Consider the following 71,938-nt stretch of genomic DNA (forward strand, 5'->3'; position numbering starts at 1 on the left):
TTAATGATTAAAAGTCTCATAGAATATTGTATAATGCATGAGCACATTAATATAAAACGTTTGTACACAAAGTTCCGAGGCTTTGTTAAAATTGTTAACACTAGATAACTCTAAGAACTGCCATTAGAGGAGATGTGTGTTGGAGAGAAAGGAAGTTGAAGGTGAAAGGGAATTCGCCTACCAGATTTTGTTTATTGTTTGTATTGGAAGAAAAAATTATAAAATAGTTTTATAATAAAAACAAGACATATTTCAATTCTAAAAACTATCTTCCTAGCAATATGAAATTTCTGGTATAATATCATCTCTTATTGTTATGTTGAAACTACTACATGAAGGAGCAGGAATAATACTAGAATTTATTGTCATAGCCAAGAACTTGTCAGGGACTCAGCAAATTGTAGAGAAAGTCAATAAATGGGAATACATCAACTAAGTAGTTTCTGCACAGTTACAAAAATAATTGCTAAGCTATTTATTTTTAAAAAGGAAAGAAAAGTCAGCCTACAGAATGAGAGAACTTCACCAGCTATATATCAGACAAGGGTCTAATATCCATAATATGCAAGGAGTTCAGCCTACTAACCCTCCCATCTGTATCTCAATTAATAAATGAGCAAAGGAGCTAAATAAAGACTTCTTAGAAGAAGCAAAACTGGCCAATAAACACAGCAATAAAGTTAATGTCATTCAAAACAACAGAGATTTTTTTCAATTGTGAAAATATTGTACAGAGGGGTTACAATTACATGGGCAAGATAATGAGTACATTTATTATCAAGCATGGTGGCATCCTCCTTTGTTTCCCCTTCCTATACCTTCCCATCCTCCCACCCCCCCCCCGCCCTCCCTCCACCGAATCCTCCTCCCCTCGACATAACGAATTGTACATCTCATTGTTGCAATGGGTCCACCTGTATCCCTGTTTTATCAATTTGTTTTTTCCCTTAGCCTCCACAAATTATACCAACATCATATACAGTGAAAGCAGGGGTTATACCATGGGGGAGGGACATACAAAGCAACAAAGAAATTTTATCTCACAGTAAGATTAACCATTATCAATAATACAAACAACAAATGATGGTGGGGATTTGGAGGTGGGGAGAAGTAACCCTACTGAACTGTTGGTGGGAATGTAAATTAGTGCAACCACCCTGAATGGTGGTTTGAAGATTTCTCAAAAGCAAGCAAACAACAACTAAACCAACTAATCATAAAACTACTATATGAACTATATGACTCAGCAATATCACTCCTGGGCATCTACCCAGAGCAACACGAGTGAGGATATGGTAAATACATCGCACATCTATGTTTATTGCTGCAACATTCATGGTAGCCAGGTTATGGAAATAATCCAGGTGCCCTACAACAAATGAGTGGATCAAGAAAATGTGGTGCATACATTCAGTGGAATTTTAATCATCTATTAGAAAGAATAATATCATGTCATTTTCAGGGAAATGGATGAACTTAGAAAAAATTATATTAATGGAAGTAAGTCAGACAGAAAAATGGCTCACATCTTCTCTAATATATAGAAATTAGATCTAAAATATAAACCTACATGATAACATATACAGTGCTATATACATATGCATACAAAAATTGGCTAAAGAATGGCATTCTTAGGGGAGGAAAATAACTCTTTTGAACAACTAACAAACTTTAATAAATGAATACTAGGAAGCTGAAACATTACTGGTGGTGAGAGGGCAATGGAAGGGGGGTGTATGTGAATGGAGGAAGGAAGATAAGAAAATATATTCATAATGTAAAAATAAACTCCATAACTTCAGTTTAGGGATGGGATGGTGAAAGATGAAGGAGAAAGTTGGAGGGTTGACACTGACCAAGATACATTGTACTCATAACCTGACTTCTGGAATTATAACCCCTCTGTACAACTACTTAATAAAGTCAATAAATATACAAAAAGCATATATGAAGATCAAATTATATAAAATGTACACCAGAACCTTATGGCCTGCTAAATATGATATAGATGTAAGTCTGTTATGAGTATGCTTTGTACCCATCATGCAAAACACTGTGATGTAACTTAAACTCTGTGAACATTACTTTTCTTGGTTATGCCTAACGATGAAAACACTGAGTTCTCTTCTGAATCGAAATACTATGCTAGCAACAGAAGTTCAATACTATTTTAACAAATATTTTTCTATAATTTCCTTAACTCAGGAATGGGATTAATGACTCAGAAGAACTATTTTAGGGCAGAATAGCAATGGGAAAAGCTTTTGGTTCTTCTGACATTTTTTTTGTTATTTCCAAATCTTGGATGGAGTTCAATATTCTGAGTGAAATATAGAAAGAAGTCAGTCCTTGGTAATATTCCTGAGGCCAGGTCAATATCTCATTATGTGAAGATGTAAAAGAGGTTTTCTTTTATTTGTTGTCAAACTGTTATATTTTTGTTAAGAAAATGGTTTGTTTGGACAGGGAATGTAGCTCAGTGGTATATAACTTGTCTAGCATTCACTGGGTCCTGGGTTAATTGTCATCAAAAACAGAGGAGAATAGATACTTTGTTCAACTTGTTACCCCCTCCTTCATTTTTCTCCCACTTTCTCTCCCCGAGTCCCCCTCCAAGTGGTACTCACTACCACACGCATCACCTTGACAAATTAAATTAATAACACAGATGCCCCTCAGTAGATGAATGGCTCAAGAAATGTGGTATATATACACAAAAACTAACAACAGAGTAAATATCCTATAGTACTAAAAGAAAAAAGTATGTCTTTTGTTTTAAGAAGTCGATTATTTTCCCTCAACTATAGTTTTTTGTCTTTCATAAAACATTAAGAGTTGTTGAAGCATTTGAGTTCTCAAGAAACATTCTTGATCACTTGTTTCATTTACTGAGAAAAATCAAGGTGGCTGTTCTGGTCTGATGGTCTAATGCACAGGTCAGTACTTTGGAAACCATTGCACTCAAAATGTACCTTTCAGTCACTCTTGACATTGAAGGTTCATGCAGACTTTCTTCCATGGAATATCTGTGAAGGGTATTAATTATCTAATTTATGTGGAAGGGTTAATCCTTTTCATTGGTTTAAGTGTTTACTTCAGCAGGGGTTAGTTGGAGGACATGGGGAAATTTATCCAGGTCTAGTGGCACCCTAGATTCTAATCCAATAGACCAACTACTTTATCCATGTTTTCATGTACATCATCTTATCCCATCTTCCTGAGAATCTGGTGAATAGTCCTGATGGTAGACTGAAAATGATGTGTTAGTTTTTTTGGACTGCTATAACAAAATGCCATATATTAGGTGTTGTATAAACAACAGAAATTTATTTCCCACAGTTTAGGAGACTGGGAAGTTCAAGAGCCAAGATACTGACAAATTTGGGATCTTATAATCCCAAATTCAAATACAGCGCCTTCTCACTAAGCCCTTACACTGTGAAGAAGAGAAATTAGTCTTTTTTAAAATTAGTACTGGGGCTTGAACTCAGGCCCTGGGCACTGTCCCTGAGATTTTTTTTCTCAAAACTAGCATTCTACCACAAGAGCCATGGTAGTATTTTTGGATTTTGGATTTTTCTGAGTAGTTTATTAGAGATAAGAGCATTATTAGAGATAAGAGTCATATGGATTTTGCTGCTCCAGCTGGTTTCAAACTGCTCCCGAATAGCTAGTATTACAGGCATGAGACAGCAGTGCCTAGTCTCAAATAAGTCTTTGTAAGGCCACTAATCCCTCTGGCAGAAAACTCATGACCTAATCTTTTCTTCCAGGTCCAATGTCTTAATACTATCACATTGGGAATTAAGATTTCAACATATAAGTTTGGGTGTGGCACAAACATTCAGACCATAGGAGATTTCCATATAATTTTATTGTCTTTCTATTGAGAGTTATGTTTAACTTGTGGGGATAGATGGGGTTAGGAGAGAGGGTGAGGATGATGAAAGGGGTGCATTGTAGTCATAAATTAACATGTTTAACTGAAACCTCTCTGTACAAATATTTTTTATTGTGAGAATACCATACAGAGGAATTACACTTACATGGGCAAGAATACGAGTACATTTCTTATCAAGCATTGTTGCCTCCTCTTTGTTTCCCCTTCCCATCCCTTCCCATGCTCTTCCCCTCCCCCCATCCGATCCTCCCCCCACCTCCCACCAAAGTTGTTAAGTTCGTTTTTCGACATAACAACTTGTCCATCTCATTGTTGCAATGGGTCTGTATCCCTAGTTAAACGATTTGTTTTTTTCCTTCCCCCCCACAAATTATACCAACATCAAAAACAGTAAAAGCACGGGTTATACTGTGGGGGCGGGACATACAAAATGACATAGAAATCATCTTATAAATATGATAGAAACAATTGCATGAAAGGAAAAAAAACAAAAAAAATTTGAATACTTACCTTGGGGTTCATTCCCCTAAAATCAACTTATCTGACCTTTTCTGCTTGACTCAAACATACACTAGTTATTGTAAATAAGGGAAACCATGGGACCTATGTTTCTTTGGGCCTGGCTTACTTCACTTAATATAATTTTTTCCGTCTTTCCATTTCCTAACAAATGGGGCAATGTCATTCTTTCTGATGGAGACATAGAATTCCATTGTGTATATATATCACATATATACCTGGAACTCAAAAAATTAAATCCCCCAACAACAAATCCTCAAAGAAACAACTGCCCAGTAAATAAGTGGGGTAAAGACTTAAAGAGAAACTTCTCTGAAGAGGAAAGAAGGATGGCCAATAGATACATGAAGAAATGCTCAACCTCTCTAGCCATAAAAGAAATTCAAATCAAAACAACATTGAGATACCACCTCACCCCAGTTAGAATGGCTATAATCAAGAACTCTAATAACAACAGATGCTGGAGAGAATGTAGACAAAAGGGAACCTTACTGCAATGTTGGTGGGAATGTAAACTTGTTCAACCTCTTTGGAAAGCAGTATGGAGGTTCCTCAAAAGTCTGCACATAGAGCTCCCCTATGACCCGGCAATCTCCCTTTTGGGCATTTACCCAAATGATCACAAACAAGACCACACTAAAGCTACCAACACTACTGGTAGTTTATTGGAGATGAGTCTCATGGATTTTCCTGCCCAGGCTGACTGAACCACAATCCTCAAATCTCAGCCTCGTGAGTAGCTAGGATTTTAGGCATGAGCCACCTGCACGTGGTTTATTGAGTTTATTTTATGTTGAGCTCATGAATGACTAAGATAGTAAAATATGGAGATAGCTCTGTATCTTTCATAACTACCTCTTCAAAGAGTCTATGTTGCCATGTCCAAAGTCTACCCACTCCCTACTGCCATGCTGAAAAGGCCACACACTGTTACTTTGGGCCACAATCCCTGTTGAAGCAGCCTTTTAATAAAACATTACCAAGCATCCAACTCTGTCAAGGCACATTCCAGGTGAAATGAAGTAGCAAGGGAAAGGCATGTCACTCTGAAGGAAAAGCAACCATTTGAATCTTGGAGTTAAAATCTTGACATCTTATATTCATATGTTGAACATCACTGTGTTCCAGACAATCAGTTGTTTGGAGAAGACCTACCTAATTTCATGATCCATGTGATTATGGTTTTGCATCATTAATTTATATGGTAATTTCATTCACAATTGGTAAATAACTAGAACAGTCATTGCTTACATTTTATTGTCAAACTCTGAAATGAGATTTAAAGAGCAATTGTTACTTGATTAAGGATTTACATCCAAATGTACTTATTATATAAACTGTCTATTATGTCACATTTCTTCTTTATCTTAATATTGTTTTCTGTCAAAGGATTTTTTTATTTTGATTTTGAGACCTATGCAATTTTTAATGACTATTCGGACTATTTCAGAAAGTTTAAGACAAATTTAGAGTTCAATGATTGTAATAATATATTTTGCTTGCTCCTGGTTTTCAATTTCTAATTTTCTAACCTATTTTATATTTATCACTTGAAGCTGACCTAAATATTTTTTAGGAAAAAGGAACATTAATAAACTTAAGACTCAACATTTTGCTTTCAATTGATAACTCTATATTGTTGTCCATTTTTTTCATTGTTACCACCTCCTTTATTTTCCACATACCATCACTTCCCTCTGATCTCCCTAACTGGTCCTCTCCCCCTACCCCTATATTGTCAAGATCATTTTCAATATAATGTCCTATATATCTCATTGTCACAGTGGTTCAGTCTGCATACTCATTTAAGCATGTTGCATTATCCCTTCCCGTCCCCAAACTACAGAAATAAATATAAAAGGTGCAGAGCAGAAGCATCAAATCTGTTGAAAACAGCAGTTACCATGGGAGACGAAGATACAATAGAAACAAAAGAATTACATAGGGTATTCTAAGTACAGTAAAAACACTAGTAAGAAAGAAAAAAATGAAAACAATCTCTTGTTTTCCTGTCTTGGGAAATATGTTGCTTAACATTATATCCTATGGTCCTATGTACATAGCCTTTGACATACTCTGCTTTTCCTAAAAATGTACTAGTAACTGCAAACAAAGGAAATCATGGGACCCATTTCTTTGGTCCCGGCTTAATCCACATAATATGGTTTTTTCCATGTCTTTCCTTTCCAAAAAAAAAAAGGCAGTCTCATTTTTTCTGATGGAGGCATAGAATATATCCATTTATCTACTGAGTGGCATTTGGGTTGGTGCCCTATCTCAGCTATCTTAAATAATGCTGCAGTAAACATGGTTGTACAGGTGGAATTCATATGACTTTTTTGTGAACCTTTGGGTAAATTCCCAAAAGTAGGATTGCTGTGTCACTAGGGAGCTCTATGTGGAGTCATTTAGGGAAATCCATACTTCTTTCTACAGTGATTGAACACGTTTATACTCCCACCAACAAAATGCAGTAGGGTAAAGTTTGGCTACACCCTCTCCAGCATCTGTTGTTTTAGAATTCTTGATTATAACCATTCTAGCAGAGGTGATGTGGAATCTTAGTATTATCTTGATTTTCATTTCTTTTATTGCTAGTGAGGTTGAACATTTCTTCGTGTGTCATTTGCCCATTCTTATTTCCTCTTCAGAGAAGTTTCTCTTTCAGTCATTAGCACATTTGTTAATTGGGCAGTTGTTTCTTTGATGATTTATTTTTGAGGGATTTATATTTTTGAGTTTTAAGTATATTTTAGATATTAGACCTTTGTCCGTTGTATGGCTAGTGAAGATCTCCGAGTCTGTGTGCTTTCTTTTGATCTTCCTAGCTTTGTCCTTTGTCTTGCAGAAGCTTTACAGTTTCATGCAACCCATTTGTCCAACATTTTCTCGATTTGTTGTTCTTCTGGTTCTCTATTGAGAAAATTTTGGCCTAAGCAAGGAGGCCTAAAATTTCCTCTATTCAGTCCTGTAATGTTTTCATCGAGTCTGCTTTTATTTCGAGGTCTTTGACCCATTTGGAATTGATTCTGTTGTAAAAGATATATACGGATTTAGTTTTAGTTTTGTTCTTTTTTTTTTTATTGTGAAAATATTGTATAGAGGGGTTACAATTACACAGGCAAGATAATGAGTACATTTCTTATCAAGCATTGTAGCCTCCTCCTTTGTTTCCCCTTCCCATCCCTTCCCAGCCTCCCCCAGTCCCCCCACCTAATCCCCCCCCAAACTTGTAAAGTTCATTTTCGTGTTGTCAGTTTTTTTAAGAAAAAAAGAAAAAAAAAGAATTTGAATCAGAAAAAAAGTATTAGAATTGGAAAAAAGAATAAGTTTGGTAACTTTATTCTATGTTAACTTCAAAAAATGGTTTCCTGTGTAGTACTCATCTAGTTCATGTCATGGCAGCAGACATTGGAACTCCAACCCAAAAGTAAACAGATACCCAGAGTTTAAGATTTCTTTGAAATCTGAGGGATCCTTCACCAAACATCAGCCCTGAGCAGAACATTAACAAAACCAAAGTTGATTTCTTTACTGTGTCCTCTCTATAGCATCCCTCCCATGCCCCTTTTCTAACCCTAAGATACATTCCTACAAGCCCTTTTATGAAGTTGCTCTTATCTATTCACTGATGCATTAAATATATATTGTATGTTTATTTTGTGTGAGACACAGTTATTAATAGCTACAAGATTGGGATCAGTTGGTAAAATGCTTCAGAGAAGAGAGGGGATAAACAAATATACACAAGAAGTGATATGATGCAATTTACATTCTACCATATGGCAGAGGACAAATATTGCAGAGGGATCAGCAGTGAAATCTCCTGCCATATTTAACATGGCTGTAAATACAAAGTTAGAGAGAGCTAGGCTGTGGGGTCAGCCAAGGTAAAATAGGATTATTTTTTAAAGCAGATACTTTAAGCTACAAAAAGTTTTAGAACAAGGAATGGCTGGATATAATTATTAGAATATTTCTAGGAAAAGTATAGAAGAGTGACCAGACTAGAAAGACAAAATGGGAGATAGGGTACTGGTTCTGTAGAGTGACTATGAGCTACTTAACTGGAGAGAGCAATGATAGGACCCCCTCCTTTCATAACCCAACTTGATAAAAATGCTTTTACAGATGGGCTTTGATTTACAACTTCAACAGAGATAAATGTATCTTAACAGAAAGTCTAAGACTCTATGACAATAGTTACACTGCTTGAAACTCTTTAATACAAACTGAGATTATTCCTCACTCTACTTAATTTTGTGAAATTAGCTATTTTTCTGAAAATAAATTTTAAACAAACTTGTTTTATTTGTTTAAAATTAGATTGAGACAGTCAAAACAAAATGGAATTTGGAACAAGTGAGAAAACTGATATGTATTAAAGAAAAATGAGCAGAAAAGCATATTCAACCATCATAAAGACAGAATACCTAGGTCCATACTCTGATTACACAAGGATGACCAGTGCTTTTTACATGCCTCGTTTTATGTTTAAAATGAGGAATACAGATTGAACTGGCCAGCTTGAGACTTATGTAGATCAGTTGCTATAATTTGACATATAATCACTACTAAAATCTGACATAATGTTCATAATATTGGTGAACATTTGTTGAAAGATTATGTGCCAAACTGTACTAAGAGATTCGCATGTATTCTTTTATTCAGTTGTTGCAATTGCCTTGTAAACAACTAATGTAACGATTTCCATTATACAGGTGAGAGAACTGTGGTTGAGGGTGATAAGGGAATTTGCCCCAAACCTATGGATACCATGTAAAGAAGCTAGGTGCTACAAAAGATTTGCCAGGAGCCCATGTTCTTTTTTTTGTCAGTCGTGTGGCTTGAACTCTGGGCATGAGTCTGTCCTCAGCTCTTCAGTTCAAGGCAAGCACTCTACCACTTGAGCCACAGCACCACTTCCAGTTTTATGGTGGTTTCTTGAAGATTAGAGTCTTACTGACCTACCTGCCCGGGCTAGCTTTGAATCCTGATCTTCAGATCTCAGCCTCCTAAGTAGCTAGGATTAGAGGTGTGAGCAACTGGCACCGGGCCCCATGTTCTTTTTGACATATGCAAGATGTATACTTCCATGTCACACTTTATAATGTAAGGACTGGTTAAATAAAATTTGGTAAGTTTTTATTATATTTCAAGAAATATGTTTGCAGCTATTCCTCAGATCTGTGAAATAATTTAAGAATCTCTGGTGAAAGGCTATCTACAAATTCAATGTGATACCTATCAAAATTCCAACCTCATTCTTCAAGGAAATAGAAGAGGCAATCCAAAAATTCATATGGAACAATAAAAGACCCTGAATAGCAAAAACGATCCTCAATGGAAAGAACACTGCTGGAGGAATATCAATACCAAATTTCAAACTCTACTATAAAGCCATAATAATCAAAACAGCTTGGTACTGGCAAAAGAACAGACCTCAGGACTAATGGAATAGAATTGAAAACCCAGAAATGAACCTACAGACTTATAGCCATCTAATCTTCGATAAGGGAGCTAAAACAATAGAATGGAAGAAAGACAGCCTCTTCAGTAAATGGTGCTGGCAAAATTGGTTAACTACGTGTAGAAAACTAAAGCTAGATCCTTATATATCACCCTGCACCAGAATCAACTCCAAATGGATCAAAGACCTCGGAGTCAAAGCAGACACTCTGAAAACATTACAGGATGGAATAGGAGAAACCCTAGGTCTCATTGACGCAGGCCAAAATTTTCTGAATAGAGACCCGGAAACACAACAAATCAAAGAAAGGTTGGACAAATGGGATTGCATGAAGTTGCAGAGCTCCTGCATGGCAAAGGACATAGTTAGCAAGATCAATAGAAAGCCCACGGATTGGGAGAAGATCTTCACTAACCATACAACGTACAAGGGTCTCTTTTCTAAAATATACTTGGAACTCAAAAAATTAAATCCCCCAACAACAAATCCTCAAAGAAACAATTGCCCAATAAATAAGTGGGTTAAAGACTTAAAGAGAAACTTCTCTGAAGAAGAAAGAAGGATGTCCAATAGATACATGAAGAAATGCTCAACTTCCCTAGCGGTAAAAGAAATGAAAATCAAAACAACATTAAGATACCACCTCACCCCAGTTAGAATGGCAAAAATCAAGAACTCTAATAACAACAGATGCTGGAGGGGATGTGGACAGAAGAGAACCTTACTGCATTGTTGGTGGAAGGTGGGGGAAGGAGAAGGATTGGGATGGGGGGAGGGGGGAGGCTGGGAAGGGATGTGAAGGGTAAACAAAGGAGGAGGCTGCAATGCTTGGTAAGAAATGTACTCATTATCCTGCCCATGTAATTGTAACTCCTCTGTACAGTATGTTCACAAATAAAATTAAATTAAATTTAAAAAAAAGAAAAGAATCCAAGGCTTGAAGGAAACTCTGTCCCTGCCTTTTTCCAAGTGGGTTCTTTACTCATATAAAACTTTTCTCTAAACTTCTAGTTGAGAGTATTACAAAAGGAAACAATATGCCATTTGAAGGCCAGCATAGGAAAAAAGGAAATAACTTTGTTTTAAAAGTGTTCTACTGCAAAGAAACAAAGACATGGAGGTTTTAAAGTGTCATATGCATGGATATTTCACTCCTGAGATGATTCTCTTGTTGCAGGACTCAGTTATCAATTCCTTTAGTCTGGTCCTGAGTTCTCCATAGCAATAAGGATTCCGAAAAGCAGGATCCAGTGAGTATGATCAGCAAAAGCAGCCTCTTTTCAAACCAGTGCTTTGAGGATAGCCCAAAGAAATTTGTGAGGTGTTTTTGTTTACTTGTTTGTTCGTTTAGTTTGTGCTGGTTCTGGGGCTTGAACTCAGAGGCTGGACCCTATCCCAGAACAGTTGTCTTTCCTGCCCACCTACCCCCAAAGCTCATTCTCTACTGCTGGAGCAAAACTCCACCTCTGGCATTTTGGTGTTTAATTACAGATAAGTGTTTGACAGACTCTCCTGGCTGGGTTGGCTTTGAACTGACATAGCTACAAAGCCAAGCACCATCAACTGTACGGACTTCTCTTTTCAACCAATAAATATTAGATGAAGTTTATTATGAAGCTAATATTTGATAATTTTAAAAGAAGAGAATATGTCCAGTAAAGAAGCCATAGCTTAAATAACTCAGCAAGAGTAGTTGCACTGAATCATTTTGGAATTTTATTTCTGCTTGGGAAGATTATTATTGACTCATCGTTCCTTTTGAGGAAATTTAAAGTCATATTTGCACTTTTTTGTTGGTCTTGGGTTTGAACTCTGATCCCACCGCTCTTCAGCTCAAGTTGAGTGCTCTACCACTTTTGCTACAGAACCACTTCTGGGTTTCTGGTGATTAATTGAAGATAAGAGTCTCATGAACTTTCCTGACCAGGCCAGCTTTGAACCACAATCCTCTGGTCTCAATCTCAGAGTAGCTAGGCTTAGAGGTGTGAGCCACCAGCACCCAGCTCATATTTGCATTTATGTACACTTAATGATACTATGTAAACAAAGAATGGAAATTTGAATCAAATGATGACATTGCAGCTTTTCAGGAAAATTGAGGTAACAATAATTATGTCGTCCTTTTCCATGTTGTTACATTAATGACTCATGAGCTATGGGACTCATACATTAGTATCCTCTGCTTTCTGCATATGTAGACTTAGTATCATGTAGCGACCGTCTACTCGACCAGCGAGGAAAAACGACAACCACACCAGGAGTCTTCTCAGATCATGCTTTATTGGAGAGCCTTTTAGTTGTAGGAGAGCTTGGGCGCGAGAGAGCGTGCACCCGAAACACAGCCGCTTATATAGGAGAATCGGAACGCGGGTCTTTCTATTGTTGGTCGCCTGCCTTTCACCGTCACCAGGTGTCATGGGATTGGCTGGGGACTCTACCTGGCTCGCGCACGCGCACAGCCCAGGCGTCCCGCCAAGCACCGTCTGGGGTGGTTACCTCAAAGCTGCAAGGGAGTGGGCGGAGTCTCGCCTCGGCTCCCTACAGTTCCCCCTTCTTTGTTTTATGGCAACAGGTAAGAGTAGAGGTTGGGCCTCTGTCTAAAACATTAGGACCTTGCACTGGCCTTCGCCTGAGGGGCGCGCCTTCCCCAGTGATGACCAGGCCCGTCTGATGCCTTTTTTGCAGAGGTGGGATCTTGGGCATCAACCCACTTGCAACCCAGCATGCTCTTCTTGAGGAGGTGAGAACCATCTCCTCAAGTGCAGTGCACTTGCCTTGCACCCTGTCCCAAATTGCAAATTGCATACATGTCCCGGTGCAATGGGATCCCCTGATCCCTCGGGGTGCTAAGGCTATGCAGAATGGTAAGGCTTAACTGCCTCTTAGGGCCGACAGCCAAATCTGGGGTGAGGATCCACTCTCCAAAGCGGCTAATGCTTGCGAGATAACAACCTTGTCCCTTCTGGTTTGGGCTCGAAGGCGACAGACCAACCATAGGCAGACCACGCATCCTCCCAAGCAGCAGGCTAAAAACATTCCGACTCCCACCCGCTCTTTGGAAAAGGACACCGCAGAGGCAATCCAGTCAGTAAATTGTAACAGCCCACAGCATCATTGGTTTAGCTATCACAGGGATTGCTATTAGCACTGTTGCTAACAGCAGGAAGATCAGCTGCATCTTCAAGAGGGGGTTTTTCTGCAGTCTCCACCGGCCTGGTCAGTCTCGTTGGCACCCAGTGAGGTACTTCTTGACTCTGTGGAAAAACACAAACAGCTCCCCTGGATCTCGTTATTACCGGATCCGGTCCATACCATTTATTATTAATAACATCCTTCCACATAACCATGTCTTTAGTATCCATGGAGTCTCTTGTCATATGCCGATCTGCGGCAGACTGATCGTTGTCATTTAGAATTAAAAAATTAAGGGTAAAGAGCGCAAGAGAAAGTCTTTCCCTGGGGGATGCGGACTCAGCAATTCCCCCTTTTTGTTTTTGAAGCATTTCTTTTATGCTTCGATTAGCTCTTTCCACTATACCTTGTCCTTGAGGATTGTAGGGCAATCTGGTGGTGTGGGCCACCTGCATTTGTGCGCAAAAGGCGCGAAAACCATGGGAAGTATAAGCAGGGCCATTATCCATCTTAAGTCTAAGGGGCTTTCCCCAAGCTGCCCAAGCTTCTAAGCAGTGTATTCTGACGTGAGACACCTTTTCTCCTGCCAAAGGTGTGGCATGAATGACACCAGAAAAGGTGTCCACAGACACATGTAAATATTTCAACTGACCAAATTCCGTCAGATGAGTAACATCCATTTGCCATAGGGCGTTTGGTCTCAACCCCCTGGGGTTTACCCCCACATGGGGAGGATGAAGAAAGGTAACACAAGATTTACAGGCTTTAACAATATCTCTTGCCACATGCCTGGACAAATTATATCTTTTCCTAAGGGTATTAGCAGGTACATGATACAATCTATGAAAGTCTTTTGCCAATTCTACAGGATCAGCAGCGACCAGAGCCACAGCCTGAGTTGCCTGGTCCACCAAATCATTACACTTTGCCATCGGGCCCGGCAACATAGAGTGGGCACGAATATGTCCAATATAAAAAGGATGTTTTCTGTTTAAGATAAGGGATTGAATCTGTAACAAAACATTAGAAATTGTACTGGCCTGCTTAACTGAAGCAGCAACTTCAAGAGAAGCAACGGCATTTACAACATATAATGAATCAGAAAATAAGTTAAAAGGTTGATCAAATCTTTTAAAAACTTCAAGCACAATTAAACATTCAACAGCCTGTGGGGCATTCGGCCGAAAATTAAAGACTACCGGCTGTTTGTGTCCTTGAACAAAAAAGGCACCTTGTCCAGATTTTGATCCATCCGTAAAGATGGTTAGAGCATCAGCCAAGGGCTCCTTTGAAGTGACAACAGGAAAATACACTAAATTTTTGTTAACTATGGCAAGCAGAGGATGCTTAGGATAATGATTATCAATTACATTTGGAAATGAGCAAACAAGAATTGCCCACATATCCATTGTGACTGCTAAAATTTCAACTTGTTCACGGGTGTATGGAATAATTAATTTATCTGGAATTTTTGCAAAGTGCATCAAACAATACTTTATACCCAAAATTGCCTCTTTTTTTTATTTTTTTTAATTTTTATTTTTTTAATTTTATTTTTTTTCTCAGATCAAAATTGCCTGTTTAGCCACTAATTCAGGAAAATATTGAACAGTTTTTGCTCCCACAGAATCATAGCATTAATAGTTAGCCTTTGAAGCAAGGCAGTGGTATAATTGGCCGTCACCCCATAAGTCCTGACTGCCTCAACTAAATCTTTTAACTGGGAGTAGAAAACCGGCTCAAGAATTCTCTCATTAGTAATTGGATTTTCAAAGACTGGAAAAGCGGCCGCTAATGGCGACCAGGTGCTGCCTTTTATAAAGTGACTCTTCCCTGCCGGCGGGCACGGCAGGGGGGCCGACGGGTGAGGGGCAGCTCCGTTTCCTCTTCCTGGCTGCTGCGGTACTCCCACCCCTAGGGGGCGCCACCCCCCATATCTGTCTGCCTCGTGCTCCGCCGCAGCCTCTTCTAACTCTTCACTATCAGCTGGATCGAGCTGCTCTCCCTCCTCCTCTAACATTTCTTCCTCTGAGTCACTCACAAGATTACTATATTCTTGGTCCCGCCCTTCCACATGTAGGACTGAGAACCGGTTTGCTTTTAAAGAAGGGCACGGGGGTCTCCTTGAGACCCCCTCCTCTCTGAAACCCTTCTCCTTTTGTGAGGGCTGCAGCCCCTCTTGCTTTAATTCTTTAGGATCCTTTTGTCTTTTTTCCCTTTTTCTTTTAGGCCTATTTTCCTCCCCCTTACTGTATGCTGACTCTGATAGACTATCCTGATGCCGAGTTAGTACTTTGCATCCTTCCTGGATTAAATCAAACCCTCCCTCCTCGAGGCAAGTGCGCACCATCAAAAAGACAAGCCACAAAGGAAGAAGCAATGCAAGCAACCAATAAATATCTAAATCTACAGTGAACAGCATACCGGGGGATATTTACCGACGTCCCCTCTCCGCGTGTTGAGTTCTGGCTCCGGTTCGGCCTCTCGCGCGGGTCCCGTCCCTGGTTCGTTCCCGGGTTTCAGCACCACTTGTAGCGACCGTCTACTCGACCAGCGAGGAAAAACGACCACCACACCAGGAGTCGTCTCAGATCACGCTTTATTGGAGAGCCTTTTAGTTGTAGGAGAGCTTGGGCGCGAGAGAGCGTGCACCCGAAACACAGCCGCTTATATAGGAGAATCGGAACGCGGGTCTTTCTATTGTTGGTCGCCTGCCTTTCACCGTCACCAGGTGTCATGGGATTGGCTGGGGACTCTACCTGGCTTGCGCACGCGCACAGCCCAGGCGTCCCGCCAAGCACCGTCTGGGGTGGTTACCTCAAAGCTGCAAGGGAGTGGGCGGAGTCTCGCCTCGGCTCCCTACAGTATCAGAAATTGTTCATAGAGAAAGACTGAGACTTTTATACAGCAAAGGAGATCAAGTATGAAAGAACAGCATAAAAGGAGATACAATTTACCACACAGAGATTAAGTACTAGCCTAAGTGATTTAGAATGCTAAAGGCAGTGAGGAATAAGCCTAGTTGATAACTAGTTCTTCAATAACCAAAAATGGTTCCCTAGAACAATTTCTGGTATAACTTAGTTATTATTATCATTTATTCCTTCCATGTGGAGTTATTCTTTCTTCTCTGTCAAAACTATTAATTAGCCTCTGCCTCTTTGGTGCCATGACCAAATCTCACTTAGACTACCCTTCTCATTGTGATTAGCAGTGCCCAGTCAAAAGCCTGGAATCTTTGAATTTCTAGGATTAATCTTCATCTGATATCTAAGCACATTCCTGGCATTAATTGCTGTGACCTATTAACAACACATTTTGTTTAACACAAGATTCTAATGTAGGAAAAGTACATGAATTAAGGACTATTGTTAGGTATCAGTTGGAAGGAGGAATTATATATTCCAAGTATGGGTCCTTTATTTTGCATTTACTAGCTAAATGAATTATTTTGCCAGTCCTGGGGCTTGAACTCAGGGTCAGGGAACTGTTCTTGAGCTTTTTTTTTTTTTTTATCAAGGCTATCATTCTATCACTTGAGCCACATCACCACTTCCAGTGTTTCTTTTTCTGTTTATGTGGTACTGAGGAATTGAACCCAGGATTTCATGCATGCTAGGCAATCAATGTACTATGAAGCCATATTCCCAGAGCCCTAAATGACTTTCTTAAGCTGGCATTACTTTTTCATTCCTTTACTATATATTATAATTTAGGCCAGGTGGTAGAAAAGAAGTGGAAAACAATATTAATTCCAGTAAGGCTGACATTCCTATCACAGCACTAAGGAAGTGTAGGGTGTTAAGATCTCCAGGATTCTTAGGGCTGTTGCATGTGATATTAACAATCATTTCGACATCCATAACATTCTGCTTCCACTTTCAAGGTCAAGAGCCAAATATCTAAACCTTTTTTTAATTGGGTGTGTTTCCTAGGAAGGAAGAAGGACGATAGAGAAGGTGATGGAGGAAAACTTTTGTCTATTGGCTCATTGTCCACATTTTTTTTTGCTGTTTTATAAAGTGCTACTGATGAACTCCCACTTACATCTAATTGACTATGCTGTCTGCACAAGATGCAGATAAATGAAGACATTTATTCTGATGGATAGTCACATATATTAACAAAATCTAACTCTGGAAAAAAAGATACTAGGTATGAAAGTATAAAATATTGTCTATAAAATGGTTTCTTTTCCTAGCAGAACAAAATGTAGATTTGAAATGATTACTCCAACTTTCTCTGAGATTTTATGCTGTCTCAGTATCAAAATATTTGCTAAATCCTGTAACATCCAAGCATAAAAGACATGATTTGAAGATCTCAGTAGTTTAGAAACAAAGGTACATAATAGCTTTCTTCCTGTAGACATATGAGGCAAATATTCCCTTTTTTTCCTCTTATCTTAAGTGTTGCATAGGTTGGCATATTATTCTATGACCTGCATCAGCTCCCTGTAGGTGAGATTTACCTGTACTCTGCAATGTCAAGATGGGTCATGTGACTTACTTAAGCTTACAAAAATGAAGCAAAAGAGGTGGAAGGCTATTTCTGGTGGAAGATTTCTATCTAATTGTCTGTGTTTAAGAGCTGACTTGTTTTCCTTTAGCTATAAAAATAGCATTTTTCCAGAGGGAGTCTTCTTTCAACTTAAACTGGAAGAATATAGCATGTGAAATTGAGACAAAACTCAAATACAGCCACATACGTATAACACAGGCAGAACTAAGCTAATATTAGAACATGATAATAAGATGTTAGTTTCTTACCATTCTTGTATACCTTTATGATAGTTGACTATAGCACACCAGAATTTAATAAATACTAAACAAGAACTAAACAAGTAGATAACATTTCCTATTTGATGTTATTATAATTTTTTATAAATAAGCATTCTCCATGTGGTCACTTGTGGGGATATCTTTTTCTATAAATGTGTTGAATCACTCTAGAGCAGTGTATCTAATATCCACAACCATTATCCAGACCTTGTGATCAAGATGAAGAAGAACAAAATATCTAGATTTCTCCTTCTCTTTCCCTCTTCTCCTTTTTCATGCTTTCTCCAAATTCTCCTGTTAATAAAGGAAGAATGACACATTGTGGATATCAAGCAAAAAGCTTCAAATCAAGAATTTCATTCTTTCAGAAATAGATGAAGTAAATCAGAGTGGCTCAAGGAAGAATAAACACATGATTTTTTTCCCTTTCTGGTTTCAACCATAGAGTCTGAACATGACTCTAAATATCTAATAAGCAATTTCTTTGGCTAATTTTTTACAAATATACTTTTTAAAGTAAATAATAATTTTAACTTTTTTAAAAATAATTTTTAAATAGTAATTTGTTGTTTGCTTTTGGGAAGCATGAAATAAGACTGCATTAAAATTGTGTTGAGTTGAGAGGCTAAATTTTATCAGAATCTACACATAATGAAAAATAGATGATTTTAAGATAAATAGCTTGTAGGTATATTTTTAATGTGATATACCCACAGAGACATCTTTTTCCTTCTTTTCCTTTCCACACTGATTCAACTTCAAGAAGCAGTTCACGTAATTCAAATATCTGTGTTTTTTTTTCAGAAATCGATTAGACACAAAAAAGTTAGAAAAAGAGAACCAGTATTGGGTGATGCATTCTTTAAAAATAGCAGTCAAATAAATGTTAACCATAATTCCAAAATAAGAACAAATGCTCTTGAAAAGAGAAGATATTAAGCAGAATATATAAAAAGTGATAATGCGAGAACTGCTTCAGGAGCTGCTCTATGGCATTTAGGATTTCTAGTACATGACAATGTTTTAATCAGGATTAATTGTTTTCATTGACTATATTTTTTCTAGTTATATTTCATTAAAAATATGTTGTTCAAAATTAAAGGATAGCAGGTTATAGTAGAAAAATGCTACACACTCATTGTGGTTGGCAGTAAAATACCTTCCCAAAATATCTGTCATCCCCAAATATCTAATCCTTCAAATGTAGATTGCATTATATATATATATATATATATATATATATATATATATATATGTAAAATAATCACCTTTTATTACCCAAGGAACACAAATTTGAATAATTATCAGATGGGGTAACTATACTCAAATGGGTATTAATAGTCCAAGCTGTAGTTCAAAAGGGACATGATTAGGTAAGAACCATCAGAAAGATTTAAAGATGCTACGGACCCATTGCAACAATGAGATGTAGAAGTCATTATGTTGAAAACGAACTTTACAACTTTAGAGCGGGGAGGGGGGAGGATTGGAGAGGGCGGGTGGAATATGGGAATGGATGGGAAGAGGAAATAAAGGAGGAGGCTACAATGCTTGATAAGAAATGTACTCATTATCTTGCCCATGTAATTGTAACCCCTCTGTACAGTATTTTCACAATAAAAACAAAAACAAAAACAAAAAAAGAAAATGGAAACAAAAAGAAGATAAAGGAAAAGACAAGAAACCAGATTCTGAATTTCTGGAAAGCAGAGCAGGAAGTAAATACCTTTTCCACTAGAATCATCTGGAAAGTATTACAGCTTTGTTGGTGGCTCGATTTTAATCTAGTGAGACCTCTTTTAGATTTCTGTTTTTAGAACTGTAAAATGATAAATACGTATTGTGCAAGCCACTTAACTTTGTAGAAATTTGTTACAGCAGATTGGTCTAGTAAAGTAAGCCAACTACAGCCTTTTCCTGATGAAACTACAGGGACACTGCATCTCCTAGTTTCTGAGAATAAGAATAAGTTGCCACCAGCTTTGTACTATGTATGATGTATATACTACTAAGGGCCTTGCATTAATAAAGTCTTGAAATTCTTAATAATATATAAATAAGATGCTCCCTAACTTTATTTTCATATTTGGGAATCACTAAGTACCAAATTTATGTAGAAGGCTAGGGTAAGAATATGGAAATAAAATGTCTCCTCTTATTATAAAGATAATTTATGCCAATTTGAGTTACAGTTTCTAAAGTAATAAAAAAATAAGGTTAAACAGAAACATATATCTGTATATAATTTTAAAAGATGTCATAAAAATAACCAACTTCTCTGTAAACTCAAAAGCAAAATTCTATGTTTAGAAGATAAAATAGAGGAAAGATTTCAACACAAACTAAAATGCATAGAAGAAAAAGTGGGAGAGAAAAGATAAGATGAAAAGTAGAGTAGCTATCAATTGAAGAATTCATAAACAATTTCTAAGACTATACAAGAGATCTGGGGTACAGCTCAGTTGTAGAACTAGACTAACATATACAAAGCCATGGGTTCAATCTCCAAGAAGGCCTAATAATAAGTTAAATAGTAATAAGACAATAATTACTTGAAATAAGTGCTTTCATATTAGAGAGGCCTGAATCCTAAAACAGTAAACAAAATACTCTCAATTTTCTAACCTTCCAGTAAAGATACAGCAATCCCAGGATGGTATACTATATTATAGGATCACTAGATGGTGAAAAAGAAGATAACAAAAAGATAACTGGAACAATGGGAAACAAATCTACACCTACAGATTGTGATATAACTAGACCTTTACTACTTGAGCCATAGCACCACTTACAGTTTTCTGGTGGTTTATTGTAGATAAGAGCTTCATGGACTTTTCTGCCCAGGCTGGCTTTGAACCACGGTCCTCAGATCTCAGCCTCCTGAGTAGCTAGGATTATAGGGTTGGGCCACAGGCACCGGGCTTGAGTCAGTATTCTTAGTACAAGGAAAAAATACAAGTGGTGTGGAACCAAGCTGTAGAAGACTGCCTTTTAGGCTTCAGAAGAGAACTGGCAGGTATCTTATGAGTAGAGAGATTTAGGAAAAATTGAACATATAAGTCCACATAACACTTTAGCAAAGTTCCAAAAATGATAAGCATATAAACTACAATAATTACCTTGGTAATAAGGGACATGTTTGGGAGTTCTGTCTTTATTGTTATTGTTGTAAATGTACAATGTCACTTTATTCATTTTTGTTGTTGTTGTTTCCTTTGTGTGTTCTGTCCCCTATGACATATCCCCTGTTGTCACTGTACTCGATTTTGATACCCTGCATCTTTTATATACATTTTGAATCTGGGGAGGGGAAGGGGAATTACAAAACACTGAAACAAGGACACAGGATGACCCATTGCAAAAAAGATACCCACAGGAAAGTAAATTGGAAATGAACTTTACCACTTTATGCTGTGAAAGCAGGGGAGATAGTAATGTGGGGGAGGGAAGGAATAGTGGGACAACAACGAGGAAGGGAAGAGGTAACAATAATCAACAAGTAATGTACTCATTGCCTTACTCATGTAACTGTAACCCCTCTGTAAAACATCTTAACAATAAAATAAAATAAAATCAATAAAGGACATGTTTGTTTGGCAAATAAAGTAAAATAACTTATAGACAAATGAAAATAATATACATATATGTCTATATGCATGTATGTACACCTCTGTATATTCATATATATGTATGCATATATAGATATTTGTATATATACACATATGAGTAAGAATATATGCGTGTGTACACTGTGTATACATATACATTTATTTAAAGAGACTTGAATCAGAAATATATTAAGATCATATTAATGCCAATGAAATCCTGAATAAGTTATCAAAAAATCCAAATACATATCTCTATAGTATTATAACAACAACCAAGGAACATATGGAATTATCATAGATATTGCCTACATATAGAGATTAGTGGAAATAGAAACAGCAGTAAGATAGCACGCACAACCACTATGTAGAAATTAGAATTCTTATATATAGGTGCTTGGCACTTAAAATAATATAGTCAGTTGGTTAAACATACTGGCAGTCTTTAAGATATAACAAGTATAGTTGCCTCTATGTTCCAGCATTTTGAATCATAATTTTATATACAAAATAAATTTCTACATATGTCCAATGAGACACATGTACAAGAATATACATAGCAAAATCTTTTACATTAGAATCACCCTTTCAGAGATGACCCTGCAATAATGATCCTGATAAAAGAAGCCCAATATAATTACTCTGCAATGTGAACGTCCAGCAAATAGATGATCATAAACCATAAAGTGGACCCCCATAAGACAAGGAATTGCTTTGAATAACCATTTTTATAATTAATGTTCAAGATTCTAGAGTATGCCCATGTAATTGTAACCCCTCTGTACAGTATTTTCACAATAAAAAACAAACCCAAAACAAACAAAAAAAAAAAGATCCTAGAGTATGGGTAATATACTCCTGATGTTTTTAAGCCACTTACTTTGAAGTATTCTCTTATGACAGCCCGCCAATGGCTGACAAAAAGTGAAGTAGGTTTGATGTAAATTTCACAAATTCTGATAAAAAGATTCGTAATGTTTTATTATTTAAATTTTATTCTCCAAACCTCCAGGTTAAAAATATTTTTAAATGGGAGTTGAATTGAGGTTCAACTCTCTATTCAACTATCATAATTAATTTTTTGAATATTTTTATTATCTTTAAGTAGTTGAACAAAGGAGTTGCCATTCACTGAAACAGGTTGTGGATACAGTGCTTCTTCAATGTCACCCCATTCAACATTCTCATCCACCCCTCCCAATCAACACCAGTCCTTATGTATATGAATATTATGTTATTTATGGAATTACTATGTTAGGTATGGAATTACATGCCATTGAACAAAGCAGTTTATATATACAATGCACCTGGAACTGTGTTACCACTTCAACATCTTCACCTCTATTTCACACTACTCCTTGCTTTGTATATTTCAATTCTGGGAAGTAGACAATGGATTCTTGCCTATATTCTATCCTTTTCCCCTTCAATTTCCTACCCCTCTCACATTGCACCCCACTGTTCTCTCTTGCAGTATATGTTTACTGGTATTTATTTTATTGGGCTTTGACTTAGACTTTTAAGAGAATTATAATATTTTCACTCTCCATGGATCTGATACTTCAGATAATTCATTTGTACCTCCTTGCATACCATCCAATGTGTTGACTTTTAAATTTATAGGCACCTTCTATCTACCACAAATGAGGAAAATCATGCAACCTAAGTTTCTCTGGGTCAAGTTTATTTCACTAAACATGATTATTTCTAAGTCTTTCATTTTCCTTAAGAATAGTGCAATATTCTTTCTAATGTATGAACAAAATTCCATCATGTATGTATATACATATGTACATATATATGTACATACTCATAAATAGGGATCGACAAAATTATATATATATATATATATATATATATTTCTTTATCCCTTTACAATGAAAGGCATCTGGGCTGATTCCATATGTTGGCTACAGAAAATAGTGCAACAATGAATATGATTGTGCTGCTAGCTTCAGTGTAGCTTGTTTCTGCTCTATTGGATAAATGCCCATAAGTGGAATTGCTGGATTATAGGTAGCTCTCTGTTCAGTTTTGTGAGCAACTCATAATGTTTTCCAATGTGCTTGAACAAGTTTACATTCCCACCAACAGTGTAATATAGTTGCCTTTGGGCCACATCCCTATCAGAATCTGTGATTGATTGTTTTTTCAAATGTCATTGTAACAGGGATGATATGAATCTCAGTGTTGTTTGGGTTTGCATTTCTTTTATGAAGAGAGATGTGTGTATTTTTCATTCTTGCTTCTTCTTCTGAGAAGTTTCTCTTTAAGTGTTTATCCCATGTATTAATTGGGTTCTTGTTTATTTGTGGGTTTATTTTTGTTGGGTTTAATTATTTGATCTCTAAATATGGGTTAGTTATAAAACCCTTGTTTGATGCTTAGCTAGTAAAAATCTTCTTCCATTCTGTTCTCTTTCTATGTGTCTTCTAAATTTTTTCCTTTGCCATAAAGAAACTCTTCAGTTTCATGCAATTCTATTGATCCAGAAAGAATATTACACCATTATAAGGAAATGTAAACACTTGCAAAAAACATATTAAGTGAAGACAGACTCAAAGAAATATAGGTTGATTGATTTCCCTCATTTGTTGTATTAGAATGTGCCTAAAATTCTACAAGTAAACACAATTGTATGGTAAAAGAGAAAACATTACACTTGGACATGATAAATTATATAGGATTCTAAGCAATTATACAGTGAGATCAAAGGAAGATGCCCTTTGGAAAGGATCACAAAGACTCAAGAGCTATATGAATATTATCATATAAAATAATGTTCATCAAAATGATCTCCAATAAATGGAAATGAGAGAGTTTTTTATTGTTTTGCTTTTTCCCCTCTGTCTTCTGTTGATGTTTTTTTTTTTTATTTCTGCACCTTTTGTATTATATGTAAGTTTGGAAAGGGCAAGAGAGAACAGAGAAATGGTGGAACAAAGGGTGAACAAATGCAGCAGTGCTACTAAATAGACACTCCATTGAAAATGAACTATACATCTTGTGGGGGAGGAAGGTTGGAAGGGAAAAACTGGGAGAACATGAGGGAAGAGGTGACACTGTTCAAAAAGAAGTGTGCTCATTATCTGACTTACGCAAATGCAACCCTTCTGTACATCACCTTTACAAATTAGAAATGGACCTCATTAACAGGACAGAGTAGCTATACTAATATTAGTTAAAATAGGCTTTAAATTAAAAGTGGTATGAAAGTAAAAAGAGACAAAGAAGGACATTAAATATTGATAAAGAAAACTCTCCATCAGGGAATATAACAATTCTAAATATCAATGCCCTGAATCCCAGAGCTCCCAAATTCATAAAAAAATACTACTTGACCTAAAACCAAATACATTGTTGGTTGCTTGAACACATCATTCTTACCTCTGAATAGGCTATCCAGGTAAAAACTTAGCAAAGAAACTTCAGAGCTAAATAACTGCATTAACAAGCTATACCTAACAGATCTACAGAATATTTCATCTAGCAACGTAACAATATATATTCCTCTAAGCAGCCCATGGAATGTTCTCCAAAATAGATCATATCTTAGGTCATGAAGAAAATCTGTGAAAATTCAAGAATAAAATGAAATGACTTCTTGTATCCTGTCAGACCACAATGGGACCAAATTAGATCTGGACATCAAAAGGCATCACAGAAAATTGTGAAACTCACAGAGACTGAATAATGCATTGCTAAATCATCAGTGAGCCACTGAAGAGATATGGAGGGAAGTTCCAACGTTTATGGAATTCAGTGGAAGTGAACACACAAAATACTACCTTCTTTGGGACACAAAAGCACAGGCAATACTCAGAGGAAAATATATAGCTTTGAGTATGTACATCAACAAATAAGAACAATCTTGAATCAGCACTAATGATGCACCATTAGGTCCTTGAAAAGCAAGAACAAGCCAAACCAAAAACCGGTAGACAGAAATAATACAAATTAGATTGAAGTAATAAACAAATCAGAGTCTCAAAAGAATACAGACCATCATAATTGACTTTTTTCTACTAGCAGCTCACAAATTGGCACAAAGAATGTCAATGTAGCTATTTTCAGATAGACTAAACCAGTTCAAACCAGTGAACAAAACAAATTTCTAGGATTCTAAGAAACAACATTTTGTTTTCTTTTGTATTCAAATGTTTTTTCTTTCATGCTATTGGTTCTAACATATTTATAAGATGATTTCTTTGTTGCCTTGAATGTCCCTTCCCCATGGTATAACCCCTGCATTCACTGTATTTGATGTTGGTATAATTTGTGGAGGGGAAGGGAAAAAAACAAATCGTGTACATAGGGATACAGGTGGACCCATTGCAACAATAAGATGTACAAGGTGTTATGTTGAAAAAAGAACCCTCCCCCACAGTATAACCCCTGCTTTCACTGTATTTGATGTCGGTATAATTTGTGGAGGGGAAGGGGAAAAACAAATTGTTTAAATAGGGATACATGTGGACCGATTGCAACAATGAGATGTACAAGTCGTTATGTCGAAAGCAAACTTTACAACTTTCGTGCGGGGGGGGGGGGGGGGGGGCGGGGGGAGGGTTTGGTGGGGGGACGGGGGGATGATGGGAAGGGATGGGAAGGGGAAACAAAGGAGGAGGCTACAATGCTTGATAAGAAATGTACTCATTATCTTGCCCATGTAATTGTAACCCCTCTGTATAGCATTTTCACAATAAAAAAATATGGTAGAAGAAAAATAAAAAATAAATTTACTCTGTTGTTATTATTAAGGTGATTTATAGAGGGATTACAATTACATGAGTCAGGGAATGAAGTACATTTCCTTTTATGAAATGTCTTCAGTTTCCTCACTTGTTCCCAGTCCCTCCCTCCTGTCCCCACCCATGTGTTTAAGTAGTTCACTTTCATCAATGTTCAATGAACTCCACTGCTGCAATTTTTCACCCTTTTCCCTAAAGTTCTATGCCCACCCACCACCTTCATTAAGTCGTACAATGAATATACCATGCATAAGGTAAAGAAGACTGAATCATCACAAACTATAAACAACAACAACAAAAACAACAAAAAGGAGTCTTCTGCTTATTTGTTTGTTTCAGTATGTATATCATGTTATATATATATATATATATATATATATATATATATATAATTGTTTTATCATAAAGTCAAGTCAGGGATTAAGGTGCAATAACTTACAATTTTGTTTTCTATTTAAGTAATGCTTTTTATTTTAACATTAAAGTTGTAAGTAACACAATTCAAGTCCTAGTGAAATTTGAAGGTTCAGATTTAAAGTTAAATTTTCAAAGAGCCTAATTGTTCCATTTTGGAAATAAAAATGAAAAATAGGCATGTTTTATCCTCAAGATTTTCATTTTTCATATGCAAAAAAGTAAAATAACTGTAATATTAATTCAGTGAAATAAGAAATCAAAAACTTATACAATGCTTCAAATTCCATAGATTATGAGATCTATTGATAAAATTAATAAAACTTGCTTTAAGTAGATTACTTAAGACATGAAGCAAGTGATAATTTTCTTTTCTAGGTGTATTTGATATAGAAATCAAAGCCCAAAGATTCCAGAGTTCTGTGTGCTTGATATGTGTGAATTTACACATACACTTGGCTCATCTCAATATTATTTGAAGATAACTGAGAACAGTAGTAGAATAAAAAAATCATTCAAATGTTTAGTTTTATTTTGTTACTAAATATGTTATTTTATTTCTCCTTATTTTATTTGAAAAATCTGGTAAATTTCTTTAATTCACATAAACAATAATGAGACATAAACAATCCAGCTCCTTAAAAGACAATCAATAAGAAAAAAATGAATCAACAAAGAAAAAAATTGAACCTCATTTTACATGTGGTCTTTGTATAGTGTGGTGCTTTGTAATTGTGGATTATGTGACTATCCCATGAATCTAATCACAAGGGCTACTGGAAGAAAATTTCAAAATCTAAAACAGCTAATACAGCTGTGCAGTTGTATGTGGGTTTCCTACAATAGCAGCTGGGCATAAACTGACAAAGGAAATAATTCTAGTACCTTGCAGGCAAGAATGTGATGAAAAGCATACTTTTATCTTCCTAGATGAAATAGGAAGACACATTTTAAAACTTACTAAATGATCAGTCCTTAAATAACAGTGCCACTTCTAAGGTACTCTAGATAATTCAAGTCCTTCATCTCTCCACAACCATTACTGCCATTCACAAGGCACAATTCCAGTTCTTTTTGATATTCAAATAGTTTAGGAGTAACATAAACAATAATTCAAGTTGTTGAGAAAACTTAATTTAGAATACGCAAACAAATCAGATTCAACCCCATAGCATAACCTTTAGGGAAAATGAATTAAGGAATATGGCATGTCCTTTGTAACTTAATATTAGATATTAGGGCAAAATGCCAGAAACAAACTCTACAAGAAGGAAATAGAAGTCTTTGATAAGATATGTTAAAGATTACTTAGGGACAAGTAATTTTACCTACATTTTCTATTATGTGATAGCATATTTTTGTCTGCTAATCAGAGAGACTCAAAAAAATTTTAAATATGATATTAAAAATGCATCGTCTTGAATGAATGAAATCAGGGAGTAGATGGCTCAGGAGCTGGGTGGTTCTAGTAAATACTCTCATTATTTTGGTGTTTTTGTATGTGTGGAATTATGAATGTATTTTATGTCTGGGCAGGAAAATTTGATTATTAGATTATTGTCTGAGACCCAATGAAAGGATCCTAACCTGAGTCAGAGGGGTAAATGTATGTGTGTGTGTGTGTGTGTGTGTGTGTGTGTGTGTGTGTGTGTGTGCACCAGCAAGCATGTATTTAGAAGGAAGAATCTTCATTCCATCAGGGTATATACTTAATTGTATTAGTTATACTACATTAATGACAGCAGATAAAGGTAATTAACATTTGGGGCCATATGTTTATGTTCATATCATTGCATGAACAAACTAAAAAGTTTTGTTTGGGGTATGAGTTTTGTGGAAGGTCAGCTGAAAGTATAAACATTTAGAATCAAGAAGGATATCAATGGCAATCATTTTAGTGTAGATCAATTTTAGACAACACTTGCAAGGATATGTAATCATTATATGAAAATAAAATATTTATTTATGTTTCTATAGCTATACAATTCTATAAATTTGTAGAAAAATAAATTATGGAAACATAAAAGTAATGTCATTATTTATTGCATGCAATTTTACATGATAGTTTCTTCAGGTCAAAATACCATTTATTTCTACTGTATGGGAAGGAAAACCCTAAATATTACAGTTTGTGCCATATTTCACATTGGGAAGCTTTGTCTATACCAATAAGTTTAATTCTTTTGTTTCTGTTTTCATATTCATAACTCTGTTTCTCATAGTATTTTCTAAGGATTTTTCTTTCTCCCAATTTGGGGCTTGAACATATCTGATACTCTCAATTTGTTTGCTAACAGTAGTCAGTCTACAATTTGAACCATGCTTCCAGCCCAGAAATTTTTATAGTTAATTGGAGATAGAACCTCATGAACTTTCCTACCAGCCTGAAAACCATTATCCCCCAATTCTCATCCTTCTTAATCATTAGGATTATAGAGATGAGTCACGGACCCCAAGAGTCAATGACTTTTCATGTCTTATAGATTCCACATGTTTGCTAGTAATTGTAATAAACTACCACAGATTTGGTAGTGTTAACACTGTAAATACATTGCCTCTGAGTTTGAGGAACTAGAACTCCAGGATAAGAGTTGGCTTCTTCTGAATCCCATTTCCTTGGCATATTCAAGGCCTTCTGCTTGTCTTGGAGGAGACTTCAACTTAAATGCTACCTTTGAGATTCTGTTTCCAAATGCAGTCACTTTCTAAGAAAATGGGTTTTTGGTCTTTAGTATGATTTCAGTGGGAAAATATCCAACACATAACATATTACATAATGGATAAAAGAAAATCTCTAGTAGGAAATTATTTGGTTTGGACATGGAAGTTATGGTTATACTTTTAAAAAAAATAGTAAAAGAGGTAAAGGTTTTATTAGAGCTTGTAAAACCAGTATGAAGTCTTAGACATGCCAAATTCTTACCCTGGCACACACTTAAATTCCTAGTGGTACTGGGGGATTGAACCCAAAACTCTATTCTTGCCAAACAGCATCTCTACTACTGCCATACCAGCAGATTGTAATTGGATTGTTTATTTTGAGGTAGTATCACTATGCCTGGGCCTCCTTGGACTGCAGTCCTCCTAACAAAATGTAAAACATTGTACCCAGCAAATGGTTAAAGTTTCTGAAACTTTTTTTGTCTGAGCTTGCCTGGAACTGGAATTCTATAATCTCTGTTTCCCAAGTAGCTAAGATTACAGGTTTGAGCCACTTTGTCCAGTAAAAGTATACAATTTTTTAAAAATATTGATATTGCCTATATTTGTGCTTAACATATATAGCTAACTTTAATTTTCTTCCTCTTTTGTTTAGTACTCTGAGTTGAAAACATTGGTTTTCTTGATATACACAGCTTTGTTTTGGATGGAATCCCATAACAATCAATAAAATCTCCCAGGGGTGGGGAAGGTGGCTCAGTGGTAGACTGCTTGCCTTGCATGCATGAGGCCCTGGGTTTGATTCTTCAGCACCACATAAGCAAAAAGAAAAAAACCAGAAGTGGTGCTGTGGCTCAAGTGGTAGAGTGCTAGCCTTGAGCTGTAGAGCTGAGGGACAGCGCCCAGGCCCAGAGTTCAGGCCCCAGGATGGGACCCAAAAAATAAAATTAAAATAAAATAAAATCTCCCAAAAGTTTATGTCAAACATCATGGAAAAGAAGGCTTCAGGTTGGAAAAAAGCACTGATACTTAAGTTAAAATTGCAATATATTTATAGTATTAGTTAATGCTTTCTTAAGTATGAGAAGAGAAGGAAGGCAGAAATGTGAAAGATGACAGTTCTCTGTAGAAATTCGCTCTACCAGTGGAGCCACAGCCCACAGCACCACTTCCACCTTTTTCTGCATCTGTGGTGCTAAGGAATCGAACCCAAGGACTCATGCATGTAAAGTAAGCACTCTGCCACTGAGCCACCTTTCCAGCCTCCTCAAATCTTTTAACATAGAACTACTCTATGATCTAGTGATAGCATTTAAGGGCATCTATTTAAAATATTACAAATCAAATTACATCAGAGCAGTAGAGACACAAGTTAGAATACAGTACAGACATTTTCACAACCCTCTTCATTGCTACACTACTCACAATAGTCAAGTAGTCAACCTACAAATAATGCTACAATGGATGAGAGGATACAATAGACAGAGGGAGAAGGAAAGAGAGAGAATATTATTCACATTTTCACATTTCTCTCTATATAATTTCCTTCATATGTCTACACACACACTAAAATTTTCCCATCTATCAGAAAGAATAATATATATCATTTAAAGGGACATGAATAGACCTAGAAAAATAAACATGTAAAGTGAAGTAAATCACTCTCCGAGAGGCAAGTGACATATGTTATGTGGAAGTCATATCTGAATGTATATACTAGATTGTAGGCATATAGCACAAGTTAACTAAAGGATGATATATTCAGGGGAAGATTTTAAGGTTGTAACTTATCTGAAACAATATAACAAAGGAAACAAAAATCACTATTATCAACAGTATCTTTTATTAGCCTCAATTCACTATTATTTTTAAACTTCTATTTTTTATATTCAGGCTTAAAGTTGTTAAATATATACATTCTTTACTGGAAAATTTAATTCCTATATTTGCCTTTCAAGTTTTAAAGTTCTAATGAGAAAATATCAAATAATGTCTGAGAATTTATTTATATAAGTACATATGCATCCAATGTTTTATTGCATATAAAATAAAAAGAACAACTAAACATATTTAAAGTTTTCAAATCTGATGGCAAGATAAAAATGTATTTGTAGTCATTTGGCAATTTATGCAATAAAACATATATATATATAGTCTTGTAAAGATACTGTACAAAGGCATTACAGTTACATGAGTAAGGTAATGAGTACATTTTCTATTGAGGATTGTTACTCCTTCCTTTGTTTTTCCCCTACCAACCCTTCCCTCCCCACCTCCCCAACTTCTCCTTCCCCTCCAATAAAATGTATTGATTAATAGTAATCAATTACATGCTTATATAACACAAATAAAAAGTAATTGCTTTAAGGCTGAATGAAATTCAGTGGTTCAGCTTTGGGTCCAGTCTCCAGCAATACATACACACACACACACACAAACACACACCACCACCACCACCAACAGCAACAACAACTTTAAAATCCTACTAAAGATTCTGTAGAACAAAGATGCAGCATTTATAAAGTACTGTGAAAAAAGTGAGCTATCACATTTGAATTATACACAGATATATCTGCACTGTAAAATACAATGATGTCATTAATTATTTTTAGAGAGAAATATCAATGATTTATATATATTCAATAAAGATGACATTCAGCATCAAGCCAGTTAGTGGTCTTTCATAAGCTAGTAATAATGTAATTATACATCTGCCTCATTTCTCAGGTAATTTTCTCTTAATTCTTTCTAAACTATTCATGTCCCAAACATGATAAGCTCAGATAAAACATTGAAATACCACTGTGAATGTGGCTTAGTGGTAGAGGGCTTGCCTGGAATGCGTGAAGCCCCGGGTTCAATTCGTCAGTACCAAATAAACAGAAAAAAAACCAAAAACTTGAAATAGCTATCTAAATTTAAGGAAGACTAAAGCATTTATTGGAAATGTAATGATGAAAATGTATTATTTTTAACACAACATTTGTTTATTTATTTATAAAAAAAGTGATCTAATTTGAGACTGAATAGTGAGAGACCCAGTCACTGGGGTGTAGGAAGATGTCTTTAGTCTAAAAGATGGTACAAAAGGTTTTGATAGCATGAACAGACTTGGATAAAAAGCATAATATCTTCTTTTAATCAGATGCAACATTTAAAAATTAAGAACTATTTTTAAATAAATAATCAGAATAAGTGATCAAAGAAGAGATTATAAACTGTTTGCTATTGAGGTGCTACCATCAACAGTAGTAATTCTCCAATCTTGTAAAGAACAAAGGCTACTGAAACTTACTTTGATTTATCAGAAGAAAGTACCTGTACTTTATGAACAAGGTATTCCCATATTTATTTTCTGCAATTGCATAATGACATTTTCCCTTTCCATTTAGAATTTATATGTATGAATGTATTATTGTATATGTAGGTGTACATTCATGTACAGTTTTGCTCAAGGAAATTTAGAAATTTCAGTATAGTATCTACGCCTCATTGTCTGATATCATAACTGAAAAAGATGAATAGAATGGGCTTGATGCTTATATTAGTATTCAGTTACATATGACACAATTTTCAACACAAAACAGTGGAGCTTTTGTGAATGGAAGGACGTTGCTTGTTCTTCATGACACATTTGCATCATAGATAGGGTGCTTAGTATTCTTACACTTGGATATACTTTGTTTTTACCATTGTTGATCTCCCATATGCTCCTAGAAAAGTCATATGTTAAAAAATTATCTCCACAATAGGCTGATACTACAATACAAGGACTTATGAGACAGTGATTTCTTCAGTTTGAACTTTAGTAGGATTTTATGTATTCAAATAATTTTTCTTTCATGCGATTGTTTCTAACACATTTATAAGATCATTTCCTTGTTGCTTTTTATGTCCCTCCCCCACGGTATAACCCCTGCTTTCACTGTATTTGATGTCAGTATAATTTGTGGAGGGGAAGGGAAAAAAAACAAATCATTTAAATAGGGATACAGATGGACCCATCACAACAATGAGATGTACAAGTGGTTATGTCAAAAACAAACTTTACAACTTTAGTGGGGGGGGGAGGAGGATCATTGGGTGGGGACAGAATGGGAAGGGATGGGAAGGGGAAACAAAGGAGGAGGCTACAATGCTTGATAAGAAATGTACACATTATCTTGCCCATGTAATTGTAACCTCTCTGTACAGTATTTTCACAATAAAAAAAGAAATATTTTAGATGACTTGAGAACCTTGCAGATTAATTAGGAAAGGTTCTCCTTTTCATAGAGGAGGAAATGGATACATTAACCACAAAATATAATTTAATGTTAATCATAAATTATTTAAACCTATGATGTTCAAGATTCATAATGGACCCTTAAAAGGAAAAGCAAAAATGTTTGGAATCAACTGAGGAAAGAGTTTTATCACAGTACATATGATATTTGAATTGGTACTTACTGAATGTGTAGGATTTTGTTTTGTTGATACAGTTTTTAGAAAGAAACAAGAAAAGGGCAATTTAACATTTATTTTTGATGAACTAGAGAAGAATGTGATATTTATCTTTTAGGCTAGGTCAAAGCTTTTTGCAGATATGTTCGAAAAAAACTTCTACTCACAACTTCATATTATTTTCCTGTTAGGATTTTAGGCTTTAAATCATCTCACTCAACACTTAGAAATATTTCTACAAGGACTACATCATGTTCTTATTTGAAGAAATTTTTCTATATAAAACAATTATCTTTCTACTTTTCTAAAAGCTGATAATCAAATTGAATGAAATCACTTAGGTTTTCTTCCATTATGTTTGTTTAGTTTTTGTTTTGTTATTTAGGTTTGAATAAAGAGAGTTATAAACCTTGAGAAATTTTCATTTCAAAAATTGTGTTTTATGATGATCTGTTGTTTTTCTTCACATTGCAATCTTTAATCTTTTTTAAGCAAAAAAGTTTTCATATTTACCATAATTTATTTATATTAGATAGTCTTACTTAGTGAGAAAAAATAATGACAATCTTGTTCATTAGTTGCTCTAACTTCACATGCTAGAATTTGATGTTTTCCATATCTAAAATTATTTGCTAACAGGATTATAATGAAATAGTCTATAAACTAATGGGACGCGCAACAAGTTATTATGACATGTTTAAGACATATCAAATTTTCAGTATCCCTTTCATAACTCATGGTCAGGTATTTTTAAATATATAGATTATTTACTGTACAGAATCCAAGATAATTATCTAAAAATCTCAGAAGAGATGAAAGAAGCAGACGAATGTGAGTTTGCACTAGCACTAAGTGAATCTGTTTTGAAAGCAACTTGTTTTTGGACTTTCTGTTTGCCTCTGCAGAGTGATGAAGAGTTGAGGGACTGTACTCAGGGACATTACCAACAATAACAACAACAAAAAACCATTCAAAACATCTCAACAAGTGTCTGCATTCATTTACATTCCCACCAACAGTGTAATAGAGTTCTTTGTCCACACAGTCTTTTCAGCATTTGTTTTTACATCTATTCTTGATGTTGGCCAATCTTACTGGGTATGATGGAATCTCAATATAGTTTTGATTTACATTTCTTTTTTTTAATTTTATTTGTGAACATATTGTACAGAGGAGTTACAATTACATGGGCAGGATAATGCATACATTTCTTACCAAGCATTGCATCCCCCTCCTTTGTTTACTCTTCACATCCCTTCCCAGCCTCCCCCTCCCCTGCCCCAATCCTCTCCCTCCTCCCCCCTCCCCCCCCCACTGATGTTGTAAAGCTCGTTTTGGACATGACAACTTGTACTTCTCATTGTTGCAACAGGTCCACCTGTATCCTTAAATGACTTGTTTTTCCTCATCTCCTCCACAAGTTATACTGACATCAAATATAGTGAAAGCAGGGGTTATACTGTAGGGGAGGGACATACAAAGCAACAAAGAAATAATCTTATAATGCGTTAGAAACACAGATTTGCATTTCTTTTATGGTTAGGGCTGTTGAGCATTTTCTTATAGGCTTATTGACTGTATTTGCTTCTCTCCAGAAGCCCCTTTGCCCATTTTTATAATCCCAGTCCTGAGGCTTGAACTCATGGCCGGGTCTCTGTGGCTGAGCTGCTCTGCTCAAGGCTAGCACTCTCCCATATCATCCACAGTGCCACTAATGGCCTTTTCTGCTTATGTGATATTGGAGGAATGAACCCAGGGTTTCACGCATACTAGGCAAGCACTCTACCACTGAGCCACCTTCCCAATCCTATTAATTGGGTTTAAAATTTTTGATTTCTTGAGATCCTTGTACATTCTGGATATTAAGCCACTGTTAAATACATAGTTATTAAAGATCGTCTCCAATTCTGTGGACTGCCTTTATTTATTTATCATTTTTATTTATTTATTTAGTGCTAGTCCTAGGGCTTAAACTCAAGGTTGAGGCTTTATTACTTAAGCCAGTTCCTGCTGGCTTTTTTTCTGATTAGTAACATGGACTTTCCTACTACAGTTGATTTTGAACTGCAATCCTCAGATCTCAGCCTCCAGATTTGCTAGTATTACAGGTGTGAGCTACTTGTGCTGGCACTTGTCTGCCTGTTTTAGCTTACTGTTTCATTTTCTGTAGTACTTTAACTCTCTGATGATTGGTTTGATATTTAAATAGTACTTCAAGTAAGTGCTTAGAAATATGAATAGCTACATAAAAGCAAAGATTAAAATTCTTCTATCTGGACCTCATTTTGACATAAAGTTGATAGTTATAGACAATATCACATCTAAAAATTTCCCAATTCATACCCTAAAAATTGTCCCTTTAAATTTCCATATTATTTATGTCCACATAAACATATTTACATATTGTTTTTAAATTATTTTATAAGGGAAATCATTCATCTGGATAAAATTTCATGATCAGTGAAGCTATAGTAAAGTTTTTTTTGTTATCAATGCTTGAAAATTCCTGTCCTCTTGTGGATAATGCTATAGATAATTAGGACATTTAGTGATTACACAAGCTTGTCATGTATGTCTCATTTACTTGATGTTAATTGATGATGTGTGGACTCTACAAGAAGAATTTACAATACTTAAATATAATTTCTTGTTCAAGCTATAAGTTAATAATGTTTAAGATTTATACAACAGGTAGCTGAGCTCGTGTGCGGCGGCAGTGTTGGTGGCAGCAGCGGCGGCAGCAGCGGCAGCAGCAAAGCGTTTAGCGCGATGTCTCACACCATTTTGCTGGTGCAGCCTACCAAGAGGCCAGAAGGCAGAACTTAACGCTGATTATGAATGTGTGAATGAATGCATGGAAGGTGTTTGTAAAATGTATGAAGAACATCTGAAGAGAATGAATCCCAATAGCCCCTCGATTACGTATGATATCAGTCAGTTGTTTGATTTTATCGACGATCTGGCAGATCTCAGCTGCCTTGTTTACCGAGCTGATACCCAGACAACCAGCCTTATAACAAAGACTGGATCAAAGAGAAGATCTACGTACTCCTTCGTCGGCAGGCCCAACAGGCTGGGAAATAATTGAGTTGGAAGCATTAGGGCACAGGGGGTGGGCTTGGAACAAAGGTGTGTACAATGTGCTATAGTGGGAGTTTGTATTAACAGTAATGCTGTTTCCATTTTGTTACAGTCTAGCCAAGAGCGAATGTATTAGATGAAATGAGGATCTTTCTATTGAAGGCCCTCATTGTATCTTTTCTTTTCTTTTTCTTTTTTTTACTTAAACATTTTTATGATGATTTAGATGGAAGTTGTTCATTGTCAGTTAATGTTGGTTCCAGTCCTTCAAACTGTTCCTATCTACTTTATAACATTCACAAACTAACCCTTCAAGATGGCGTGGGGTGGAAACAATTTAGTTATGTACTCAGATAAAGTCTTAGTGCAAAGTAAATAAATGTTGTTTAGTTATAAAAAAAAAAAGATTTATACAACAGGGCTGGGAAGGTGGCTCAGTGGTAGAGTGCTTGCCTTACATGCATGAGGCCCTGGGTTCGATTCCTCAGCACCACATAAGCAAAAAGAAAAAAAGCCAGAAGTGGTGCTGTGGCTCAAGTGGTAGAGTGCTAGCCTTGAGCTGAAGAGCTGAGGGACAGCGCCCAGGCCCAGAGTTCAGGCCCCACAACTGGACCAAAAAAAAAAGATTTATACAACATTTATGTACATTATTTACAGTTTTATGCTCTTTGCTAGGTGGAATAATGCAATGACAAATATTGTGATCTTAATAATTAAAACATTAGATGGCTATTGACATCAGGACAAAAGGGATCTTTTTCCCCATGCTTCTCTAATCAAAGCCCCTTTCCCTCTGCTCACACACTCACTCCAGAGGGTCAAGATTCACAGAATGAACGCAGATTTCCCCGACATCTGCTTCTTCCTTTGTGTCACACTTGTGTCACAACAAAATCATGAAACGCAAAATTTTATTGAAACAAGCAAGGAGTTTTACACTTAATGAATTCTTCTCATTTAAGAAAGGCATTAAATGTTTAACAAAAGTGAGAGAAATTGTTACATTTCAGGATCAATAATTTACATCAACTTTAAAAATATGCATACATTTAAACTTTCAGAGGTAGATAAATATTTCCTTTGATCATTTTCTTATTGTCACTGTTAATTAACTGCAATTAGACAAACACTAAAGTATCTTTAGGTTCTTCTTCTAGTTATTGTAATATATGATTTAAGTAAAAATGACAACGGTAAGTAGGAAGACTTGAATAAATTAGAGACTTTATACACATTGTTCTCTTTGAACATCCTCTATGATTGAATCTTTCTCTAACTGGTATGTTTCAGGCTAGAGAAGAAAAATTAAGCTGGCACTGGTAACTCTATTAATGTTTTCAATAATAAAAACTCTATTAAATTCATTCAATAACCTGCAGTTTTCAGTAAATGATGTTGCTACTCAAGGTCAAGCAAAAAGTAGAGATGTTCATTTGCTCTTTATGTTTGCCTTAATATGACAGAGAATTCTGGTTAAGGACACATTGGTATATTAACTTTGGAATATAAAGGCACCATGTCAAAGGATCCACTTGAAGTATATATAAACATACACATTTGTAAAATATATTTTGACTTTAGCTTCAGGATCAATACTCTGTAAATATAAGAAAAATTTTGGATTGACATATCCATTTGTCCTGTTAAGTTTGTGAAGGTTTTGATATTAAATAAAATTCCATTGCTTGGTAAATTTAATTATAGTAAAACTCAGCACATATTTAGTCTATTTGTTAAGATACAATTTTCAGTTCATTGCCTATTTTAATTCTAGAAGCATGTTATCAGAACTGTGGCAAAAACATTAAACTTGATTATATGACTATACATATTTCTGGTGACATATGCACACCACCAGAGGATACATTTTTTTGTTTGTTTTTTTATTGTAAAGATACTATACAGAGGGTTACAGTTACATGAGTGAGGTAATGAGTACACTTCCACTTCCTCTTGAACATTGTTACCCCCTCCATTGTTTTCCCCCTACCATCCCCTCCCTCCCTCCCTTCCCCAAGGTTCTTTTTTTTTTTTTTTTTTTGATTGTGATTAAGTGATTACTTAATTTCCGGAAATTCACAGTATTGTGGAATAATGATGCTCATTTAAAGTCACAAGTTCATTCTAACTTTCCTGGAGCAAATTGTCTATCACAGTCTGTAATATATAACGGTGCTCATATGTTATATACCATATATGTGATCAGCAGCATGGGGATATTTAGTAGTGGTTCAACCAGATGAGTGGGAGTTCTTTGTTTTTAAGTCCTGTTAGTTTTGTCATATCACCTAACATTTTGGATTCATCATCCACTTATCAGGGAGACAATGTACTGTTTGTCTCTTCGTTCTTGGCTTACCTCGCTCAACATGATTCCTTCTAGCTCCATCCATTTCCCTGCAAATGCCATTATTTTGTCATTTCTAATGGCTGCATAATATTCCATTGTATATAGATACCACAACTTTTGGATCCATTCATCTGTGGTGGGGCATCTAGGTTGTTTCCATATCCTAGCTATTGCGAACAGTGCTGCAATAAACATGGAGGTGCACGTGTCCTTGTATATTGGTTCCTGTTGTTCAGGGTAGATGCCTAGAAGTGGTATGACTGGGTCATAAGGGAGGTCAAACTTTAGCTTTCTAAGGACCCTCCAGACTGCTTTCCAAAGTGGTTGTATGAGTGTACATTCCCACCAGCAGTGTAATAGCGTTCCTCGTTCTCCACATCCCCTCCAGCATTTGTCGTTGGCTGATTTGTGGATGTGGGACATTCTGACTGGGGTAAGGTGGTATCTCAGGGTTGTCTTTATTTGCATTTCCTTCACCACCAGGGATGATGAACATTTCCTCATGTGTTTCTTTGCCATTTTTATTTCTTCATTTGAGAAGTCCCTCTTTAGTTCCCTTGCCCATTTAGTAATTGGTTTGTTGGGTTTGGGAGGGATTAGTTTCTTGAGTTCCCTGTATATACAGGATGTTAACCCCTTGTCTGATATATTGCTGGTAAATATTTTTTCCCAATTAGTTGGTTGTCTTTCTAGCTTGGTTGCGATAGCTTTATCTGTGCAGAAGCTTTTTATTTTAAGGTAGTCCCATTTGTCGAGTCTCTCTCCAATTTGTTGTGACCCTGGGACTCTGTTCAGGAAGTTCCTTCCTGTGCCTATTAGTTCGAGTGTCTCTCCTACTCTGTCCTGCAGTAGTTTCAGAGATTCAGGTTTAATGTTAAGGTCTTTAATCCATTTTGAGTTGATGTTGGTGCATGGTGATAGGCTGGGGTCCACTTTTAGTTTTCTGCATGTGGCTGCCCAGTTTTCCCAGCACCAGCGGTTGAAGAGGCTGTGTTTCTTCCATTGTATGTCTTTGGCTCCTTTGTCGAATATCAGCTGGCTGTAGGCCTGTGGATTTATTTCTGGATCTTCTATTCTGTTCCATTGGTCTTCGGGTCTGTTTTTGTGCCAGTACCATGCTGTCTTTGTTATTATAGCTCTGTAGTAGAGTTTGAAGTTCGGCATGGATAGCCCTCCCATATTGTCTTTATCCCCTAGAATTGTTTTGGCTATTCTAGGTCTTTTGTTGTTCCATATGAATTTTTGGACTGTTTTCTGTATTTCAGTGATGTACATCATTGGGATTTTAATCGGAATTGCGTTGAATTTGTATATTAGTTTTGGAAGTATTACCATCTTTACTATATTAAGTCGGCCTATCCAGGAGCATGGGAGGTCTTTCCATTTCCTAGTGTCTTCTGCAATTTCTTTCTTTAACTTTTTATAGTTCTCATTAAATAGTTCTTTTACATCTTTGGTTAGGTTAATTCCTAAATATTTTATTTTTCGGGAGGTTATTGTGAATGGGGTTGCTTCCTTTATTTCCCTCTCTTCCTGTACATTGATTTTTGTGGGTTTATTTTGTATCCTGCTATTTTGCTGAAGTGATTTATGATTTCTAAGAGTTTGGGGATGGAGTTTTTGGGATCGTGGAGGTATAGTATCATGTCGTCTGCAAAAAGGGATAGTTTAACTTCTTCTTTCCCTATGCGGATCCCTTTAATGTCTTTTTCTTGCCTTATTGCCCTGGCTAAGGGTTCTAGGACTATATTGAAGAGGAGTGGAGACAGTGGGCATCCTTGCCTTGTTCCTGATTTTAGGAGAATTGGTTGTAGCTTTTCCCCATTAAGTATAATATTGGCTATTGGTCTGTCATAAATGGCTTTTATTGTTTTTAGAAATGTTCCTTCTATTCCTATTTTCTCCAGAGCTTTTAGCATGAATGAATGTTGAATTTTGTCAAAGGCCTTTTCTGCATCTGTAGCGATAATCATGTGATTCTTGACCTTGGCTCTGTTGATATGTTGGATTACATTTATTGACTTACGTATGTTAAACTATCCCTGTGTCTCTGGGATGAAGCCTACCTGGTCATAGTGAATTATTTTTTTTATGTGTTTCTGGATTCTGTTAGCTAGAATCTTGTTAAGGATCTTTGCATCTGTGTTCATCAAGGAGATTGGCCTGTAATTCTCCTTTTTGGTTGGGTCTTTGCCTGGTTTGGGGATGAGTGTGATATTGGCTTCGTAGAATGAGTTTGGGATAGCTCCTTCCTTCTCTGTTTCTCTGAAGAGCTTGAGGAGTATGGGTATTAGTTCTTGTTTAAAGGTCTTATAGAATTCTGCTGTGAATCCATCTGGTCCTGGGCTTTTTTTTGTTGGAAGACTTTTGATAGCTTCCTGTATCTCATTATAGGATATTGGCTTATTTAATTGGTTAACTTCTTCTTTGCTCAGTTTGGGCAACTTGTATTTCTCTAAAAATGCATCCATTTCTGCCCGATTTTCTTCCTTTAGAGAGTATAGCTTTTGAAAGTAGTCTGTTAGAATTGTTTGGATATCTTGGGTACGTGTGGTGATGTTTCCCGTGGCATCCCTAATCCTATTAATATGGGTTTCCTCTCTTCTTTTTTTAATTAATCTAGCCAATGGGCCATCAATTTTGTTTATTTTTTCAAAGAACCAGCTTTTTGTTTGGTTTATTTTGGTTATGGTTTTCTGATTTTCTAATTGGTTAATCTCTGCTTTTAATTTGGTTATCTGGCTTCTTCTAGTAGCTTTAGGTCCCATTTTTTCCTGTTTTTCTAGCTGTTTTAATTGCAACATGAGATTATTTACTTGGTCTGTCTCCATTCTCTTGATGTGGGCACTGAGGGCAATAAATTTGCCCCTCAGGACTGCTTTTGCTGTGTCCCACAAGTTTCTTTGTGAGGTGTTTTCATTTTCATTGAGTTGTAGGAAATGCTTTATTTCTTCTCTGATCTCTTCTGTTATCCAGGCATTGTTAAGGAGTGTGCTGTTCAATTTCCATGTATTGGAGAAATTTCTGCGGTATGCTTTGTTATTGAGAGCTAGCTTGATTCCACTGTGGTCAGATAGGATACAGGGGATTATGTCGATCCCTTTGTATTTGCTTAAGTTCCTTGCATGAACTATGATATGGTCTATTTTGGAGAAAGTTCCATGAGCTGCTGAGAAGAATGTGTACTGTGTTGTTTTAAGGTGAAATACTCGGTAGATGTCAGTTAATTCCGCTTGCAGTATGGCCTCTCTTAATTCGGTAGCTTCTTTGCCAATCCTCTGGTTGGTAGACCTGTCCTTTGGTGAGAGTGGTGTGTTAAAGTCTCCTAGTATTATCGTATTGGGATCTATTTTATTCTGTAAGTTTGAGAGCATTTGTTTGACATATCTGGGTGCACCAATATTTGGGGCATATAAGTTGATGATGGTTATATCCTCCTCTTGGATTGTTCCCTTTATTAATATGTAGTGTCTGTCCTTGTCTTTCTGTACTGATTTTAATGAAAAGTTTATTTTGTCAGATATCAGGATAGCTACACCTGCTTTCTTACTGGGGGCATTTGATTGGTAGATCCTTTTCCACCCCTTCACTCTGAGTTTGTTTGTATGTTTGGCTGAGAGGTGGGTCTCCTGAAGGCAACAGATGGATGGGTCTTGTTTTCTTATCCAGTCCTCAGTTCGTTTTCTTTTAATTGGCGAATTCAGCCCATTTATATTAAGAGAAAGTATAGAGAGATGCATTGTTGTCCCTGCCATTCCGTTTTCCTAAGTTTTTCTTTTTTCCTTTCCTCCTGTGCTTGCTCAGTTAGACTTTGAGTAACGCCTGTTTGGGGCAGGCCCCAGTTCCTGGCTGCTTTCTTCAGGTTGTGTCCCCCCTCTTAGAATTCTTTGTAATGCTGGCTTAATGTTTATGTATTCATTTAGTTTTTCTTTGCTATTAAAAGTTTTCAGTTCTCCATCAAATGTGAATGCTAGCTTTGCCGGGTAGATCAGTCTGGGTTGGCAGTTATTGGCTCTCAGGGCTCGTATGGTGCTTTCCCAAGCTTTTCTTGCATTCATTGTTTGTGTGGAGAGATCTGCAGTAATTCTTATTTTTTTCCCATTGTAGTATAGCTCCTTCTTCATTTTTGCTGCATGCAGGATTGTTTCCTTATTATTCAGATCTATCATTTTTACTATAATGTGTCTAGAAGTGTTTCTCCTGGGGTCTTGCTTGTTGGGTGTTCGATAAGCTTTTGTGATGTAGTTAAGATGGTCGTTTTTGAGGTGGGGAAAATTTTCATTGATTATATTGTTAAATAGGTGTTGCATTCCCTTGCTCTGGAATTCCTCACCTTCGTCCACTCCAATTATGCGAAGGTTAAATTTTTTAGCATTATCTGCTTGCTCTTGAATATCCCTTTGGTTTAATTTGAGTGATTTTTCCATATCTGTCACTTTTTGGTCCAGTTGGTGTATTCTGTCTTCTGTATCTGACACTCTACCTTCCATTTCATTCACTCTGTTGACAGTGGCTTCTATTGTGGTTTGCATGGAGGAAATGGATCCCTTTATGGATTCAATGTTGGTTCTCAGAGTACTGATCTCACCTCTCAATGAGGTATGCATTACCTCTAATTTGGCGTTTATCTCACTTCTTACTGAGGTTTGTGCAGCTTCTATTTTTGCATGCATCTCTTGTTTGATACCCTGTATCTCTTTGGATAGTTCATCCTTGTGCTCTTTCAATTTCTGATCAATTTCTCGCTTTATTTCTTGAGTCATTGCCTCCAGCAACCCTTGGAAGTAGCCTTTGTCTTCCATTCCTGCTTTGCTCCCACTGGGGCTCTCCCCTGTGTGGCTGCTGGCTTTTGAGGTGAGCTTGCTGTCCTGGGTGGTAGTAAACCTTGTGATTTTTCTCTGTGATTTTTGCATGGAGGTTCAGGAGACTGCTCTTCAATTTTGTTTTGGTGTGTCTGTCTTTGCTTGGTTGCTGATTCTGTATTGGTAGAGAGAGTCTGTGCCTGATCTGGGTTCTGTTGGGAGCCTATTTCCAGCTGCTATTCTGACTTACTTAGGATTCTCAGCTCTCTGCTGTAGATTGCTGGCAGTTCCCGCCTTTGGAAGGGTTGGGCAGCCTAGACTGCTTGTGTTTGCTCCTACGGGTGTTCTTGTGAAGAACAGATGCTCTGGATGCACTCTCCCAAATGCTGGAGTCTGCTATGGGCTCCTGATGTGTTTTTGTTTATTTGTTTTGGGCTGGTTGTGGGCTTGAACTCTAGGTTTGGGTGCTGTCCCTCAGCTTTTCAGCTCAAGGCTGGCACCCTACCGTTTGAGCCACAGCACCACTTCTGACCCTTTTTGCTTTTGTGATGCTGAGGAATCAGATCCAGGGCCTCATACATCCAAGACTATTACTCTATTGCTGAGCCGCCTTAACAGTCTGAGCTCCTGCTTACTATCAGGTGCTGGCAGCCTGTGTTGCCCAATTCCCAGTCTAGGGTATATGGGTGGAGTTTTGGTGGGGTTTGGGCTTCTCTTGTCCTGGGCCTCCAGGTCTTTTGTTGTCACAGGTGTGCTTCCCGGGGGAGTGTTGTTTCCTGGTTTTCTCCCCTCTGTTGAGGCGTATGCTCAGCTTTTTACTTCAATTGGGAGGAGTTGGTTGTGTTGTTCAGGCGCCGGATCCCCGGGCCTGGTTCCGGCCCCAGCCTGCAGCGCGCTTGTTAGGCCTGTGCTGATGTGTATACCACCTAGGTTATGCAGCCTGGAGCGCACTCATTAGGCCTGTGCTGATGTGTATACCACCTAGGTTATACAGCCTGGGGGACACAGTTCAAATTTCTTCTACTGTTGGTAGTCTTGACCCAGAGGGGCTGTTCCTGGCTTGGGCATTTAAGCTCCCTTCCAGGGGTGCTCTTGCTCTAGCCTGGCCAGCTGAGTGTGCTCCATGGGCTGGTGGAGCTCTCAAACAGTTCCCAGTTTTAGTGGGTCCTGTGGTCCGGGTGCTGGGGTAGGGAGTCTAGGTCAGGGTCTGGGGATTCCCTCCAGCTCTGGTCTCCCTTGAGGGATACACTTCCCCTGTGGGGTACTCACCCTGGAGCTGGTTGTTTCTGTGTGGTGTAGGTCGTCAGTTGTTGTTGCAATCTGGGCTGGGTTGGGCGGTGGTGGCTCTGTGTGATTCTTTTCTGTCTCTGCCTCTGTCGAAGCTGTCGGGTCAAGAGTGTCCACGCTCAGGCAGCTTCTTCGCGGTACCTCTGGGGCCCGAGTGACCCCGCCGGGTCGTTGCGATCGTGATCGGGCGGGCGGGTGGTCTGCAGACAGGACCCTTTGTCGCGCTGCTGGCGCCGAGAGGCTTTGGCGGGATGGAACCTCTCTGCTCGGGTGGAGAGTGCTGGATCGTTGCGATCGCGATCAGGCTGGCCGGGTGGTCTGCCGACAGGTCCTTCTGTCACTCTGCTGGTGCAGAGCGGCTTTGGCGGGATGGAGCCTCTCTGCTCGGGTGGAGAGTGAGGGGTGGGGGTGGGATCCTCGTGGAGACTCCCGGCTGGTAGGTTTCTCTGTTCCTGGCGATCTGCTGTTCTGCAAACCAGTACCTGATGTTCTGAAAGCGGCCCCCTGTGTCTCTGCTGTGTCTCTTGGGGCTCCCGCAGCCCCCGCCGGGCCGGCTGGCCGGCGGCTTGGCGCACTGCCACGCGGCCAGTAAAGGTTGGGGGAGGGGTCTTCGCTTTTCTCTGTTTTGAAATTCTTCTTTTCCTCTCTTTCTTTTTTTGTTATTCTCCGCCTCTGGTTTTTCTCTGAGTGTTCATCTTTTTGTTGTTGTCGGTCTCTTGGGGAGATTAAGCGTTGGAACTCGAACTCTCTTTTTGGTTGGAGAGAGCTGTGGCGTTTCCCTACTGCCCCGTCGCCATCTTGGTCCCCCCTCGTCCAGAGGATACATTTTGCATAAAATAGTAAAAGTTAAATAGTCTTTACTAGCATAGATGGCATAGAAATACTTTTGGTGCTTCATATATATATTTACCACTGGTATATATGAATATACATAATCTTTAAATGACTAATGTCAGAGAAATTAAAAATAATATTGACACAAAATCAAATAACAGGCTTCCCAATATGCTTTCAATTCAGCAGATGCAATGGAAGACTAAAGTAATATAGCATTCTCAGAGGTGTTCTAACCATTATTTTTACTTCTTTACAATTTGTAGAAAAGAGAAGTAGTAAACCAGTGTTAACTTTCAGTTTAGTCCATAGGAAAGGACAGAATGACCAAGCTTCTCTTGTTTTATTTTTGTATATATTTTTATTGTAAAGATACTGTACAGAGGGGTTACACTTACATGAGTAAGGTAATGAGTAAATTTCCTATCGAGCATTATTACCTCCTCCTTTGTTTTTCCCCTACTCTCAATTCCCTCCCCACTCCCAAAGTTCTAAAGTTCACATTCAACATAGTGTCTGGTAAATGGGTTAAATGGCTCAACCTGTATCCTTATTTATGCATTGTGTTATTTCCTTTCCCCTCTCCAAATTATAAAAATGTATATACAAGGTGCAGAGAATCAGAGTCAAATACAGAAAAAAGGGGGTCACACCACAGTGAAGAACATACAATAAAAAAAAACCACATAGTACCTTATAAATACATTAAAAACAACAGCAACTTGTGTCCCTATCTTGGGGTTCATTTCACTTCGCATCATCTTATATGGGCATATGGGCATAGGTTTGACCTTTTCTGCTTATCTTAGACATATACTAGTTATTCCCTGCAAATAAGGGAATCCATGGGATCTATGTTTCTTTGGGCCTAGCTTACTTCATTTAATATAATCTTTTTCAAGTCATTCCATTTCTTAACAAATGGGACGGTGTCATTCTTTTTCTGATGGAGGCATAGAATTCCATTGTGTGTGTGTGTGTGTGTGTGTGTATGTATACATACATATATCACATTTTTGAGACCCATTCATCTACTGAGAGGCATCTGGTGAGGATTAACATATTGAAAATGGCAATACTGCCAAATGCTATCTGCAAATTCAATGTGATACCTATCAATATTCCTATCTCAATCTTCAATGAAATAGAAAAGGCAACTCAAAACTTCATATGGAGGGGCTGGGAAGGTGGCTCAGTGATAGAGTGATTGCCTTGCATGCATGAGGCCTACATTCAATTCCCAGCACACATATGCAGAAAAAGCTGGAAGTGGTGCTGTGGCTCAAGTGGTAGATCAGTACTCTTGAGCTGAAGTGCTGAGGGACAATGCCCAGGTCCACAGTTCAGGCCCAAGACTGGCAAAAATAAAATAAAATAAATATCATATGGAACACTTAAAGACCCCAAATTTCAAAAATCATCCTTAGCAAGAAGAACAGTGCTGGAGGAAAATCAATTTCAAATTTCAAACTGTACTACAAAATCCTATTAATCAAATCAGCTTGGTATTGGAACAAGAAAAGGCTTGAGAAAATATGGAATAGAACTGAAAAATGTACCCATGGACCTATAGCCACCTAATCTTTGATAAGGGAGCTAAAAAATGAGAATGGAAGAGAGACAGCCTCTTCACCAAATGGTGCTGACAAAATTGGTTTAACACCTGTAGAAAACTAAAGCTAGATCCTTATATATCACCCTGCACTACAATCAACTCCAAATGGATCAAAGTCAAAGCAGACACCCTGAAACCATTATAGGAAAGAATTGGAGAAACTCTAGGGTTCCTTGTCTCAGGAATTTTTTTTTAAATGAAGATCGAGAACCACAAAAATTCCAAGAAAGTCTGGGCAAATTTGATTGCATGAAAATGCAGAGCTTCTGCATGGCGAAAGAGCTAACCTATCAAGATCAATAGAAAGCCCATGGATTGGGAGAAGAGCTTCACTATCCACACAATGGACAAAGGTTTCATATCTACAATATATTTAGAACTCAAAAATTAAATCCCCCAACAACAAATCCTCAAAGAAACAACTGCCCAATTAACAAGTTGGCTGAACACTTAAAGAGAAACTTCTCTGAAGAGGAAATAAGAATGGCCAATGGACACATGAAGAACTGCTCAACTTCTCTAGCCATAAAAGTAATGCAAATCAAGACAACATTGATATTCCACCTCACCCCAGTTAGAATGGCTATCATCAAGAAATTTAGTAACAACAGATGATGGAGGGAATGTGCCCAAAAGGGAAGCCTACTGCATTGTTGATGGGAGTGTAAACTTGTTCAACCACTTTGGAAAGCAATATGGAGGTTCCTCAAAAGACTCCGTATAGTGCTCCCTTATGACCCAGCAATCCCACTTTTGAGCATCTACCCAAATGATCACAGACAAGGTCATACATTATTTACTGTAGCTAAGATATGGAACCAAGCTCTTTTGATTACTATGGCTTTGTATTAGCGTTTGAAATTTGTTATTGATATTCCTCCAGCACTGTTATTTCTGCTAAGTGTTGTTTTTGCTATTCGGGGTCTTTTATTGTTCAATATGAATTTTTGGCCTGCTTCTCATATTTCGTTGAAGAATGGGGTTGGAATATTGATAGGCTCCACAATGAATTTGTAATTAGCCTTTGGAAGTATTGCCATTTCAAGATGTTACGCCTCCCAATCCTGGAGCATGGGAGGTTTTTCCACTTCCTAAGTTTTGCTTTAATTTCCTTTTTCAGGTTTTTAAAGTTTTCATGGTAGAGATCCTTCACTACTTTAGTTAACTCCTCTGTAATTTTGGTGGGGCTATTACAAAAGGAGTTGCTTTCCTGATTTCAGCCATGCTCTTCTCATTGTTGGCATACAGAAAAGCCATTGATTTCTGAGGGTTAATTTTATACCCTGACGTTTTAACAAAATTTGGAATCAGCTCGAGTAATTTGGAAGTGGAGTCCATGGGATTCTTGAAATATAAGATCATGTCATCTGCAGAGAGGGAGAGTTTTACTTCATCTTTCCCTATTTGGATCCCGTTTAGGTTTGCATCTTTTCTTATTGCTGTAGCTAATTTCTACATCTAATTTGAATAGAAGTGGAGAGAGTGGAAAAACTTGTCTCATTCCTTAGTTTAGAGGAAATGGCTTTAGCTTTCGCCATTAAGTATAATGCTGACTGTAGGTTTGTCATGTGTGTTTACTTTCAACTATGACTCTAACTTTGGATTTTAAAGTAATTCATTTATGAGAAAAATAGTAGAATGGGGGCTGGGAAGGTGGCTCAGTGGTAGAGCACTTGCCTTGCATGCTCAAGGCCCTGGGTTTGATTCCTCAGCACCACGTAAGAAAAAAAAAAGCCGGAAGTGGCGCTGTGGCTCAAGTGGTAGAGTGCTAGCCTTGAGCTGAAGAGCTGAGGTACAGCGCCCAGGCCCAGAGTTCAGGCCCCACGACCGGACCCCCCCCCCCAAAACAAAGAAAAAGAAAACTAGTAGAATGGACAAAGAAAGAAAAAGGTGACAAGGAGTGTGTGAATATTGTAGAAGATATATAAATAGATATATACATATATATGCACACACACACACATATATATGTATTTATATAATACCAAATTGAATCTAGTCAAAAATTAATTCCATGAGGAAGGGGGCATAGTAACAAATTTGACCAAAATACATAATATCCAAATTGTAAGTATCACAGGAAATCACATTTTTGCAATTAAATATTTGTAGAAAGTTAAACTTTTAAAAAGTATCAATTATTCTAAACTCAAATATGAACAATTACAATTACATGTTGAACATGATTGTGTGCAAAGATTATTTTACTGGGACAATGATCATATTCATGAGTGATTGATATGCATGAGGATTGCATAGGAAATAGCTTCTGTGGATTTCTCAATTCAAATCACAACAAAACAGAAAACATGTAAGCTAGTTAAGTTACACTGAGGAAAGCTTATGTACCAAATTATAATTTAGATATGTGGTCCCTGGACATCATGATACAACATTTTATGGACTCTTTGACCATATGTTCTGCTTTTATAAAATGCCTAGTTGGCCCTTGCAGAATTCTAGCCATCATTATTGTTTTCTGCCTCTAAGGCAATATGTCTGCCACACTAAAGCTAAAGGAAACTTAAAAGTATGTTTCTAGTCATATGTTCATGTTCTTCTTTTAAATATCACAGGCACAAGACACTGGCCCCCAGGTTCAGTGTGTGTTTTTATGTCCAATAGTGATTGTGTAACAAAATTAGATGCTCTGGCATTTTATATATATAAACTATAAGAACTGTTTAATCTTTTGTTTTTGAACTGGTACAGGGCCTCAATTGTGGCCTCTCACTCTTTGATTTTTTTTTACTCAAGGCTTATGCTTTACCACTTGAGACACAACTCTACTTTCAGATCCTTTTTTCTGGGTGATTAATTGCAGAAAAGAGACTCACCAGCTTTTCTGCCCTGCTTGGCTTCTAGTCATAATCCTTATATCTCAGCCTCCTGTGTAGCTAAATATGTGAGCAATCAGCACCTGGGCTTATTATGTGTTCTTGATTATGGGTTTCTTCTGTTATTATAAAGTGACTTTCTTGATGTCTTCTGACTTAATTTTGATTTGTGCCTCTACTTCACTGGACATGAATATTAACCTTTGGCCTTCTTGCAGGGAAGGTTCATTTGTTTGGAGGTTTTTTTATTTTTACCCTAAATAATGTTTCTTTTTGTTCTATTGGATGTGTTTATTGTAGGCAGCAGATAGTCAGAGTCTTACGTTTTGATCTAATTTTTCATTTCATGTTTTTTGGTAATCAATCCATTGCTATATCACTAGTTAGAAATGACAAAAAAAAAAGACCCCTCTGTACAGTATTTTCACAATAAAAAAAGAAATGACAAAAAAGAGGTAATGCCATTCTTTCTGATGGAGGCATAGAATTCCATAGTATTTTTTTTTTTTTTGAGTCCGGTCATGGGGCCTGAACTCTGGGCCTGCGCACTGTCCCTCAGCTCTTCAGCTCAAGGCTAGCACTTGAGCCACAAGCCACTTCCAGCTTTTTTCTTTTTGTTTATGTGGTGCTGAGGAATCGAACCCAGGGCCTCATGCATACAAGGCAAGAGCTCTACCACTAAGCCACCTTGCCAGCCCAGAATTCCATAGTATTTATATAACACATTTTTTTGAACCATTCATCTACTGAGGGGCATCTAGGTTGGTTCCATATCTTAGCTATGGTAAATAATGCTGCAATAAATATGGCTGTGTTGATAGTTTTTGTATGGTCTTGTTTGTCATGGTTTGGGCAAATGCCCAAAAGTAGTATTGATGGGTCATAAGGGAGCTCTGTGTGGAGTCTTTTTAGAAACCTACACACTGCTTTCCAAAGTGGTTGAACAAGTTTACCCTCCCACCAATGTTGAAGGCTTGGCAAAAGTAGGAATCCATGGAACATTCCTCAATATAATAAAGGCTATATATGATAAAACCTACAGACAGCATTATACTTAATGGGAAAAGTTAAAGCCATTTCCTCTAAATTCAGGAATGAGACAAGGGTGTCCACTCTCCCCACTCCTCTTCAACTTAGTATTAGAATACCTAGCTACAGCAATAAGACAAGATGCAGACATAAAGGAGATCCAAATAGGGAAGGATGAAGTAAAACTCTCCTTCTTTGCAGATGACAAGATCTTGTATTTAAAGATCCCCATGGACTTCACTCCCAAGTTATTTGAGCTGATTGGAAACTTGGGCAAAGTAGCAGGGTATAAAATTAACCTTCAAAAATCAATGGCTTTCCTGTAGGCCAATAATGAGAAGAACACAGCTGAAGTCAGGAAAGAACCCCTTTTGTAATAGCCCCACAAAAATAAAATATTTAGGAGTTAACAAAAGAGGTGAAGGACTGTATGGTGAAAACTTTAAAACCTGAAAAAGGAAATTAAAGCAGAACTAAGCAAGTGGAAAAACCTCCCATGCTCTTGGATAGGGAGAATTAACAGCGTGAAACTGGCAATACTGCCAAAAGTTATCTACAAATTCAATTCGATATCTATCATTCTTAAATGAATTAGAAGAAGCAATAAAAAATTCATATGGAACAATAAAAGACCCCGCATAGCAAAAACAGTCCTTAGTAGAAAGAACAGTGCTGGAGGAATATCTATTCCAAATTTCAAACTCTATTACAAAGCCATACTAATCAAAACGGCTTGGCAATGGCACTAGAACAGACCTGCGGACCAATGGAATAAGACTGAAGTCCCAGAAATGAACCCAGAGACCTACAGCCATCTTCCTTGACAAGGAAGCTAAAGAAATAGAATGGAAGGAAGATGGCCTTTTCAGTAAATGGTGCTGAGAAAATTGGTTAAACACTTGTAGAAAACTAACCCACGGTATAACCCCTGTTTTCACTGTATTTGATGCTGGTATAATTTGTGGAGGGGAAGGGAAAAAGCAAATCGTGTAAATACGGATACAGGTGGACCCATTGCAACAATGAGATGTTCAAGACCTTATGTTGAAAAATGAACTTTACAAATTTGGGGGGTGGGGAAGGGGTGGGAAGAGGGGAATTGGGGAGATGGGAAAGGATGGGAAGAAGAAACAAAGGAATGTATTCATTATCTTGCCCATGTAATTGCAACCCCTCTGTACGGTATTTTCACAATAAAGAAAAAGAAAAAGAAAGAAAACTAAAACTCAATCCATATATACCACCCTGCACCAGAATTAGCTCCAAAAGGATCAAAGACCTCGAAATAAATGCAGACTCCATGAAAACATTACATAGAGGAATAGGAGAAACTCCAGGGCTCCTCTGCACAGGCTGAAATTTCCTTAATAGAGACCCAGAAGCACAACAAATCAAAGAAAGGTTGGACAAATGAGACTGCATGAAACTACAGAGCTTCTGCAAGGCAAAAGACATAGATAGCAAGATCAACAGAAAGCCCATGGACTGGGAGAAGATCTTCACTAGCCATACAACGGACAAGGGTCTCATATCTAAAATATACTTAGAACTTAAAAAAAAAAACTAAATCCTCCAAAAACAAATCCTCAAAGAAAAAAAAACTGCCAGATTAACAAATGGGCTAAATACTTAAAGAGAGACTTCTCTGTAGAGGAAATAAGAATGGCCAATAGATACATGAAGAATGCTAGACCTCTCTAGCCATAAAAGAAATGCAAATCAAGACAACATTGAGATTCCACCTCACCCTAGCTAGAATGGCTGTAATCAAGAAATCTAGTAACAACAGATGCTGGAGGGGATGTGGACAGAAGGGAACCTATTGCATGGTTATGCTTCTTGGTGCTTACTCTGAGCATCTAACTCCAGCTTTTTCCAACCCAGTCTTGCAATGTTTTGTTTCCTTCTGCTGGAGTATTGGATGTAAGGATCCCCTCATGAGATTAACCAAAAAATACCCCCAAAGGATTCAAGTTTCCTGAGTTATTGCAGCAGTGGTGGTTTTTCACCTAAGGAGTGGCTGTTGCTGCTTCCTTTGACTAAAGTTTTCATTTGTTTGTATTTTTCTCCAATTAGGAAGAAAGTCCACAGATTTTCTTACTAGTGTTCATTGTATGATGTGTTAATACTAGAAAATAGTTTCACTTCCATATACATATACAAAGGAAGTCCCCTAGTCAGACTATTTATAAATTCCCTTCTTCCTTTTATTTTGTTCCAGTCCTGGGGCCCGAAATCAGGTCCTCTGCTGTGACTGTACTTTTTTGCTGGAGGGATGAGCTCCACCACTTGAACCACACCTCCATATATTCACTTTTATAAAAATGTCAAGTGAGTAGGCAACAATGCTTGATAAACAAATCGTTTAAATAGGGATACAGGTAGACCCATTGCAACAATGAGATGTACAAGTCATTATGTCAAAAACGAACTTTACAACTTTGGTGGGGGGGGGGGAGCGGGGAGGATTGGCTGGGGGTGGGGAGGATGGGAAGGGCTGGGAAGGGGAAACAAAGGAGGAGGCTAGAATGCTTGATAAGAAATGTACTCATTATCTTGCCCATGTAATTGTAACCCGTCTGTACAGTAGTTTCACAATAAAAAATAAAAAAATATAAAATAAAAAACAAAGAAATGTACTCATTACCTTCCTCATGTAATTGTATCCCTTCTGTAACTATTTTCACAATAAAGAACTTATTTTTTTAAAAAAGTCCACAGATTCTATTTGCATACATTTATATAAAGAACTTCAGCCCCATTCACCCTCACTTTTACTTCTGATTCTTTCCCATCCCACTGATACTTGTGCCTAACAGAGCCTGTTTTACATTCCTACAATTCATGGTTTTATTTTTTATTGCATATTAATGATATAAAGGAGATTGATTGTGACATTTCATCTATGCATATAGTGCATTAAGTTAGATTAAAGCATATACTATAATTTAGCTGAGTTAACCTCAGCTATTGCTCTCTTTCCATACCCCCATAACAGAGTATTGTACAGTAATTCTTGGTGAGATTCCTTTTACCATCTGCACAGACAAATCTTCCTCTAAAATTATTTGTCCTTCTTTCTTTGTTTCTTCTCTTTTCTCTCACTTATGCCCCCAAAATCTCCAAAATGTGTAATAACCATAATAAGTAAATGACCATAATAAGTAATAACATATATTATGCAAGCATATATCTACATATTTATATAGAAAAACAGATGTACATATCAATGAGTAAATTTCACAAATTAGTGAAATGATACTTGGATTTTTGGACTTCTTGTTTTTATGCTCACTTTACCCAACACAATTCAATAAATGGATCCATTTTCTTACAGATTTTACATCCCATTTTATTTTTTCTGTCTGGGTACTAATTCAATAAATGGATCCATTTTCTTACAGATTTTTACATCCCATTTTATTTTTTCTGTCTGGGTACTAATAATCTGTGGTACATGTGTACAATATTTTGTCTATTCATTGTTGAGTACATCATCTTATTTCACAGTTGTATATTTCACCCATTGTGAACATATTTCTTACATATCTTTCCCACCTCACATATTGTTTGGAACAGCGGAGGCTATATGAGCTATGTTATATTCCGTTCATATAGTCCTTGCCAGATACAGGTGAGCATTCTCAGTCTGAAATCCCAAACTAAAAATGGTCCAGAAACTGAAATATTTTAATGCCAACATGATACTACAAGCAGAAATTTATATAAATGAAACATCATTGTAATCAGAGAATTGTTTAAAATACTATATTATCATTCCAAGGACCTGTGTTGCACACCTCTAATCCTGGCTACTCAAGAGGCTGAGATCTGAGGATCCCAGTTAAAGCCAGCCAGGGCTTTAAAGTCTCCATGAGAATTTACCTTCAATAAACTACTTAGAAAAAGCTGGAAATTGCACCATAGCTCAAGTGGTAGAGCACTAGCTGTGAGCAAACAGAGCTTTTGGAGACAATGCCTCAGCCCAGATTTCAAGCTCTAGCAACAGCAAAATAAAATTTCAAGTTACATAGTGATAATTAAGTCCCTTTGTTCAAGTACTTTATGATTTAATTTTAAAATGTTATATAAGTTTCTTTCAACCTCTATGGGATTATTGTACATAAAACCTACATGAGTTTTAGGTTGTATGAAGGTCATATCCCAAAGATAACTCCTAACTATAAGCAGATATTTTGACATTCAGAAATATACAGATCTCAAACAGTCCTAGTACAGAAGGATTTTAGAGAACTTTTTTTTTTTAACATTCTGTGGCTTGAACTTGGTCTGGGCGCTGTCGAGATCTTCAGCTCAAACTGAGCACTCTACCACTTGAGCCCCAGTGCCACTTCTGGTTTTCTGGTAGTTAAATGGAGATAAGAAGCTCATGGATTTTCCTGCCTGGCTGGCTTTCAACTGTGATCCTCAGATCTCAACTTTCTGTGTAGCTTGGATTACAGGCATGAGTCACCAGCACCCAGCAAACTTTTCCTTTATAAAAGGCCATTTCAGGCTTTAGGCTCTTGGAACTTACTTTCCAGAAGGGCTGGAATTAAATGAGCTGTGTGTGGATGTGAGATGATGACAGTGGTTACATTGCTGCCTCCTCAGCCCTGGGACAAATTATTGTCCTGGTGTCAGCAGAGATGAACAAGTATGGTTTTGTGGCCACAGCATACAGAATGTTATTTGAGCAAATAGAACTCTGCTGTTGCCACAACAATGATATTGACAATGGGTTGGTCAATTAGAAGGGGTGAATAGAGAAAAATGAAGTTGCTCATGCTTGGCAGAAGACTGTCTTGTAGCATGAATGTTTTCTCAGCAATTTTTTCCAATAGTTTCAACAAGAAGACCATGTGTGACCGGCCAAGGCTCCTGGGGATGGCGAAGTAGAGCATGCTGAAGAATGAGATATTAGCCATTGCTGCTCTGGAAGAGCTGCCTGTGGAGCTCTTTCCACCTCTGTTCACAGCAGCCTATACTGGAGACACAGTGAGGTCCTGAAGGTGATTGTGCAGGTCTCACCCTTTTCTTGCCTTCCTCTGGGGATCTCATGAAGGCCTCAACAGGAGAGCTTCCAAGCTTTGAGAAGAAGGCCGCATGCACTCTTTGATCAAGAGAATCGTGCTAGGTGAGGAAGACCCGGCAGCCTGGAAATATGAGAATGACGCAGCTGGTATTGAGATAAAGAGAGCAGGGTGTTTGAGTGGTATTGGTAAGGAACAATTGCTGGTTCCTCTAAGCATAACCTGCCAAGGTAATGCAAAGGAGACTGAAGCAACATGTCTGCTCTCCCTCCCAGTGGCACAGAAAATTATGAGAGGCAGATGCTGGGGATGCAGTTCAGTGTAGTAGAACCCTTGAATAGTAATTGTGAGGTCTAGTGTTCAAAACGGGTGGACAAACAACCAGACACCAGGAAGGATTCAAGAGTAAAGTGACCTTTCTAGAAGAAAGATGTAGAGGAAAAAGAAGAACCCAAGTATATAAGGGAGTGGAAATCAATAACTATATTTGTGAGTGAAAGTTGAACTTTGACATTTCTCTTTGCCTGAATACTGAAACTCCTGCATTTATTTTTAATTAATCACCTATTTTCTCCACAGGCACTGGCAAATGCAGGTGCTGGATTCACTCCAGAAAACGTATCAACAGTTGGAGACTGTGTGGACTAGAACCAGGAATGGTCTGTGCTTATTGTCAGAGGCTGCTAGCCTATGAGGAAAATGTAAAAAGTGGGTGATTCTGGGATGGGACTAAAACAACCTTGGCTCCTGTGCAGGTGCTCATCGACTTATACCCTAATAAAGAAGCCCTGAGGATTTGCAAACTTGCCTTATTGAGAATATCAAGCAAAGGAAAGGTTTACTCTATCTAAGCTTCAAGAACATGAGGGTTTTTGAAGTACTCTTGCAGAATATTAAGTTGATCCTGAAAATAGTGCTCTTAGACTCTGTCCAAGATTTGAAGTGATATTTACCTGGAAACCATCAACTTTGGGAAAGTTCACCTCTCATCTGGCCACATGGGTTATCTGTGCACACTCCTCCTGTCCCACATCCAGATATCTCCCTGTACTTTCTCAGAGGAGGGAGAGCAGTATGTCAGCCAGTTAGGCACCTAGTTGCTCAGTTTGTATCTCCTCCAAGAGCTGCATTTTGAATCTTCTTCCTTCAAAGCTACCTGCACAATGTGCTGAGGTGAGAGCACAAGTCTTGTTTGTTTCTAGAACAATGAGTGTCTGTTTAATGTCAATCACAATAAATATGTCCTTGGATGTCAACAAATTGTCTTGTGCCTATGTATGATTTCTCTTCCAAGCTGCTCATAGATAGGCTAGAGGTTATCTTAGTCCCTTTCCTTTTATGTTGCTAATATTAGGAAAGAAAAAGAACATTCATTTCTAATGTTTTTTTTTCCTGTCAGTTGTGGGACTTGAACTTGGGGTCTGTGCACTTTCCCTGAGCTCTTTTGCTCAAGAATAGTGCTCTCTACCACTTAAGCTCTAGTTCCATTTCCAGTTTTCTTGCTTCTGGTGGTTAATTAAGAGTCTCATGCACTTTCCTGCCCAAGATAACATCTAACTGTGAACTGAGATCTCAGCCTCCAGATTAGCTAGGATGACAGGTGTGAATTACCAGCACCTGGCTCTGTTATTTTTGTAATGATTATTTTGTTTCTCAGTTCTAGTATAAGGCATATGGGCTGCAATCAGTGATAGCCTATTTTCTGATAGAGTCCTGAAGCATTATAGGATGTTATAACCTAAGAGCTGTGTGTCCTCAAGAACTATAACCACACTGATGTGATGCAAACCAAACCTGTAATTCCAGTATTTGTGAGGCTTGGTAGGAGAGTGGATTTGAGTCTACCCGGGGCTCCATGGTGATACTGTGGCTCAGAAAGTCAAAAAGCAATATCAATAAAGAAAAGATGGGATGCAGATAGAAAAGGAAAGACATAGACAAACAGATACACATAAACCCAGCTAAAAGGTATTTTAATGAGATAGCTCATTAAGCCATCAATAGAAAGATTGGATAAATTAATTCCTGAAAATACTCCTCTAATCATTTCTTTCAATATACCACATGAACGTCTTTTAATATATCATTATGTGGGGTTTGTTTCAATTTGAATTTTTGAGAGTGGCTCATCTTCAGGAATCTATCAGGATAAATAGTATTGTTGGCAGTGACTGCTTGTTAGGAAACTACTGGAGTTTTGGTTTCGGGGAAGTTGGCTTTGGGAATTATTCTTCAATATGTGAGTATAAGTTTAGGTGATCTAAGTGCAGAGCATTGGAGAAAGTAAATCCCATCAAGTATTGGTTTTTAAATAATATACTGCACTCAATCATTTTTGTCAGCATGAGCTTCTTCCTTCAAATCTGCCTGAGATTCCTTGTCTGCAGTGTTGTTTAGAACTCCATGTAAGAGACTAGGGAGGAAATGCATGATTGTGGAGGTGAAGAAGAGTGAGGAATTGTCAACAATGGTAGGTGGTTTGCTGATAACATAAGGACCTAAGGTTGGGGCCTAAGAGCTGGCAGGACACTTTGGACACTGCAGCACTCCCAAGTTTCTCCTTCGTAAAGAATGTTTCCTCATAGCTTCATTTTGCAAAGATATACAGAAGACCTGCTTGCACAGTGGCTGGAAAGAATTATGACTTGTGATGAGAAGATTTTCTTCTTTAATTTTTCCTAATTTATGAATTTGAATGTGTTTTCAGTTATGTCTCTGAAGCCAAATAAACTAAGGCCCTTGAAACATGGGCTTATACTTTTTTCCATAGTCATTCCATAGTTGTTATGTTTAGTGTTCAGATTCTTAAACTGTGTTTTTCTCTATTCAGAAGAAAAGTAAAAGGCAAGTTAGACATTTCATTCCCTTGACATAGTCACACGGAAATTTAACGATGTAGGAAGGACTTCCCCTACCCTTGGACTTGTTTGAATGCCTCTTTACAGGATGTTATATTAGAGACTGACTATCAGGAAGACTTTAGGTCTCCCCCACTGGCTACCACCCCAGCACCAGTAGTTCCCAGCACTTACTGTTGTGTCTCTCCTCATGTGTCAGATGAGTCCCTTGAAGATTCTCTGAGTCACCAATTGTCTGCTTCTAGAATCAGAATTGAGGAATCTGTCCCAGGGCCTCAACACCAGACAGCTGAAGAAATTGAATCTAAATAGAGTCAGGCTGAGTAATGTAAATTCTGAGACCCTCAAAACTGTTTAAGTGTGTGTCTGCCAACCTCCAGAACCTGAGCTAAAAGAAATGTGACATCAGAGACCCTCAACTCACTACCATGCTATCTGCCCTTCGCCAGAGCTCTCAGCTTACAATGTTTAGTTTCTCTGGAAACCCTGTCTCCATATCTGTGCTGGAAATCCTCCCATACCATATGATTGTATTGACAAAGCTAAGGGGAATACACTATCCTGCCCCACGGGAGAGTTATGAAGATAATGATGGTATCCACCACTTGGGGATGCTCACTCACCTACAAACCATGCTGATGCAGATGGTGCGTGAATTAGGCAGACCAACAAGGAGTTGTTTGGTGCCAACACTTGTCCTCACTGTAACTGGCTTCTCTATTACCCATAGCCCAACCTATGTCCTTAATACCTACTTGTTTAGCTGGACACACTTATCCACAGTTACATTTTGGGCACATGGAAGCTGAAACTCTAAACATGATTACATCTGAACAGAACACAGAGGCCACAGTTTCAAACAATGACTCAGGGTAAACAGGAAAAAGAAAGAGGATCCGGAGTGGAAGGCAGACAGTGACTTGGGGAGTTGGATTTTTGGGTAGAAATATGAACCTGATTTTTGGGTAGAAATATGAACCTGACTTTGTAGAGTAGAAATTGGAGTAGGGAGATATGTGGGAATTGTCCGTCCATGGATGTTTGTAAAGAAATGGCCATTCAAGTAAAGACAAGAACCTTCATGTAAACCATTTGTTATATTGTGTGATATATGAACCTGCTTTTGCTGTTTAGGACATGTGCAGTTGGACATTCATAAATGAATTTACTGAAATAAAAGATTAGAAGAAATAGGTTTGTTTGGAAACTATTACATAGTGTGCAGTGCAGTTATGTAGAGTGTAGTGCTGCTGCTGCTGCTGTACCAATATGGGGAGGGAACAGGTTTCTCTGTTGTTTTTTTCTGATCATTTTCCGGGGCCTTGATTATTGGTCATCAATTGGAATTAGTCTCAGAAAGGAATATCTGCCAAACTTGGGCTTTTACTTTAATATTTGAGCTGGCCCATTTCATGAATTTGGCTTTTCTCACTTTTGATTTGGCCCTGGGTATTTTTCTGTCTCCATGTCTTTTTTTAAAGTAAGTTATGTATTGTGAAAATACTGTACAGAGGGGTTACAATCACATGAGGAAGGTAATGAGTAGATTTCTTATCAAGCATTGTTGCCCCTCCTTTGTATTTCCCCTCCCATCCCTTCTCTCCCATCTCCCCAAATACATTCCTTCCCCTCCACCCCTCACCTAAATTTTAAAGTTTGTTTTTGACATAGCATCTTGTACATCTCTTTGTTGCAATGGGTCAACCTGTGTCCCTATGTAAACAGTTTATTTTTTCCCTTCCCCTCCCCAAATTATACTAACATCAAATAGAGTGAAAACAGGGGGAAGCAACATGAGGGAGGGACATATAAAGCAACAAAAATCATGTGGTACTTTATAAATATGTTAGAAACAATAGGAAGAAAGAAAAATCCACTTGTGTCCTTATCTTGGGGTTCGTTTCACTTAACACCATCTTATCTGACCTTTTTGCTTGTCTCAGATATATACTAGTTATTGCAAATAAGGGAAACAATTGTACCTATATTACTTTGCCTCTGGGTTACTTCACTTAATATAATTTTTCCAAGTCTTTCCATTTCCTATCAAATGGGACAATGTCATTCTTTCTGATGGATGTCTGCCACTTCTTAAGGAAAGACTTTTCTTCACATTAATCTCACTGACAGAAGAACAAGACCAGTGCTGGATTTGGTGATGTGCACGTCTCATCTAAGTGCTTTCAGCTAGGCAAGGTCTTCAAGATTTCTCTCTCACCTATTTATAGAATTGACAGAGGATTAGGGAGCAGTCAACAAAGCTATTGCAGAAGCTAACTTGAATTGTGAAAGTAGAATTGTAGCCTGATTCACAAGACTAAGAGGCACTAGAATATCATGCAGTATGGCATGCTGTAGCATGATGTGCACATTTATGGCCTAGAGATATGAAAAACATAGATCTTGCCACTTTGGAAAGTAGTATGGAGGTTCCTCAAAAGACTCCACATAGAGCTCCCCTATGACCCAGCAATCCCACTTTTGGGCATTTACCCAAATGGTTACAAACAAGACCACACTAAAGCTACCAGCACAACTGTGTTTATTGCAGTATTATTTACCATAGCTAAGATATGGAACCAACCCAGATGCCCCTCAGTAGATGAATGGATCAAGAAAATGTGGTATATATACACAATGGAATTCTATGCCTCCATCAGAAAGAATGACATTGCCCTATTTGTTAGGAAATGGAAAGACTTGGAAAAAATTATAATAGGTGAAGTAAGCCAAGCCCAAAGAAAATAGGTCCCATGGTTTCCCTTATTTGCAATATCTAGTATATATATGAGTCAAGCAGAAAAGGTCAGATAAGGTGATGTTTGGAAAATGAAATGTTTTTTTTCTTTCATGCATTTGTTTCTAATGCATTTATAAGATTATTTCTTTGTTCCTTTGTATGTCCCTCCCCCACAGTATAACCCCTGCTTTCACTGTATTGAAGTCGGTATAATGTTTGGAGGGGAAGGGGAAAAATAAGTCGTTTAAATAAGGATACAGGTAGACCCATTGCAACAATGAGAAGTACAAGTTGTCATGTCGAAAATGAACTTTACAACTTTGCGGGGGGGGGGGGAGGATTGGGAGGGTGGGAGGATGCTGGAAAGGGATGGAAAGGGGAAACAAAGGAGGAGGCTACAATGCTTGATAAAAAATGTACTCATTATCTTGCCCATCTAATTGTAACCCCTCTGTACAGTATTTTCACAATAAAAAATAAATAAAAAAGAAAAATAAAAAAGAAAAGAAAAGAACAACATAGATCTTGTTAGGAGGTTAATAAAGTCAAAAAGGAACAAAATATATTGAAGTGAAGCCAGGATAACCAGGAACAAGTATTTTCCTTGAAATCCATGGGTCTTCTCAGTACAGTTTGTTCATGGGAATCTGTTTTTCCTGTGCTACAATAAAAACAAGGTTATTAGTTAAAGCTTAGTTAGCACATGTCTTTTGGAGATAAGTCATACTTCAGTGAGGAAACTGCTTACTCAGGTGTGTGAAAACCGGTAGAGTACTTCCCCATGTATCCTGTCCAAAGAGGCTGCCCTCTGTTCCAAGATGTTTCCCAGGACATGTAAAGGAAACAACTGCCTTCAAATCGGGACAGTGCCTGTTGGCACTGTTGCCTCCAAATATATTTCCAACAAGTCTAATTTAGTAAGTAGAGAGTTCACCTTAGCATCCACAGCATTTAATGAAGGTACCATCTTGCAAGAAGCTCCTGTTTGGTCTGGCTCTAAGAGAAGTGCAGAATTGATGTACATCCATATTTATACTGCCACCTAGTGTTATAAGAGCAGACCTCAGTCCACTAACCCCTAAAAGCACAGACCAAACTAGACCCTGGGAAATTTGTTTCTATGTACTCTGCACTGTGATTCAGTGGGCCTCAAGAAAAAAATCAGGCCCCGGGAAAGGTTGCATCATATTACTTCTTTCTGGAATATTTTTACAGAAAACATAAAAACAGGCTTTTTTAAAGAAGGAGATATTCTGTATTGTTTTTAATGTTGTTGTTAGAGCATTTAGTTGTACAAAGGTATTTCAGTTTAGGACATCAGTGTGTGAATACAGTGTGTCTTGATCAGTATCACCTCTTCCATAATTCTCCTGAATCTCTCCCAAATCAACCTATCCCCTTGATTTTCCTACTTTTGTTTTCATGTTTATTTTGTATATGATTGTATTCTCCTCTCTTCATTCCTCTTTTTTTGTTGTTTGGTCAGTGGTAGAGCTTGAACTCTAGGCCTGGGCACTGTCTCTGGGCTTTTGTGCTTTAGGCTAGTGCTCTCTACTACTTTGAACCCCAGCTCCACTTTCTGTTTCCTGGAGATTAATTGGAGATAAGACACTTTCACAGACTTTCACACCAGGCCTTGCTTTAGTCTGTGATATTTATTTAGATCTCAGCCTATTGAGTAGCTAGAGTTACAGTGTGAGCTATCAATGCCCAGGGTGCTATTCACTTTGTTAGACTTTAAGTTCTTTGTTCAGAGGTGTTACAACACTGGAATTTTCCCCTTCATATACCGTATTTCAGTTAATACATTTGTATATGTATGCATATAACCCTACATAATGTTTATATACCAATTTATAAATTAGACTTAATCATATAAAGGAAAACATGTTGTCTCTCTGAGCCTGACTTTCTAATAGTTATTTCATAGAATACTTGACATGATATTACTTCCCATAATACTTCCTTAATATAATAATATTTAGCATGCTTTTTCAGGTAAATGATGTATACCAAGAAGGATGATTCCTGATAATTGTATGAATTCTATTGTTTGTGTGTATATATATGAGTGATTATTGTCGATTAACTACCTATCTCACACTTTCTTCATGTAGTGAGGGATTCTGTTTCCATACCATGCCTATGGTGATTACTACAACAATGGAACATAGTTGTACATGTGGATTTAGTAAATTTTAACTATATCCTTGTAATCTTGTGGAAAAATCTACAAGAGTGGTATCAATGGATCATGTGGTAGTTATATGTTTAGTTTTCTGAGGAATCTACACAATGGTTTCCACCGTGGTTCATGCTAAGATTCAGAAGAGTAATGCTTCATTGTCCTCTCAGGACCAGTTCAACTAGCATGACATGCTAGACTCAGATCCTACCACATTGTACAAGTCTCTTCAGAGTCCCCAATCATTTTCCTCACTCCTGATGGAACGGCCATGCCTTGTAATTAAATTTTCCATTGTACCTTGTCTGTAGTCCTTGACATCTAGTTATTACTATTAATCCTTTATTGTTTTATGTATTCTTGGTACTTTATTTGGTATTGTAGGTGCATCCACATAGTGGATTATGGCTGAATACTATCTATTACATGATGATTATTTATATTTGTTTGGTTAAATATTTGGGTACTTGGTTCCTTGTGGCTAAACCAATATTGCCATTTATTACTGCTACAATGACTACTATTCTTGCCTTTGATCCTAGATAGTAAGGATGCTGAGATCCAAATTAATGTGGCTGGAGGACAGCCTGGGATCACCTGACTTCATCTCCAAAATAACCAAAAAAGCAGGACTAGAGGTGAGATCTAATGAGTGGTAAAGCAACAGTAGAGAAATCTACCAATGGCCTAACGCATAATCTCCACAGAGACATCTTTTTTGGACAGTTATAAAATACAGAATGCAAGGAGGGGACGATTCTTAAATTTCACTGCCTCCAACAACATCTCAAATTTATGTACATTCCCCTTGCATCAGATATAATTTGGTAATGGGGGACCTTCCAGACTCCCAAAGAAATTATACCTTACCTGTATAATGCACTTGAGTAAAAATTCTTATCTGGATTCCATTGCTAAATTGAAAAGAAGAGTTCTAAATTTCTATCTCAGAAAATGAATGACAGCAACAGCTTGGAATTCACTAGGAACACAATTTCCCTATCCCTCCATCAGGTGCTTTGGAAGAGCTAGGAGGATATAGGGGAGCAGTCAGCATATTGATAATCTAGTAGTGAATTTCTCTGTCCCATCTGTACAGGGAAATTTCAAAATGTGCACCAAATACCAGGCTCATTGCAACTGGTATATGTGTATGGTGGAAACAATTTGAAAGTACTGCACAAAGAGGAAAAAGCTCCCTATGAAAACAGCAGGAGGCCAAGGAGGGGAGTCTGAGAAGGGACTCCTGGTAACAAAGGGGAAGTAAGCCATGAAAACAGATGTGTGGACACTGTGTAGTATTTGGAGAAATGGCAACTGAGGTGTCTACAGTGCAGGCTAGAAAACACTGGCAACAAGACCCAGCAATTTCATGTGAGGATATTAAAACAGGAGGAATGTAAAAAGCTTGGCAGTGGGTGGGTTAGTATAGACTCTCATTCTCTTACTTAGAAGTCAATGAAGGTGTGTGCAGGGACTGGAAGGAGGGGAGGAGAACTTCAATGATGTGCAGTCTTGATCAGGATTTTGGACCTTTAAATGATTTGACCTTGATTCTTGAGGATCAAGGTTAGATTTGGATAAAGTTTTTGGGGGGTGGGGGGGTGAGGGGTTCCTTAGAAGGGGTCACTTGCCCAAAGATGTTTTCTTTTTCTTGTGCCATGAAACCTCTGTTTTGCCTCCAGTAGTTGTCTACTGAGGGCACTCAGGCAGAGGGACATACAGGGAGAGTTCCTCACTTTTTCTTTTTTTTTTCTTTTTTTTAATTTATTTTTTATTGTGAAAATACTGTACAGAGGGGTTACAATAGATGGGCAAGAAAATGAGTACATTTCTTATCAAGCATTGTAGCCTCCTCCTTTGTTTCCCCTTCCCATCCCTTCCCAGCCTCCCCACGCCCCCCACCCACCCAATCCCCCCCACCAAAGTTGTAAAGTTCATTTTCAACATGACAACTTGTACTTCTCATTGTTGCAATGGGTCCACCAGTATCCTAATTTAAATGACTTGTTTTTCCCCTTCCCCTCCACAAATTATAGCGACTTCAAATACAGTGAAAGCAGGGGTTATACTGTGGTGGAGGGACATACAAAGCAACAAAGAATATATAAATGTGTTAGAAACAATCACATGAAAGAATAAAACATATGAATACATATCTTAGGGTTCATTTTCCAAACATCACCTTATCTGACTTTTTTCTGCTTGACTCATACATATACTAGATATTGCAAATAAGGGAAACCATGGGACCTATTTTCTTTGGGCTTGGCTTACTTCACTTAATATAATTTTTTCCAAGTCTTTCCATTTCCTAACAAATAGGGCAATGTCATTCTTTCTGAGGGAGGCATAGAATTACATTGTTTATATATACCACATTTTCTTGATCCATTCATCTATGGAGGGGCATCTGGGTTGGTTCCAGATCTTAGCTATGGTAAATAATGCTGCAGTAAACATAGTTGTGCTGGTAGCTTTACTGTGGTCTTGTAACCATTTGGGTAAATGCCCAAAAGTGGGATTGCTGGGTCATAGGGGAGCTCTATGTGGAGTCTTTTGAGGAACCTCCATACTAGTTTCCAAAGTGGCTGAACAAGTTTACACTCCCACCAACAATGAAGTAAGGTTCCCTTCTGTCCACATCCCCTCCATCATCTGTTGTAACTTTTTCTGTGCTTTACTCTCCATAACTCCTCTACATTGTGAACCACTCCTGGCCACACCTCCATTTCTTCAGAAATGGTCATCAGTTGACTTATTTCTAGTGTCTGTATGGTTGGACAAAACCCTGGACTTCTTTCTGATCTGTTCTGCCTCAGGGATGTGTGCCCCTGCAATTCCTTACCTGCCAGCTGCAATTAGTGTTTTTGTTTTAAAATGTGACTGTCCACCTGGTGCTGGTGGCTCATGCCTGTAATCCCACTACTGAGGAGGCTGAGATCTGAGCATGGTGATTCAAAGCAAGTCAGAGCAGGAAATTCTACAAGCCTCTTATCTCCAATGAACCCCATTAGAAAACCAGAAGGGGTGCCATGGCTTCAAGTGGTAGAGTGATAGCCTTGAGCTGACAAAGCCCAAGGGACAGTGTTTAGGCCCTGACTTCAAGTCCCAAGATGCCCCCGAAATTAAAAAATTTGACTCTCCTATACTGCTTATCTTCACTTTTGTAAATCTTGATGGCAATTTAGTAAGGTGGTCCCTGCCCCAAATTGAAGGTTGCTAAACTATTTTCATTTAAGGTTCCAAGGCTTGTTCACATTCCAGGTGTAGCTGTTTATGTACACTTTACAATGAAGTGTCTGAAATTGTGGAGGTCCTGATTTATAGGATTTCTTAAATACAGTGTTTGCTGAATAAGTTTGGTTTTGGTTTTGGATAAAACAAAATAAGAAAATAATTATTATATTAAGTACTCAGTCTTAGATATTCTGTTGAAGAAGCACAAAATAGACTGAGACTGAATCTCAAAGGACAGAAAGAAATTCAGAGTCCGTTTTGTAAATATTCAGGGTAAGCATGAGTGCTGGTGCCTTCCAGTCATCTCAGCTGTTCAGAGGAGAGGGAGGAGGGTGGGGTCTTCAGGCCAATCTGGGGAAAGTGAGAGAAACACATGAAAAGCAAATGAAAAGCAAAGGACTAGGGGAACAGATGAAGGGGCTCATCACTTGCTCAATCAGCCTACAGACACACATTCAATGCCTGGTACTATAAAATGTGAAAAGAAAGTAGAAGAATTTTCCAATCAATCAAACATATTTCAAAAAACAGTTTATTAAAAAATGCTGATACAAAATATTTAATGCTGATACAACATATTTAATAACTTATACAATAAAAAAGTTATCCTTCCTTAGCATAATAGAAAAAATTAATCAGATTTTTTTCAGGCTTATCAATGTAAATTTGTTATTCCAGATAGAAAAGTGAATAGTTAGTTTTCCTTGATATAGTGTAAGCAGCTTCAATCATTCTTGGCAAACTCATCACAAATAATGATTAATGTTTTTGAAAAATGATTTTTATTGTTTCAACTAACAACTAACTTAACAACTGTTTAAAATGAACATTTTATTATATCTACAGGTGATAATTCTTACAAAAAAACCTTTCTGCAATAATTTAACTTTTTAATTAAAAATTTTCTGAGACTAGATTTAACTTAAAAAATTTTCACTTTTATTGTAACAAAATTGACATTTTATATTTTAACTAGCACAGTATAATGTTTTATATACATACTAAAATGTGATTATTTACCATATCAACATAGTTAAGACAGTGACTAGCATGTATATTCATAGTCTGTGTGCTGAGAACCGGTAAGACCTACTCTCACTAAATTCCAAGCACAACATAATGCACAAGGAACCTTGCTGTATGCTACAGCTATAGAACTTATTTCTCTTGCACCACTAAAACCTAATGTCTGGGTCCATTAACTCCTAGTTTCTGAAATCCCATCTCCCAGGTGACTTCTTTTCGGTCCTGCCTTTCTGAGTTCACATGGTTTGGATTTTACAGTTAAGTAATTATCCACTCTGAGTGAGATAACTTGGTTGTCACTCTGCTTATTTCTCATAGCAAAATGCTGCCTAGCTCCATAAATGCTGGGACCCAAAAGAAGTGTCTTCTTATTCAAGGAGGAATCACATTTTCACAAAAAATATTGTCATACATTTGTAAATGACTGTAATTTTAAAAAAAATCAGTCAGAAATTAGAACCTTTTCTATAAATATTTATTTACTAACATGCTATTTTAAAGTGTAAATTAGGTATATTTTCTTTTTTTAATTTTTTATTTTTTTATTGTGAAAATACTGTACAGAGGGGTTACAATTACATGGGCAAGATAGTGAGTACATTTCTTATCAAGCATTGTAGCCTCCTCCTTTGTTTACCCTTCCCATCCCTTCCCAGCCTCCCTCCCCTCTCCAGTCCACCCCCCCCCAAATTGTAAAGTTCGTTTTTGACATAACTTCTCATTGTTGCAACACGTCCACCTGTATCCTTATTTAAATGACTTGTTTTTCCCCTTCCCCTCCACAAATTATACTGACATCAAATACAGTGAAAGCAGGGGTTATACTGTGGTGGAGGGACATACAAAGCAACAAAGAAATAATCTTATAATTGCGTTAGAAACAAATGCGTGAAAGGAAAAAAACATTTAAAATACATATCTTAGGGTCCATTTTCCTAACATCACCTTATCTGACCTTTTCTGCTTGACTCATACTAGATATTGCAAATAAGGGAAATCGTGGGACCTATTTTCTTTGGGCTTGGCTTACTTCACTGAATATATTTTTTTCTAAGTCTTTCCATTTCCTAACAAATAGGGCAATGTCATTCTTTCTGATGGAGGCATAGAATTCCATTGTGTATATATACCACATTTTCTTGATCCATTCATCTATGGAGGGGCATCTGGGTTGGTTCCATATCTTAGCTATGGTAAAGAAAGCTGCAATAAACATAGTTGTGCTGGTAGCTTTAGTGTGGTCTTGTTTGTAACCATTTGGGTAAATGCCCACAAGTGGGACTGCTGGGTCATAGGGGAGCTCTATGTGGAGTCTTTTGAGGAACCTCCATACTAGTTTCCAAAGTGGCTGAACAAGTTTACACTCCCACCTACAATGAAGTAAGGTTCCCTTCTGTCCACATCCCCTCCAGCATCTGTTGTTATTAGAGTTCTTGATTTTTGCAATTCTAACTTGGATGAGGTGGTATTTCAATGTTGCTTTGATTTGCATTTCTTTTATGGCTAGGGAGGTTGAGCATTTCTTCATGTGTCTATTGGCCATCCTTCTTTCTTCTTCAGAGAAGTTTCTCTTTAAGTCATTAGCCCACTTATTTATTGGGCAGTTGTTTCTTGAGGTTTTGTTGTTGGGGGATTTAATTTTTTGAGTTCCAAGTACATTTTAGATATGAGACCCTTTTTTGTTGTATGGCTAGTGAAGATCTTCTCCCAATCTGTGTGCTATTGATCTTGCTAGCTATGGCCTTTGCCATGCAGAAGCTCTGCAACTCTATGCAATCCCATTTGTCCAACCTTTCTTTGATTTGTTGTGTTTCCAGGTCTCTATTAAGAAAATTTCGGCCTGCGCCAAGGAGACCTAGGGTTTCTCTTATTCCGTCCTGTAATGTTTTCAGAGTGGAAATAGAAGAGGCAATCCAAAAATTCACATGGAACAATAACAGACGCCGAATAGCAAAAACGCTCCTCAACAGAAAGAACACTGCTGGAGGAATATCAATACCAAATTTCAAACTCTACTATAAAGCCATAGTAATCAAAACAGCTTGGTAGTGGCACAAGAACATACCTCAGGACCAATGGAATAGAATTGAAAACCCAGAAATGAACCTACAGACCTATAGCCATCTAATCTTTGATAAGGGAGCTAAAAAAATTAGAATGGAAGAAAGACAGCCTCTTCAGTAAATGGTGCTGGCAAAATTGGTTAACTACTTGTAGAAAACTAAAGCTAGATCCTTATATATCACCCTGCACCAGAATCAACTCCAAATGGATCAAAGACCTCGGAGTCAAATTAGGTATATTTTAGAGCAAATCTTTGGGATGTTATTAGATAGGTAGACTTTAAAGTGTTATTATTATTATCTTGCCATTGGTAAGAGCTGTACACAGGATAGGTTAATCCTATACTGGATTGTCTGAAAGTTTCCAACTAATTATCAGCTTTCAGTAACTATAAAAGGTATCTTATGGAAAGTCATACAGAACATTCAAGATAAAAATTGAAATGTAATTTGCTAAATTCAAATATTCTAAAAGAAATGTTGGAGAAAATTACTCCTATAATGAAAATCAATGAAAAATTAATAGTAATTACAAGATTACAATACAATTGACAAAAAGAAAACACTACCTCAGCAAGGATATAATCCATAGGTACAGTGTGGACAGTAAGTAAATTATTGACCTTATAGGAAATGTAAAATTTCTTAAAGTGAAAGACTACATGTTTTGTCCTCTGGTGACAGTTGTTCCTTGAAAGAGACACCTAATGTAGAAAAGCACTAATCAGGGTGCAAGGACAAGATACTGCAAGGTAGAAGGATAAGGACAAGATGCAAGTTTTGATGAGAGACAAGTCTTAATAAAGAATGGGAGAAGTCCACAACTAGAAAGTATTGGAAAGAAGGTGTGAAACGTGGTCAGTGCACAGAAAGAACAGAGAAAAACTGTATATTCGTTTTCACTATGAAAAGCGCTAATGAACTTCATGTCTAAACTGGAACAGAAAATACTGATGTAATTTCCATACAAAAGTACAGAAAGAGAAAATGTGTAAGCACAGTGTCATGTCATTAAAATCACCAAGAGTTCATAGACCTAATGTAAGGGAATTTCCAGGTAATGCCATTTTTCTAAAATAATGAAAACATAGAATGAGATAATGCATGAAAGGACCTCATCAAGCAAAATAAGAGGAACTCAGAATTATATGGACTGATAATAGGATTTGATAAGCACCTATTTCAGTCAGGTCAGTAATGAAACTCAGAAGGAATTATTGAAGGCTGTGCCTTGCCAGAAAAAGAAAAACCTACTAGATCCAAAGAAACTAAATGATAGAT

At 37.4% G+C, this 71,938-nt stretch overlaps 1 pseudogene; it reads left to right on the forward strand.

Moving 5' to 3' along the window:
• The first annotated feature begins 36,394 nt into the window (after positions 1 to 36,394).
• Positions 36,395 to 37,163, forward strand: LOC138808479 (enhancer of rudimentary homolog pseudogene; annotated as a pseudogene).
• The last annotated feature ends 34,775 nt before the right edge of the window (positions 37,164 to 71,938 follow it).

The sequence above is a fragment of the Dipodomys merriami genome, unplaced genomic scaffold (genome assembly GCF_024711535.1).
Source record: "Dipodomys merriami isolate MVZ:Mamm:240054 unplaced genomic scaffold, mDipMer1.0.p SCAF_45, whole genome shotgun sequence".
Lineage (NCBI taxonomy): Eukaryota > Metazoa > Chordata > Mammalia > Rodentia > Heteromyidae > Dipodomys > Dipodomys merriami.